Here is a 72,089-nt window from a genome sequence, read left to right on the forward strand (position 1 = left end):
TGAGTTTAATTGTTATTAGGTTAATGATTTAATATAAATATAATTGAATATATATAATTAATATAATATTTTTTATAATATAATATATTTGGGTCGGGCTAGATTCGAACCAAAAATCTCATCCAAAGTCTCCCATTTTTTGGGCGTGTAATCTAGTCAATGATAATTTCTACTCTTGAGTATTAAATGACTAATTGAACATTTATTCATACAAAAGTACTGAGAGCAACTCTATTGTAATTGTTAGATACTTCATTGATTTATAGTGTTGGGAATTGGATATAGGTGAATTTAAGGATTCAGGCAATTATATTGTTAAGATTGTTTAGGTGAGATTAAAAAATAGTAGTTAGTGTAGTATTAAAGTTGTTGGTAGTGAGATTAAAAATATAGTTATGAAATTGTAAAATGATAATAATGTGAAATAATAGTTTTGTTAGTACAAAGTTAATTTGTCAATTGGGGAGAGAGAATTGAATCAAACTCAAGTTATTTGGAGATATCAACAAGAGGCTTTAATCACTGCTCTCTTATGTTATTGACAAGAAACAATAATTAAAAGTTAATAATAATGAAATTTATATTTTATATTAAAAACAATATAATAAAAAACAATAAAATAGATTATAAAAGTAAAACAAAAGGAATTAAAACAGAAATTATGTCACTAAGATATGCTTAAAATAAGTGAGGAGTTTAGAAATGTTAGTGTGGTTTGCAAGCACGAGTCCGTCACTAAGAACCCAAAGTTCGGCAATCACGTAAAATGACACCAGCTCTTGCAGCTCCCCGATTCCCAATCGAGAATCGGTCGGAGTTCAATTTGTACTGGCCAGGGGAAGGCGAATGCCATTGTGTGCTGTTTAAAGCTGATTGAAATGCCAGCTGCTTTAGATTTCAATGGCATCCAAGACCAAAACCGTGAGAAAAATGCACTAAAATCTTTGGATTTTTGAGTTGGAGTCGGCCCAAAATCAAAAAGAATTTCAAACTCCAATTGACAAAGAAAATTCCAAAGTTTTAAACTTTAATACACTCAATTATCAAACACAAGTCAGCTTGACCCACCAAAACTCATGTTGGGATGTAAGTAGAGAGAACCCTAAAAATGATGAAATGCCAATAACATCATTCATGATCTCACCCTTAAAAGTCAAAAGGAAAATACAAAGAAAAAGTGGGAAATTTTTGTTTTCCGTCAATGATTCATAAGAAAGGGCATTCTCAATATTTCTTATCCATTAATATATTCAAACTAGAAAGAAGAAAAAAAAATGGGACCTAAAGCATATCTATCTGGATTTGGGCTTTTTGCCCATCACTCCACACTACACCTGTCCAAAGTATCCACCTACCTGTTTATAGTCAATGACACACTCAAAAGAGTTTTGAGTTTAAAATATTAGTATTAGGAATTAAATTACATTTTATCTCTTTCACTTAAAAATGATTATATAAATCTTCGTACGTTAAATCATAGACCAAACTGATACTTTTTGTAAAAAAATTCATCTATTTCAACTGTTTAAACTGGTGTGGCTAATGAAATATCCAAACAGTTAAACATGGCGTGCCACGTGCATCTCGTGTTAATGAACAAAAATCAGTTTTTAACAGTAAAAATAGATAAAATTTTTAACAGAATTACCAATTTATTTTTTGATCTTACATATGGAGACTAATTTGCCCATTTTTTAAGTAGATATGATAAAATACAATCTGATTCTTAGTACAAAAGCTTCCTTGATACTTTTACTATAGTTTTGATAAAAATATTAGACTCAAACAATTGATATAAACAAAAATTAAGTTCATTTAAAATATAATCGAGCTTGGGCTCTTTATCGGAAACCCAAATTTGAATCAATTTATTTTTCATGTTTATAATATGCAATTTTTTGTTCAATTATAATTTAGATAATTTATAGTTTGTATAGACTTAAACAAGATTGGAATAATCATTTACAAATATATGTAGGTTTGAATAAAATTTAAAATATTTCAAATCAAACGGAACATGAGTAAAAAGGTACAACATTAATATTATATATGAATTTAATTTTATCCATAAATACTTCTATTTAGAGTTGTTCGTGGGCTGAGTCGGACTAAGTAAAAAGTTTAGACTTATTTTCTATGTCTGGGCCTAAAAATGGGCCTAAAATTTTGTCTAAGTATAGCCTGTATTAAATTTTTTATATTATTTTTTATATAAAATAAATTTAAAAATATCAAATATCAAATACAATAAAAAACATTAAAATAAATCTTTCCCAACAAATGGAAAAAAACTTAAATAACACTAAAAAAAGTCCAACTTAGCAAACAAATATCTCTAAATAGTATCAAAATTAATAAAAAAAAGAGTTATACAATATCCAAATAATAACAACAAAATAATAGCAATATAATGACGAAATGATAACAAAACAATGAAAAAATAGCAAAAAGAAAAACATTAAAAAACAATAATAGTGTTTTTTCTGTAAATTTGGGCTGGGTCGAGCCTAGACGCAGACCAAAAAGCCTATTTAATGCCTGACTCGTTTAGAAAAACAAGTCTTATATTTTTTTGTTGAAGCCCATTTTTCGAACCTATATTTTTATCTAAATTCTCCCATTTTTTTTAAGACCCGACCTATGAACAACTCTACTTACAGTCTATATGTTTTTTTCTCTATCTTTTTCTAATCCAATAACTCGCTTTCTCTCTCTATTTATATATATATGTATGATGTTGGTGGAATTGGTAATTAAGAAATAAAGAATGATCGGAGGCAGGCAAGAAGAGGTATGGACCAATAAAGATGAGAATGAGAAGGCGCAAGTGGAGGATTGAATAAGAAAAAGGAAAATGAGGGAAGTGGGAATGTTTGTAAGGTTATAGTAATGAATTAATATATAATTAATGAGACAAATGAATTTTCATTGAATACAAACAATGTGAGGCCAATCCCCAACAAGCAGAGGGGACATGCATGTGGGGGAGAATGGTGCGTTACGTGGCTCCTTTCCCACCACCGCTTGCCATGCCATCACCCTCTTTCACTTTCCTCTTTCACCTACTGTTATTCTAATTTATTAAGTTAGTAACTTAATTCAATTATTTCAAACTTTTTATTTAAGTTTTGGGTCAACATTTCATCAAGTTTAGTTGAATAGAATAAAATTTTTTTGAATTAATGGAATTGATGAATCTTATTTTAATAATTGAATTTAATTTGAAAATTTTTCAAATTGAATCAAATCAAGTCAAGTAAAAAAAATTCGAGTCAAATCGAGTTGAGTTAACGGATCTTATTATTTATATTCATTGTTGTATTTAAATGGATCGACTATTTATCTAGTAGACAAAGTACAAGATTATTTAACTACATAAACAATATAATTATTTTGCCTTTTAACTTAATGGGTAAACATTCACCAAAACGACGTAGTTTTACCTGTTAACTTAACAGTTTTGACTTTTAACTTTAGAAAAGGTAAACATTTATCAAAACGATGTAGTTTTGCCTTTTCTTATTCAAATATTCGGATAACTTGAATTGTGTAATTCATATTCAAGTTAAATCGAAAATTTTAATTTTTTACTCGAGTTGATTCGAATAACTCGAACTATTTAATTCAAATTTTGAAATTTTTATTGAGTTTTTCGAATCAAATTAGATTTTACTCACCCCTATTTAATTTACCGGATTGTTAAGTTGTTCTTTTTAAATTTGACTAATGAACTCCAAGCAACAACTCAAAGATCAGCATGACAGATCAGTACTCATCGATAAGTAAATATAACAGTGATTTTAACATCACAATAACTTAAATGAAAATTTCGAATAATTCAATGATTATTTTATAACTTTTTAAAATTTTGTGACCAAAATTAAGAAAATTTTATGAATTAAGTATTTGATTTCATTTGAAAGTGGAAGTTTTTTTTTTCTGTTTTGGTCCCTTTGAGTTTAAATCCTGGGACTCTCCTTACTATACTTTAAGATAGTATTACTATTTTTTTATTATTTAAATTCGTAATTAATAAATAGTATTTTTTTAACTTAACAAAGATAAGTTATAATATGTGTATATAAATAAACATATATTATAAAATAAAATTTTTACAAGTGAATTTAAAATATTATTTTTTATAAAAATGAAAGAAAAACATGATCGTATCCTAGACTCAATTGTAATTTTTTAAACTTTATTAATAATGTACAAAATAATTATTAATATATATATAAAGAACCCCTGAGGGTGGGAAAGGGATAACATGAATATATTTATATAAAAATTTATATAAAAACATTAAAGAAACAAAAATATACAAATATCAAATTTAAATTACGTATGAATTGAATCTTAGTTTAATTAGTATAAGTATTGTTGTCAATATAAAAGTACGTAGGTTTAGGTGTGCTGAAACTCATTATCTTCTTATTTACGGATTGAGAAAGAAATTATAAATAATTCTACATATTATATTAAAAAATAGATATTATGAGATTTTATAACGAAATTATTAATATATATATATATAAGCATATAGAGAAGGGTGTTATGTCATTAAATAATATTCCTTTTGCAGCACACCCACTCATATTCCTCGCCCATGCCGAGTGCTCACTCTCCCATTTATTTCAATTCTAGCACTGGGCCCTGCCCTGCCCCGGCTGTTTTGTTTTTTTGTTTTAATTATTTTATCCGTTATTAAATAAAAATTCGGGTTTAAATTTTATAAATTTATTTTTTTATTAAAAATTCACTATATTTTGGATTTAAGTTTAATCGGTTTAATATGATAATCAAATATTAAAATTTTTGGTAAAAGAAAAAATTAGATAAATTCTGAAAAATCATAAATATAATAACCTAAAGTAAAAAAAAATTATTGATGATTATTTTTCAATAATTAGGGTGTTTGATAATTGGATCTTTACTATTAGATTTATATTTTGGTGTTCATAAGTTTTTAAGGGAGTTCTCTTTTAGGGTTCTCGAGATGTTACATGTCATCTAGATATTAGTCTTAAACTCTCTATAAATGAATCAATATGTGAGTATCTTGTTATCATTTGTTGTCCCAAGTATATCTTTAATATAGATTGTCATGCATGGGAAATAAATATTTGTCATTCATGCCATATAACTGATCTTATATAACTGATCCTGATGATCCAGGCTCATGAAATCTTGAGCTTATAGGTGTATTAACTCTGAAGGTGGTCTTCTTTGGTCATAAGTATTGACTTATGAGGTATCGTCTTGCAAGGTATTAGTATAACAAAAATAAATTATAATCCAATTAAGATAGGTGAAATAATAGCAGAATAGTAATTAAGATAGGTGAAATGATAGTAAAATAGTAAAAAAAAGAGCAAAAAATGTAAATTTTTTTAAATATTCGGGCCGGGCCAAAAAGCCTTACTCGAGGCTAGACCCATTTTCACAAGCCTTTTTTTTGCCCAAACCTATTTTTCAGGCCTAATTTTTACCCAAACCTTCACATTTTTCGAGCTGGCCTTCGGCCTGGGCCAACGGCCCAGCCCATGATCAGGTCTACTTTTATAAGGGAAAAGCATATTTAACCCAAAAGTATTTTTCTCCCACAATGAAGAACACACCTTAAGTCTAAAATTACAATTAACACCTACAATTAAAGATTAAGTCAGTTTCATAAGTCAACCAAACATCAACTCAATTAGAGAATGGTTAACTCGTGACATAAATTCAATTATATAAAAAAAAATAAGAAGTCATTAGTTTTAAGGTTTTTGTAGCATTTGGTACTTGAGTTTGCTTCTAATCGTTAACTTGATACCTAAGTTTGACTTCAAGGTTCCATTTAAATTAAATGGCATCATGTAGTTCAATGAATGTATGGCATGTGTGTAGTTAATTGGGATAAAGAAAAAAACTCAAATACCAAATTGAATGTTGAAGTCAAACTTAAGCATCAAATTGGGACAAAAAAAAACCTCAAGTATCAAATTGAAACAAAACTCGTTACCAAAGTAAACATTCAACTAAACTCAAGGACTAAATTGAGACAGTAAAACAATTTAAGTATTGAATTAAACATTGAAGCCAACATAAGTACCAAATAGTATACTAATCCTTATTATTATTTTTATAAAGTAAATTAATTATCATAAGAGAAATTTTATTTTTTTTAATATAAAATTAGTAAAAATTATATAATGGAATTTGATTTATGACACTAAAGTTTTTGAATATTTCAATAAAAAATTTATTTAATTTATGATAAATTTTAATAAATATAATTTTCACGTAATATTAATTTAATTTAATCTCAAAATGTTAATTGATGTTTAAAGTCCAACATCTAACATGTTGACGCATGAGAAATGCCTAAATTCATGGACTTGGGCTATGTCAAGTCCTATTTCCACACATTATAAACAAATAATGACAAAAATAAAAGAAATTATTTGTAATGAAATACAACATGGATTCTTGGAACTTCTTATATAAGTGTGTTGGCATGATTATAATTATATTTATATGAAATTATGATATAATTATATTCTATCATTTAAATATGTTTAGCAAATTATAAACTTTTGTAATTACAAGCATCTTAATAGTTATGTAAATTATGTAGTTGTGAGTTCGAATTTCTTATAAATTATGTAATTGTGTAATTACAATTATTATTACAGTTTGTAGTGTCAAACATGGCATATGGAAACCAATCACGGGAATTACATTTCTTTATAATTACAAGACAATGTAATTAGTGTCCTGATAATTATATTTTCATCCAATTAGATTGTGTTGTCTAAATAGATTCTAAGAGATGTTTGGTTTATAGAATGTAAGATTATCATTGATAATATAATTACTCAAAATGTATATTACTTAACACATTATGTATTATTTTTGTGTTTGGTTGATCGAATATAAAATTATTTAAAAATATATTTTACTAACTTACCCTTATGGAATTTACTTATTTTTAGTGTTTAATATACAAAGGTTTAAGCTTGTAGTGTTTTACTTTACTGATAACTTAATATATTTCTATAGTAAATTAATTTCATATATATATAAATATATTATAAATAAATAAATTGAGATTGAGAAGAGTGTTAGTGTGAGTTTGGATGGGCAATGTATTTAGTTTATTTTTTTGTTAAATAATTAAATCAATTAATGACACACTACCACGTATCAAAAAAATTAAAATAAAAAAATTCAAAATTCAAAATTCAAAAAAATCTCCAAAAATATTAAAACGTAGAAGATTATAAAAACTAAAAAAAAATTATAATCAATTTTCAAAATCTAATGTCTAAAAATATTAAAATCCTTAAACCAAAGCAAAGCAACTGGAAAAACATAATAGGATTGCATAAAAGCACAGAATGTACGGAAAATGCAGCCCTTAAAACCGCAAGTAATTTCACTTTCATGTCGCACAGGGTAGAAGGAAAAGGCAACAATTCCATAAATGGACCACTTCTTTTATTTCTTAAATTACATAAATGCTCCCACAATTATAATCTTTTTTGTACTATACCATTACCCTATTCATAAAGCTTTTAATTTGAGCTATTTTTAAATATATTTTTTTTAAAAAAAAGTAAAGGGAAAAAGCTATACATAAAAAACAAAGAAAAAGGAAAAATAGACCCACGTATTAGTATACAACAATACAAGTGCTCTTCAAAACATTCTCAAAAGTACCTTTAATTCTTTCTAAAACATCTCATGCTTCCTTTTTTTCCCCATTTTTAAAGTGCAAATCTTTCTGCATGCCCAAAATATACTTATTAAATTTATATATATATATATTAAATTTATTGATTAATTTCTCGAATTGATTCAATCGAGAATTGAAGATCTATTTGATTTAAAATATTCACGAAACTAAATTAATTAGCCATAAATCAATTTGATATAACTACTCAATGTCTAATGTTCAAGTAGGGGATTTTGGATGGTCTGATTCTCTTTCACAAATGAGGACTTGACAAAATGATGATCTACACTGATAGCTTAGAAATGGGCCAAACTATTCAAAATGGGCAATTGAGAGTCTCAAATTCAACCTTGATAAGAAGGATTCTTTAATTTTTAGAGCTTATTGGACAATGGAGGGGAAGAAAACAAAGTTGTAGACTTTTTAGCCAAAAACATCTTCTGATAGGAAGGAAGGTGCTCAGGATTTTTACAAAGTCCTTGGGGAGCTCATAGCTATTTTAAAGTTTGTTACAGCAAGTGATGCTTTCGTTTTATAGTAATTTGATGTAATTGTTTGTTTATCTTTCACCAAAAAAATATGTATATATATTTTTTAATTTTTATTCATTGATTAAAAGGGTTTGATTAGTGATCAAATCGGTTCACTCAGTAATATAAAATTGGAAAAAATTAAATTAATAAGAAATCAATCGAATTAGGTAAAAATCGATAGAAAATTTATTTGGATAGGATTTAAATTAATTTAAATATTTAATTTTATTGTTATAATTCATACAATGGCTTCATCATTGCCTCACTCGGAATGAAAATTAAATATTATTAATGTTTATTAAGTAGTAAAGTTTTATGTCCGAATTTTGTGAATGAAATAAGTAGTACTAAAAGAGTTTTGTTCTATTTAATGATTCGATTAAGCTAAACTTCAAATTTAATCGAAGTCTAATACGATTATGAAATATCAAAGAATTTTTAAAAAAATTAAGCATTTTATTCTTTATATTTATGTATCTATCACTTTAAATTAAAAAAGAAAATATGGAAGAGATCCTCTTACTCAAGGTAAGGAAGCTTTTTTGATGAGAACAACTGATAAGATACTACATGATCATCAAACTTGCCTTACACCTTTCGACACATATCTCTTGCATCTTTAGTATTCAAAAAATACTTCAAGTCACATCATACTCACTCAGAAATATCACAACACGATAATAAACTCTTTAATCACATTTAAATACACGTGCAACAGGTCCACTATGACTCAACTGCCTGTCCTCCACAAAACACTTGTTCAAAAGACCTATATCAGTCTATATAAACTCTTTCCACTTACAAAATCATACCAAGACATTACTTTATTCCAACACTCAACCAAAATAAACTAAAGAACCTTTCATTTCTCTACTAGTTCATGTAAATATATTTAGACGACTCTCAACACTTCTATACGAATGGTCTCTAATCTTATACCGATAATATTACATAAATTTATATTTTTTTATATATATTTTTGAACAATCTCATTATAGGTTCTAATCATATCTGTTCATTTTGACACAATGCTTAGAACTATCCATAGTCTCTCCCCAACCTATAAATAGAAGGATAATGCACTTCAGCACACTCAAATTCATATCCTTTTGCATTGCCAACAATACCCATACCAATCTACCTAAAACTCGATAGGCTATATTTACATATTTTTTAAGAAATAGTAATTTGTATATTTATTTATTGATGGGATAAAATTAATCCCTAGTCCATGGTGAAAAAGAAAAGGAAAAAAGATACAAGTAATTAATGAATAAAAATGTAAAAAATAGTGAGAAAGTTCATCATATTGTTTTGAATTGATTAATGTAGAGTCTAGCTAGGTTGATTTAAAATACTCTTCCTTAACTTCCGGCTCATTTGAATAGCAATCATGGAAAATAGGAACATGCTAATTAGTGCCTATGAATTATGGGGTTTATTATTATTATTATATCTAAAATTGAATTAGTTGGATTAAAATTTTGATTTATTATTAGAAATAATATTACAAATTAAAATATTTTTGCACTAATGTTTATAATTAAATGTTTAACTTTAATTTAATTTTATTTAAATTAAAATTGAAGTTTTTGAAATAATATTAAAAATTAAAACATTCTTTGGATGAGTGTCGAAAGAAGCAGATTGTGCATATGCACACGACCACAAATCAAGAAAATCACAATATTTACATTTTGGTAGAATTTGAACCTATGCTCTATAACATATAGGGCATTTATGAGCAACTACACTTTCATTCTCCACCTCTTTAATTTTGGAATGAATGATACTTTAAAATTTTCTCTCAAAAGAGTTGAAAATCCCTTAGCAGTATTAAATTATTTTTTATATGTATTTTATGTCTATTTTACGTTACAGGTTTAGGGTTCGAGACTGTCCTTCTTAATAATGTCATTTTTAAAGTTTGTATCCTGTTCTTCTATTAAAAATATAATATAATTTGTTATTACACTCAACACTTTTAATACTAATTAAACGAGGATTCTATTAATTGTGCCCATAGACACTATTTAAGAATTATTTTTATTATATTTATAAAAATTAAAATATAAAACCATTAAGTATATGCTCTGTTCTATAAATATTACATTTAACTAATACTAGTAAGCATTAATAAATATTTTCATTAAAATAATATTGATAAGCATCATTAAATATCAATATGCGGTCGGGTGCGATGGTAAGCCACATTGTATTTTTAAGGAAAGTATGAATGTTCAAATATTAGAGAGAACGTTGTTAGGAGAAAGAATCACGAATCTTAAATATGAATCATAAAATAGACATAGATTGTAACACCCCTAACCCATACCCGTCGCCGGAGGGTTAAAGAGTATTACCATACAAGCACAAAATTTCAGTTAACTTTATTAGAATAACTCCCGTTGGCACACTTACAATATACAAAAGAGTCATCTTAAGATAATGGGTATATTGATTAATTCTTAAGTTCAATTCACATCAAAACATTGAAAACTTTAATCGAATATAAACCACACATTCACATTAATTAAGTGGAACACATATAGTAACTTAACAAGCCATTTTCGCATGGCTATACATTTATACATCATCAAAAAGATACTTATTTAACAACAAAAAGTCAAGCCTATACATGCCATTATCAAAGTTTAACTACTAGAGTACCGAATATGCTTAGATAGTGTGGACGACTTCGACTTTGAGATCCCCGAGACCGTAGCTAACGAACGAGATCTATAAAACAGAGGATTAAGGGCAACAAAGTAAGCATTTTTATGCTTAGTAAGTTTTAAGTAATGAAATCATTTAAAATTAAAGCATAGCATTCATAATGCTTATCATCTTTTCTTTGACCGAATATAACATGACTAAATATACTACTATTGTTCATGCAAGTCATTCTAAATTATTCCTTAAACACCATTTCATATCAACTAGATAACTTCTTTTTTTTTATTCAACCAACTTCATTGTTTGACCGAATACATCTAATTCAATTTCAAGGCTCAATAAATACATATACGCATATTCACATATTCATGTTACTTCACACTTCAACTAATATACTCACATGCTCAGAGCCAATCTTAACATATTTTCACTTGAAACAAAATTCATGTATCCTGAATAAATTATAGATTTCATACAACCATAAGCAATGACTAACAGAGCACTATCCAAATGAATAATCACAATTAAAACCAAATCAAATTTTACAACGTATATACGGTACATACCTAACCATCTTAGGGTTGTGAGCCCATTAATTTGAATTATTACAGCAAGATCACACATTTCCAACATAATTGCCTTCGGAATTTAGCCCGGATATAACACCAGCACGAATGCCTTCGGGATTTAGCCCGGATATAACACCAGCACGAATAACACCAGTACGAATGCCTTCGGGACTTAGCCCGAATATAACACCAGCACGAATGCCTTTGGGACTTAGCCCGGATATAAATCTCACACAAGGCCTGCGGGTCTTAGCCCGTTGAAAATCCTCAATTATCGTGTACACATATATATATATCATAGTACATTAGCATTTCATTTACATTACTAGAACACAGCACAACATGCTTATCAACCATTCCACTTTCGGCTCAATAGCCATATACAAGAACACGACTTCGTTTTGCTATCTAACATGTTTTCTACAACCATTCGGCTACAAGTCATATGCACAAATTATTTATCTCACTACTTAATTCAAGTAGAACCATTAGGTTACAAATTATATATTATGCTTATATATAATGATTTTATCAAATCATAAACTAAGTTCCATTAGTCAAAGACTTACCTTGGATGTTTTGAACAGTTGCAGATAGGCTACTCGATTGCTTTCTCCTTTCCCTTCTCTGATTTAGTTCTTCTTTGCTCTTGAGCTTTAAATTTGAACAAATGAATTTGTTTAATTACTTACTCAACTTTAATTCTTTAATAGTCACATTTGAAAAGTCATATAATTTCAATGCAATTTATGTTTAATAAAATGTGCCATGACTATATATCATGCTTATTATATACACGAATTTATTTATATAATATATTTATGTATAACCGAATGTCTCTATGTCACAAGGTACTTACATAAGGCATATATATATACTTATGTGTGACTAACACAATTTAATCAATTACTCATTTTATGCACAATCACGTAAATACACATATATATAATCATAACATGCCTTAATATCTCATATTCCACATTCGGCCCTAACCACTCAAACTTAGCTTTATTATACAATTTCCATTCCATGATCAAATGTAGCAAATTGCACATAGGTTTTACCCATGCTAAACAATGACTGAATATATATTTCGAAGAAATAACTTACTTAATACATAACTCACATGACCAAAGTACATATAACCCTAATGACCGAATGTATATCACCACAATTCCTATGACTTAACCAATTACCCTTTTAGCCGAATATCCATTAAACATCTAGTCCACATACACAAACACAATCTCTTAAGGCTTATTATATTTTCAAGTACACATCAAATCTATATAGCCGAATATATATATATTTAGCTCATCGAATCGATACTTAATCCTATTTTCCCCTAACACAAATGTATTCGGCAATGACCACAACCATTTAACCAACCTTAAAAACAAACCACAACATTTTAAATTCATCTTATTACCCCCAATGACCGAATGCACATATATATATATATATAAAAACTCAAATAACACAATTTTCTTTCCAAAGTGCATATGTATATATATACATACGGCAACTACAATTCATACCTCCAAACAATGAATTCAACTTATTCATTTAAGTTACTTTAACATATAAATAACATCTTCTAAAAACTCCTCAAATTAACACAAATTTATCAACTTGCCGAATGGTTAGATGTTCAAGGATTCATGCATTTAAACCATGGGTTAACTAAACTATGCACTTATCAATTTAATCTCATAATCAATTAAAATAAAAATCACAATACATACCTTTAATTTGGGATAGCCATGGCCGAATGCCTTGGTTTCTTCTTCAAATTTTTTTTCATTTTTCTTTCTCAATTTCGACAATGAAGAAAGAAAGATGAGCATCCCTTAATTTTATTATCTTTACCTTATTTTACTAATTATTTATTATTTCTACATAATGCTATTTCTTATTATAATACTTAAATAAACATATATTTACCATCAACCATCAACCATCATTATGGCCGGCCACCATAAAAATAGATATTTGACATGCAAGTCCAAACTTTTTATGACATGCATTAATAGACCACTTTTAATTTTACCTATCATCTTTCACAATTATTTCACATAAGTCCTATTTAATAATTTCACATACAAATGACAAAATTAAAGCATGAAACTTTCACACATGCATGTACACATACAATAAGCATAGAATATAACAATTAATTATTTTTTTATGACTCGGTTTTATGGTTCCGAAATCACTTTTCGACTAGGGTCAAATTAGGGCTGTCACATAGATTATTAAATTGGATTATAATAATGCATTGATTACTCCAATATTCTTGGATCAATCTACAAAATTACATAGATAATTAGATTGTGTTCATTAGATTACATGCCTATGTCTGCCAATTAATTATAATTAAATTTAGGATAAACTACATAGATAATCTTTCAATTACAAAAAAAAAATCATTTTAGGCACTCAAGATGAAAAAAGTTGTAATTTAAGCATTCACGTTATATAATTTAGTCGTTTTGGTCACTGTTAAATGCAGTTAAAAATATTGGTATAATAACAAATTTAACCCTTAACTTTTTCATATTATATTAATTTAGTTATAATCTTAAAAATTAACCCTCAAAATTTACAAATTTCTCAATTTGATCCTAATTTTAAAAAAATTTAAGAATACATAAAAATTAAATTAAATAAAAATCTCCAGCCTCTCCCCTTCTCCCATCGGACCCCCCACCACCACCATCGTTCCTCTCCCTCTCTATTGCTACAAATTAAGTATTAGAATTTGCAAATAAATCCAGAAGGGCAGGTTACAAGAGAGATCCAAATACAAGCAAATGAAATTGCAGCTATAGAAGGAGAAAAACCAATACAAGTCATGCATCTATGTTAGTATAGCAGTCATAAAGACTGTATTTTTCATAATTTCTAAGTGGTTACTACTGTGCATAACAGCGTAGATATCATACCTAATGACAAAGACATCGCGAAACTCTTCTTCCATGCTTCCAACCATATATTTGTGGAAAGGAAGTATAGTTAGAGCCTTAGAGGTAAGCTGAAGAGATGATATACATTTAGTTCCACCTGTTGCTGCAAATTAAGGATTAGCAGTAGAGAGGGAGAGGGAAGGGGGTGAAAGGGGTTTTTATTTTATTAAATATTATAATAAAATTTAAATCTCTTATTATGTATTTTTATGTATTTTTTTAGAATGAGGATAAATTGAGAATATTTGTAAATTTTGAAGGTTAATTTTTTTAAATTATGACTAAATTGATATATTATGTAAAAATTGAGAATTAAATTTATTATTATATTAATTTTTTTAACTGTCAAAATAAATGAATTACGGAACAGAGATACTTAGGTTGCGAACATTTTACTTTGGGTGACTGAAAAGAAATTTTTTCATAGTTATTAAGAAAAACATAAATTTAAATGTATAGTGTATATTTTAGCAATGGCATTTTGGTAATTTAAAACTTTCGTCAAACACCTGTTGGGTCGTGTTACGTAAACATAGCAGCTCTATATTCTATCTCTGTCAAACCGAGGAATGTTTTTCTTTTTTCTAAAGATTATGCATTTAAAATTTATAAAAAAGATGAAAAAAAAACAGTAACATAACAATGGTAGAGAGAGGAAAAGAAATTGAATCTCCGTTCTCCACTGTTTTTTCCTTCTTTTTCTTCTTTTATAAAAGAAGTATCAAAATTTTTGCAAGGCAAAACCATCCAAAATTGATCCAAGAACAGTGAGATACTATACTACAAGTCCCCATTACCTCACAGCCTGTAAGCAAAAAAAAAAAAAAACACCTTGAAAATCCGTGAGAAAGCCGACAATTTCAAGATAATTCCAAGCATCCCATGTGGGATTCTTCCTTTTCTTCCTCTCATCAACTCTCTCTTTGTTATTGTGTCACCACTTAGTAGTTCTTCTTCGTTTTCTTTTTTCTGTAATTTTTTCCCCTCATTTTCTCTTCCTTTTTTTAGTGTAAGAGTCACTTTAACCTGAGCCAAAACCCAGTTCGAATATGTGGGAATCAGAGACCAAATCTGTCAGAGGTAGAGAGTATGGCAATGGTGTTCTTAGTTCCAACAAACATGGTGTCAAAACTGATGGGTTTGAACTTAGAGGCCAGTCCTGGTATATTTATGTTCATGGACCTTACTTAACTTTCTGGGTTTTTCTTTTTGTTTCTAGGTTTACATTTATTTTGTTTGCAGGTATGTTGCTACTGATATTCCAAGTGACCTTTTAGTTCAAGTTGGAGATGTCAATTTTCACTTGCACAAGGTAGCTGTTTATCTAGAACTTCAAAAAAAAATTTAAAGCTCTAAAACCATAAATTTCTTCTCACTTATTTTTATTTTCTCGGGAAAGTATCCTATGCTTTCTTGAAGTGGAAAAGTGAATAGGCTTATATATGAATCCAACAACCCAGATTTAAACAAAATTGCTTTGGAAGATCTCCCTGGTGGACCAGAAGCATTTGAGTTAGCAGCTAAATTCTGCTATGGGATTGCAGTGGATTTAACAGCAGGGAACATATCTGGTTTACGATGTGCTGCAGAGTACCTTGAAATGACAGAGGATTTGGACGAAGGTAACCTTATATTCAAAACCGAAGCGTTTTTAAGCTATGTGGTGTTATCTTCATGGAGGGATTCGATACTGGTGTTGAAAAGCTGTGAGAAACTGTCGCCATGGGCGGAGAACCTTCAAATTGTGCGGCGCTGCAGTGAGTCTATAGCTTGGAAGGCTTGTGCTAATCCGAAAGGGATTAAGTGGGCGTATACTCGGAAACCGAGTAAGGCTTCGAGTCCGAAATGGAATGATTTGAAGGATTCTAGCCCCAGTAGGAGTCAACCTGTGCCTCCAGATTGGTGGTTCGAGGACGTTTCGATCCTTAGGACCGATCATTTCGTGAGGGTTATTACGGCGATCAAGGTGAAGGGTATGCGGTTTGAGTTGATTGGGGCGTCGATCATGCATTACGCGGCGAAATGGCTTCCAGGGTTGATAAAAGATGGTCAGGGGCAGGGGCCAGCGGATGATATGAGTATTAGTACCAATAGTAATAGTAGTGGCGGTACTGGTAGTAGTAGTTGGAAAGGCGGACTACATATGATTGTAGCCGGGACGAAGGAAGATACTCCATCGATTCAGGCTAAAGATCAACGGATGATCATTGAGAGCCTGGTTAGCATAATCCCGCCGCAGAAAGACAGCGTTTCCTGCAGTTTCTTACTTCGGCTTTTGCGGATGGCTAACATGTTGAAAGTGGCACCAGCTTTGGTAACCGAATTGGAGAAACGAGTCGGGATGCAGTTTGAACAAGCTACTCTGGCGGATCTTCTCATTCCTTCTTACAATAAAAGTGAAACCATGTACGATGTGGACCTTGTTCAGAGACTATTGGAACATTTCCTTGTTCAAGAACAGACGGAAAGTTCGAGCCCGAGTAGACCGCCTTTTTCGGACAAACACATGTATGAAGGAACACAAAGGAGCAACAATCCGAATGCCAAGATGAGAGTTGCCAGGCTTGTTGATAGTTATCTTACGGAAGTTTCGAGCGATCGAAACCTGTCATTGACAAAGTTTCAGGTACTGGCTGAAGCTTTGCCAGAATCTGCAAGGACCTGCGATGACGGACTTTATCGAGCTATCGATTCCTATCTTAAGGTAATATCTTTATCCACATATTGCAAATGGTGGTATCATTGAGATCAATGGGGTAACAAAATTCAATTGCAGGCACATCCGACACTGTCCGAACATGAAAGGAAGCGACTCTGCCGTGTCATGGACTGCCAAAAGCTCTCGATTGATGCCTGCATGCATGCTGCACAAAATGAACGGCTCCCCCTGCGTATTGTGGTACAAGTTCTCTTCTCGGAGCAAGTGAAAATAAGCAATGCATTGGCCAACAGCACACTCAAAGACCCTGTGGAAACTCAATACCAACCATTGATACCGAATCACAAGACATTACTCGAAGCAACGCCGCTATCGTTCCAAGAAGGATGGGCAGCCGCTAAGAAGGACATCAACACACTCAAGTTCGAGCTCGAGAGCGTCAAGGCCAAGTACCTCGAGCTCCAAAACGACATGGAGAACTTACAACGACAATTTGAAAAGATGTCGAAGCAAAAACAAACATCGGCATGGACAAACGGATGGAAGAAACTGAGCAAACTCACCAAGATGACAGCCGTGGAAAACCACGACATCGGACCTCAAATTTCGACCATGGCAGAACAGACTCGAAAGACACCGAGAAGATGGAGAAATTCGATTTCGTAAAAGAGGTGCCTTAAAACTCTACATTTCCCATCATGTGTTAGCCTTCCCTCTTTTTTTTTTTTTTGTCTTGAAATTTTTGAGGAAATTGCAGTGTTGATGTTTTACAGTGATTACCATGATAAAAAAGAAAAAGAAAAACCCACCACCATGAAAATAACTTCAAATTGTCATTTAAAATTTGTTTGTGTTTCTATGTGATTTTGTTTGATGTGTTCATTCTTCTGTAATTCCAATTTAGTCCCAATGCCTGCCAAATCAAATATGCTAATGGAACAGGGCACATAGATATTGTCAAATCTATCACCACTCTTGATGTTTATTGCATAATATGTTGCTGCTTTTAAGATAAATATTAAATATCAAATATGTTTAAGAACTAAGTTTAATTGAAATTTTTTATTGAATTATTAAATAAACCATGTCATAGAGATTAAATAGGATGTACTAAATTTCTTTAACAAAAATATGATATGAAACTTCATTTCATTTTATAAAAGACAAAGTCCGAGAAAGCCTAACAAAGCCACAAACCTAGATGCATTAAGTAAAGAAAGCAATAGAGGACCCAACACTAGATATCTTGAAAGATTAATAAACCTAAATTTTATGGCGAGAAAAAGAGCGTCCATTGCTTGAATCAAACCTTTTGCCTAAATAGAAACAAAGAAGAGCACCCAACACAATTTCTATGCCTTCTCAACCAACACACGTTTTGCCATCAATTATGATATGGTGTGTCTCTATACAATTCATTGCTTCCATGATAGTGGAAATATCTCCAACTTAAATCATCATATGCAATGGAATCCCTGACAAAATTAAGTTCTTGTAGAAACTCAATAGACGAAAAGTCACTAGGGCTTAGAGAATGCGAACCATCATTGGACTCGAGCACTAAAGCACGACTCGACCCTTAGGCCCCCTGGAATTTCTTATTTCGATGGCTTGTCCTCATCCTACTGGAAAAATTGTCTGGAGTTTGACATTGAGACACAGTCAGGGACAGTGTAGGGGATGGTGGCTGACTATTCAACGGCCAAAAAGTCGACCACCATGACTGCAACTAAAACCTTAAACAGTCACTCGGGATCTCCAACCAGAGATCCGCGCTGTCTGGCAAAAAAGGGGAGGCAAAGAGTCATTTGTGTGCTTAAAACGAGAGAGATCAAACAACTACTGATGGAAGATAGCGCGACAGATTTAAAGAAAAAACCTCCATTCAGAACAAATGGATTGTAGATTTTGCATCCCTAATCAAACATAAAAAATCATAAAAGAAGTCAATCATACAAACAACCATAAAGCAAAACATATAATTATTTGGATGCAGAGATAAGGATATGAACTACCAATAATTTAATTATATGGTGCAGGGATAAGGTTATGGTACAAATTAATATCATTCATGTGAGTAGTTAAAACCCAACAAAAACAAATAAGTCCCACCAACAAAATGAAATTGAAAAGAACTTGCTTGAATTTATATGAAATTCTGTCTCTCTTTTTTCAAAATTCAATAACAAAATTCATTTCAATTTTTTGAAAATTCTTATTAACTTTTCTAATTTCTTCTCAAAGTTTTAATTAAACCCTCCATATTTTAAAAAAAATTCATTAAATCTCTATTTTCTTTTTAGAATTTATTATTTAAACCCTAATTTTTTAATAAAATTTCACTAACTCCTAATTTTAAAAAATATATTAAATTCTTTACTTTTTTTTTAAGATTTTAATTAAGCCCCAAATTTTAAACGTTGATTTCATCACCGTTGAATTACTAATTAATGATATGTTTTGTACGTGGCATTTTAGCTAAGGGATATGAATTGTGTAGCTTATATAGTAGCACTTGAAGCGGTAAAAGTACAATGAAGATATTTATATTAGGAGTCAGATTATATTTTCTTTTTTTACTCAAAAAATAAATAAATTAGTCCTTATACATTAGGTTAAAAAGTAAATTAGACTTTTCTATTAAAAATCTCATCAATTTGTACTGTTAAAAAATGGTGTGACTGACGAAATAACCATATATTGACATGTGGCATATCACGTGTACCTCATGCGGACGTACAAAGACCGATTTTTAACAATAGAAATTGATAGAATTACTATCAGACGGACCAATTTGCTCTTTTATCTAATGTATAGAAACTAATTTACCCATTTTTAAATAAAACGAACAAAATACGATCTAACTTTTAATACCAGAGCTTCCATATTTCTTCTATCCACTTAAACCTGCTTAACAAATCATTCCATGTATAGAATCCTGAGAACTAATATTTTATGCCATAGTTGAATCAAAGGCCACAAAATTCAAAACGTATCCTCAAATCCCTCAAATTAAACAATAATCTCATCAATAGTTTCACACTAATCACCAAAAACAGGAAAAGACAGCTCTCCAACAATGGAATCACAAAATATAAATCTTTCTTTCACATACATACATCATATATGCAAGCATGAAATAGATATGGCAACAATAAGCAAGAGTGCGTGTGTGATTTGAGAGATAACAAAGAAAGCTACAATTTTGTCCACATATTCTGACATTATAGTATCATCCTTATTTTGTAGTTTTGGATGCTACTCAACAAGGTGTAATTTTTGGGATTAGGACAATTATTTTATGTTTTTTTTTTGTAAGTGTAAGAAATTTTAATGCTATAACTTAAACTTAAAAAACATTTTTGAAAAAAATTGAAACTCATCGTTACTTTTTTTTTAAAAGCAACCTAAATACAAACTAATTACAAAGTGAGCTTTTGAGCAAGGCTAACACACTAGCCTTATTAATAGAGGAGACTGCTAATTCCTCTTTTTGGATTTCTTCAAAAACTGTTAGGTTTTGACTTGTGTAAAAAGTTAATTTAGCTGTGCTGTAATTTTATTTAACTTATTGGGAATGTGTTCCATGACCCGATGCCTAACTTTTGCTAAAATTTAATGAATTCTTCTAATAAGGGTAGAGTTTGAATCAGTCGATGAAAATTCCTAAATAACCTCAATCATTTTCAGACTATCTACTTGAATCAAGACACCCTCAAAATGTTTATTTTGAATAAGAGACAATCCATTTAGAATGCCCCACAATTCAGCATCAAAGACAGAACATTCACCCAAAAATCTATTATATCCCAAAATCCAATCCCCATTACCATACCTCAGTGCTCCTTCAGTAGCAGCTGTACTGGACACAGCTTGAACCGCACCATCAATGCATAAATTGATCCAATTCTCCGGCATATGAAAGATTGGCTTCGGCGTCTGCTGTCTAGATAAATCCTACTTATGAAAAGAGGCATATTGTTTTGCCCATGTATAAAAATTCTTCACAATGTCACCTGCATTCCAAGAGACCCATTGGAAGATAAAAAGGTTCCGATTTTTCTATATTCTCCAAGCTAACAAACCAAATAGGCTTGGCCGAACAACATCGCCCGTAGCTAGATTAGGACTAAGTAAATTAAACCTAACCCAATCATGAAGATTACCTGCAAAGAAACGGCCACATAACACATTTGGCACAACGTGCATCTAAGTTTCCTCAGTTGTAGAGCAATTTTCGATGGCATGTAAAGTATATTCAAAAGAACTCATCGTTACTAATTAATTGTGTTATTCTTCTAATTCTCAGCCCTTTAATAAGAATTGGAATAAACACTTAATTTAATGGAATTTATTAATTAAAATGATTCATGTGTTATTAAAATAAGATCTATTAATTCAATTAATAAATGGTTTTTAGATACACTCTTAATTAAAATAAACTTTTAACTGATTTAAATTAAAAATAAAATTTTAAAATAATAATAATAAAATATGAAGATTATATAAATTTTCTTCTAAACAACCATCACCTTACCTTTTGTTTTTTCTTTTAATTAACAAGCCTACCATTAACTGCAATTATGATAATATAATGTGACCATAAACATATTTTAATAAGCATTTAAAACATTACATTCTTAAAAAGAGAATAAGATTTGAATTTTATGGATAAAATTGTTGAAAGTAATAATTACGAATCTCAAACATGAACCATAAAACAAAAATGAAAAATGAAAAATGAAAAATACAAATATATATATATTTGTGTTGAATGAGATGTGTGATGATCTTGAAATGGGCACCAATGCATACATGGTTCATATGGATGGCTTCCAAAGTGGACAGATATATGTATATTCTGGAGAGGTGGGAGACAAAAAATATCTAACCCTACAGTTTTAGGCAATGAGAAAAAAGGGGATGCATGAACCCATAAAATGCCTCAAAAGTCCACTCTGAATATCTCTCAATTTACCTCTTTTGTCTTTTCATTCTTTTTTTTTATTGGACGATTAAGTTTTCATCCAACACTATGAATCACAAGTTAATATTTTTATCACATTATAACTAGTAATATGGGTTTAAATGGAATGAGATGTAAATTTGTTGAGCCAGAAATACCGTACCTTCAAATCATATATGTGCTTCTTCTTTTTTACCGTTTTCTTGGTGATCAAATTTAACTTTACAGAAAAGCACCAAATTGACAAAGATGTGTGAATGTTAAGGCTAATTGTGATATTTACCTTCTCTTTTCTACTTTAATATATGCATTATATTCACATTTAAAATTTTAACACATTTATACCTCATTTTGCTACTAGTGTAATAATATGAAAAAAAAATTATTTATTATATATCTAATAATTAGACATAAAATAAAGAATAATTAACACAAATTTAAACTTCAAATTAAAAATATGAATATAATAACTCTTGTAGCCATCATTGAAATATAAAGTTGATTATTGGAAAAACTAAAGGAAATCACAACCAATATTATTACATTAAAACTGAAAACGAGAGTACAACAAACAAACAAGCCATAGTTTGGAGCTTTAAACTCAACAGAGTCATGCTCCAATTATGAATACAAACAAAGACCCTGCATGAGCCATAAAGAAGGAAACACACATATAACTTGTACATGAACCAGAAAAAGAAAAAGACCGAACTTTTTTTACTACAGGATTTGATGGAAGGTGGAACATTGAAAAGAAGAAAAGAAAAGAAGAAACTAAATAATCTCTCTTCAGTTCACTGCATGCATGTACATGTACATCCCCACCCTAGAAACTTTTGTCTTCATGCTTGTAACAAAGATTAAAATATCAAACATGACGTGTTTTCAAAGGTAATAATAAAAGAGGAACAGGGTGGGAAATGGGACCCAGTTTCACCTAACGCGCATGCACTGAATCCTTGGGGGCTCAGGAGGGGCCTTGTTTTTACAGCACATACCACTACTACCAGCCTCCCCATGCGTTCAAAGCATTGGTGACTTAACACATCCCATGGCAAAAAAGCTATCCATGATCATCATTTCAGGTCAACCAACAAAACCCTCATCTTTTTTTAAGCAAAAAGAGCTAATAGCATACCTTGCATTGCTGCCTTTGTTGGCCCCCCATTATATAAGGCTCCCTTGAGAAAGTAAAAGATGACAAACAAACCGTCCCCACAGAGCAAAAGCCGGTGTAGTGATTTCAAATTCATCAATCATTCTTGGTTAAGACTATGGTTCTTTTATTCTTTTTTCTTTTTTTTTTTAATTTCATCCTTCTTTTCCCACCACTTAGCCAACAAGTTACTAGAAAGGAAGGAGTGTAACCTAGAAGTGGTTCACTCCTAAAGTCTCGGCTTCGAGCTTTAAAGACTTCAAGTAATCTACAGATTCATCAAGGACCAGTAATGGGTCCTTTCCTTTTGTACCAGGTATTATGCTCTCAAGGATTTTTAGTGTCAAGCGAATCTTATCCTTCATTGACTGTTCAGTATGTAAAATCTCCCCTCGGTAGCTTGATTCTGCATCGCTATCATACTCGTGAGAGCCTTCCAATTTCACTGAACAAGCGGCATCCACCATTATCGATTGCTTATGCCCACCATTCAGTAGTTTTTGCCTTTTGTTTGGACCATCAGAACTAGCAACTTGCTCAATTACATCATTATCATGGTCTTGATTCTGAAAGCTTCGCTTAATTCCAATTGGAGAGTGAGCTGTGCTCATTACTTCATCATCGTCACAATCATCATCACCAACACCAAAATCATCCTCCTCTTCATCAGAGTAAAGCAAAGCATTAAGTTCTTCAGTGTCTTCACGCATCTCACTCCCTTCAACCCCCAAACGGTTCTCATCATATTCCTCCTGTAAAGCTGGTGGTGTCGGAATAAGAGTATTTGTCTTAACTGCTTGCAACCCTTCATGGATATCAAGAGATGAAGCTAGCTCTGTAATGGCAGTTGCCGCATGCTGATGCGGTGATCGGAAAGAGCCACAAATTAACCTTGTCTGACTCCCTGAATGATCAAAAATTATCAGCCCTTTCTGAAAGGAGCCAGAGACAAAATTAGCTGCAGCCCTGCCAGTGTGCCCATTAGCAATCATGAATTGCTGCTCATTGAGAAATGAACCTCGAGAGGGCAACGAAGTAGGGAAACTGGGGTATAACTGCTGAAGCAACCCATGAGGTTGATACTTTTGTTCGGCTTTTAAGACAGAAATATCTGCAGACCCTGGCATTGCAATATTTGCAGGAAGCACATGAGTGCCGTAATTCATACCAGGAACCAAAGACCCCAATTTTGACACACTCACGGAAAGTATGTGACTGCTAGGATTTATACATGCAGGCAAGCATTCTGGCTGCCTGGGCTCTAACGATGCACTCATGCAACTTAACTCGGGCAGTCGCCAAGAAGAATGCTGTGGGAAAACCCAAGAATTATTGGTCTTAACCATCCAACTAGAACAAACTCCTGCAGAATACAAATAATAATTTTGTCACGGGAACCGAACCAATAAATTAGTACCAATGCAAAACAAAATGAGGCAAGTGGTAACAACATACCAGGAGATGGACAATGCTCAATACTGTAGTTTCAATTTTTAAACACTTCTTTAAGGAACAAATGTTGAAAAGAAAAACTTTATAAATTCCAGCTTGATAATATACCAAAGATACGGATTCAATCTACGTGACAGGTTTAAGCAAATGACGAAAGTACTCAGCCTGGAAGACATAAAATTGACATAATATCAGTTTAAACATCCATTTATAATATCTATCGATACAAAGAATTAATTGAAGCAACTGTTGAGGAAAAAAGGAATTGAATGAAACTAAAATTTCAACTAACCTGGCAATCCTCCATTGGTTGAAAGCATGCAATTACTCTAACTACAATTGTTGGTTTTCCGGCAATCCCGTTTTCATGTTTCAATGCTCTAAATCTTGTTTGACTAGCTGCTTGGCACACCATAACTACGTATTTCTCCTTGGATTAATTACTCCTATCGATAATGGATGAGAACAAAGCTAAACAATTTGACCAAGATATAAGACAAATAAAATATCTACCTAGTGCTAAAGAAATGGTTTGATTGGAAGAAGTGGCAGAAGGAGCTCGAATTACGACTAGTGTTTAACTTACAATCTTTTCTAACTAATCCTATATTGATCACGAAAAAAGGAAAAAAAGTGGGTAGATCCCATTGATGGTCAAACAAGGTAGCTAATAGAAAATTAAGGTAAACTGAAAAGGCATAAATTTTACAAAATAACTCGGCAGTACAAATTCAATCGCACAACGATGCGGAACACATCAACCAAGACACTCCACCAAGGCATGCCGTTTCCCTTCTATGTTTTACCAAATTGTCCCCAGCTTTTATGTTCTTTGTTGGTACACAAACCAGATATTTCTGCAAAAAGGAAAGGTCTAATTAGAAGAGAGGCACTACTACGAAAAATCGAAAACATAAGGTACGAATATGGAAGTCAAAACAGCATAAACCACTTATTATTATGAATACGAACATAACATTAAACAATTCTTATGAATATGGATGATGCATTTTTCCTTCATAGAGCCTATGTTAACTCTTCATCTTCTCTAAAGTACCTATGTTCGACACCATATTCAAACATTATATGGGGATACACTCATCCAAGCACTTACATTGAGCCCCATGAGATATCTTAGAATATAAAAGTTCATCACATACAAATTCCAATTTCATTTCAGTCTCATCATTTCTCATAATAACACTAAATAAATAAACTGATATATAAACCAAGCAAAATTTAATTCTAGAATTAAATGTAACTACTGATGCAAACAAATTTCATTATATAAAAAGGAACACGTGACTAAAAAATCGTGGAAACTGAAATATTTTAAGAAACCCAAAAAAGAAAGAACAAGTATAATAAACCCTAGAGAGATGACTACCGAAGAAAGTGATAAAAGTCACAAAACACCAAATTCAACTCAATATATATATTTTCTCTTAATTCTTAAAAAATGGAATATATATATAAGATAAAATAAAATCTATGATGAAATCAAACCCCCCCCCAAAAAAAAAAGAAATTGATTATATAAAACCCAAAGAAGCCTTCTTTTTTTTCCTCCAAAATTTTAACAATTTATCAGAAATCAACATCCAAGAACCAGATCCTCAAAAACCCAGAAATAATATGGGAAATCAAAGCCTCCCCCCCCCCTTTTTAGTCAACAAACAGAAACAAAACAAGCCCATCAAGCAAACAACATACAAGAACCTGTAAAAAGGATGAAACTTTGAATATAAAAACTTACAGAAAAAAAAAAGCTTGATATTATGGGATCCCAAAGGTACCAAAGAGATAAGCTGAAGACAGAATCTTAAGAAAACTAGAAAAAAAAAAAGAAGAGAACAGTTAAAACTCAAAAGAGGAAACAAATGTGTGTAAAAGAGGTGAGTGTGCCAAGGGACAGTGAGAATATATAGAGAATTTGGTAATTTGGCTTCCCAATTTACCCACCATTTCTTCCGCCAATTATTGCTATGCTATACCTTTTTTTTCACTGTTTCATGTACAGTAATTTACCCATTTCAGTGGTTAAATTAAATCTTTAATTACCGCTGGTTTATTTTTCCTTTACATTTTTATTGACTGAATTTCAATAAACGGGCCTCTATTTGATCCAGGCCCATTAAACTAAACCATGTCTCTCTTTTTCAAGAAAAAATCATTTTTTTGGGAAACATTTTATAATCTATTAATATATTAACGTAAATCTAATAAAAAATTTAATAGATTTTATATAATAATTTTAAAAATATAATTTTTAGTAAATTCAATTCTTCGGGTAACCATAATTTTTTTAAACATTAATCTTAATAGGTTCTTACCATATTTACTCGTTTTGCTATAATGTTTAGAACTAGCGATAGTCCCTTCCCAAACAATTAAATAAAAGAATAATGCGCTTCACTATACTTAAACCCACATCCTCCTATACTGGTAAAAATATTAATATTAATTAAAATAAGACTCAATCAACACCATATTTTTAAACTTATATTCCATACAAGCTATTAAAATATTTCAATTCGAGTCGATTTTCAATTTTTTTAACTCTACCCTTAACTACATTTAGTTTTTTTTTTGTTTTAAAATCGCATATAGGTAAGAGGTCTTTGGTTCAGGGTGTAGCCAAAGCGCAGAGGCCTGGTTGAATGGTAGAATGGTTTAATTGGTATTTTAGTACTTTCCAATATAAATAGTTCAATTTCATTCTCTTTAGATTGTTTTAAATATAAAATATGTAAATTTTGGCTGATTTCGTTAAATTAAAATCATTTTAATAAAAAAAATTTAAACTTAGTGTCCTCCCAAATTTTTTAGTTTTATCTCAACCCCCTTCCCATAACATAATTTTTAACTTCACCTTTAACTTGATTTACACTTGAAGAGCACACTTTAAAATAATGAATATTAATGGACATCCGAAGAAAACAAACACAATACAATCCCAAAAAGATACCCTATTTATTAGGGGCGAAATTACATTTTGACTTTCAAAAACGATAAATTTTTAATTTAATCATTTGAAAATTATAAAGATATAAGTTAATAAAAGAATGAAATTACATTTTAACTCTCGTAAAAATACATAACTCAGTTCCAGCCCCAATCCTACCTATTACGGATCGAAAAGTGGTGAAATTATCAAATCTTTGAGGTGCTGAAAAAGCATGCAACATGTAGTGAATGTTAAGAAGATGAAGCAGAGAGACAAAAACATGTGGAATACACTCATTAACAATCTAATCCACTCATTAGCAATCTAAGCAGGTGATTACCCAATTCAAATGCAACCAAAAAAGAAAATTTCCCCTTTCATTTTTAATAAGTTCTAACAAGTAATGAGTGAATGAGCCATGATCCCACAACAATAATGGTAAAGTGTGAGTTAGGTGGGACATTTTAGAATTATCCAGCCACCACTCAATCCAGTATTTCAATTACATCCCTCCACCTCCATCAATCATTTTTCTATTTTAATTATAATCCTCGTGTATTAAACCTCATGCCCCCCAATTTATTTAAATCATAAATTTTGGGTATTTTAAGAAAATTTTAAGGTAGATTAAACCATTTTTGAATAATTTTTTTAATAAAAGCAAATAATTTTTTTATTGATTTGTTAAATTGACAATGATATTTTATTTTTATTATTAAATTTTGAATATAAAAAAATATTTTATTGAAACTAAAATTGTATTTTATTTTGCAATGTCAAATTACTAGACTTATCTGCCCGGCCCAAATTTGAATTTTTTGTTGTTGTTGTTTTTAGTGTTTTGCTACTTTTTTTGTTGTTGTTGTTTTTTCACTATTTTGTTACCATTTCAATATTATGTTTTACTACTTTGTTGTTATTGATTGGATATCGTATAACTCTTATTTTATTTTTAATTTTATTATTATTTTAGTGACATTTGCTTGTTAAGTTACACATATCTTAATGTTATTTAAATATATAATATTTTTTTATATTTTTTGATTTATTATATATTTTTTTTAAAATTATATGAAAATAATATTAAAAATATTTTATTGAAACTAAAATTGCATTTTATTGTGCAATGTCAAATTACATATTTATGTATTCCTTACCTCAACTTTAATATTGACCAAAGCTTGATTGATCATTTTTATTTATATTTCAATAATATAAAATTGAGATTATAAAGTAGATGCATTGATATTGTACATTTAAGTTTTTTTTTCATTCAATTATTAACTCAAAATTAAAAATGTTAATGGTTGGTTGATCTGAAAAATGGGAGGATTTAGATAAAAATATAAGTTTTAAAAATGAGTTTGGGCAAAAAAATAAAATCTGTTTAAGAAATAGGTGGACCTTAGGTAGGGTTTTTTTGTCTAGGCCCAGACTAGCCCGAATTTACAATAAAAAAAAACCTCTGTTGTTTTCTCATTTTTTGCTACAGTTTTGTTGCTATTTCACTATTATGTTGTTACTATTTTGTTGTTAATGTATGGATATTGTATAACACTTGTTTTATTGTTAATTTTGCTTCTATTTTAGAGACATTTGCTTGTTAAGTTGTAGTTATCTTAGTATTATTTAAATTTAAAAAAAAATTAAATTTATTTTGAATTTATTGGGAAACATTTATTTTAATATTTTTAGTATATTTGGTGTATTATATTTTTAATTTTTTATATAAAAAGTAATTTTTTTAAAAAAATTAATACAACCGAGCCGAGTTGAGCCCAAATTTTGGCATTTTTATCTGGGTCAAATTTGGACAAAAATTTAGACTCATTTTTTGGGTCGGGTCAGGCTGAGCCTAAAACTTTGTTAGGGCCCGGCCCGACCAATGGACAACTCTATTCAAAACTCATAAAAAATTTAATTAATTAATTAAAAATTAATATTTTTTTATAAACTTCATATCCATTTTAAGGTTCATGTTTTGGATTCGTAGCTGCCTCTCTTAACAATGTCGTCTTCCTCCCTTCAAGAATGCAATGTATCTTAAATTAATATTTAAAATGATATACAATTCATTTTATGTTAAATTTAATAGTTGATAATTTTACTCATTGTTTAGCAAATGCAAATTGTTAGTTAACTTTACTCATCAATTTCAATGCATTTAATAAAAATAATTATGACATATAATAACTTTGAAAATGGTACCTTATGTGTAATTAGTGGAAAGATTTAACCCCATAATAATAATAATTTGTATTTTAATTGAAAGATATAAAAGTGTTGAAACTTTGAATCAATCACTAGGCAATGCTTTTATAAAAGCAGCCATGCTCAGAAAGCTTCTTTTTTTAAGTAATTAATTAAATGTGCTGAATAAAGCAAAATAAATAATAATAATAATAATAATAGGTATATTAGGTTGGGATTTTGGCATCGCAATACTTATGCCATAACATGCACAATATATACTTTTAATTTTAATTAAAATGGAAGTCTACATATTAAACTTTTGGAGGCTGCTATATGCCACCGCTAATTGAGGCGTTGATGCAGATTTTGTAAATTCATAGTATACTTCCCAAATTTGATAGCTACTACCTTTATTCTTTTTATTAAAATAATAATAACGGGTCGATTGAGTTTTATCGTGATTGATATCTGTATTATTGTCAGTATAGAAGGATATTGGCTCGAGTGCGCTGAAACACATTATCCTCTTTTTTTAGGGAGGAGATATGAATAGTTTTAAGCATTGTTTCAAAAAGAACAGATATGATAAGAACTTATAATGAGATTATTGTTCAAAATAATAGTAATAATAATGGAGCAATAAACTTTGGTATTATTGGTAAAAGTTGAGCTTTTAGGTCTTTAATTATTGGTATAATGATTTATCTGGCCCTCCTTCAACTTTACAAAAAAAGTTATTTAGCTTACCATTTAATTTTTTTATTATCATTTTTAGTCCTTCAACGTGCGCTATTTATCAAACCATTCTCCAAATGGATTGTATGCCATATCAACAACATTATACTAGGGGCATACTTAGGGGGCTGGTAGGGGCCCAACCCTATAAAATGAAAAAAAATTCATTTAGGACTTTTAAAATTTTAAATTAATAAAAATAAAATTACACTTTAGCCCCCTAAAAATAATAAAAATTTGATTTAATTCTTGAAAACTTATAAAGATTTAGGGTATAAAAATGGGAAATCACATATTTATTATTATAAAAATTACAATTTAATTTAGCCCGCACTAAAATAATTTATGGCTTCACCCTTACGTTATACGTTAACTTTTTTATCCATTTTAAAGTGATTTGATAAATGACTCAAGTTCAAAGACTAACAAAAGGTGAAAAAAATAAAGGGAGAGCTAAAATGATTTTTTAAAATTGGAGGGCTAAATAAGTTATTATGCCTTAATTATTTAAATTCGAGTCTCATTATACATAATAATTACCGTGTGAGCCTTCAATCTCACCATGCACAATCAATTACCAAGATTTTATCGAGTTAAATTCCAATTCTCCATCCGTATGTATCCGTATGTATTTGTATTCATTATTGTATGGCCTCTTTATCTATAAACTCTAAAAAAAAATGGATCAATAACCAATGAGGCATTAGCATTGTTAGCAAAGATTGAGGCCCTGATCTTTAGATGCTCAATATGAGAACAATTGCTAAGTACAAGCCGAACTTAGGCCAAAATAAAATTACCTAAGTATACGAATAGTTGCTAAATTCAATTCTCAAATAATAATTTAATTAATTTTCTTATAGAAACTTTACTTCATATTATATTATTACTTTATTAGAAGATAAAGGTAAGGATTGAATATAGACATGTTTGTTTAAAAAATATGATTATTTTTAAAAATAAAAATTGAACAAAATTAGACAATATAACATGAAATTGTAAAATCACCTCTGTTAGAATTAAGTGACCCAAATTCTTATTTAAATAAAATACGATGGAAAATAAAATAAAAGTAAAATCCATATAAAACTAGACTTCTTTTATTTTATTTTAGAATAAGGTTTTTTAAACCTTATTAAACTCAATCTATTTTATATTGATTAGGATAAGGTGTTTCAATCCTACTAGAATATGGCTTTACAAGCCTATAAATAGACATAGTCTATTCCTCTTGTATTGATTCAAATTTTCGACATAGTGAATTTTCTTCTCCTCTGCCTGTGGTTTTTTCCCCGAAAGAGTTTCCACGTAAAATTTGTGTGTTATTTTATTTTATTTTATTTTTTTCACAAATTGGTATCAGAGCTTCCGGATTGTTCATCTCAATCACAGTAATGACATCTTTGAAGTATGAAATTCCGCTGTTGGATCGCAACACCAGATTTGCATTGTGGCAGATTAAGATGCAAGCAGTTCTTGCACAGATGGATCTGGAGGATGCCCTACTAGGGATAGATAAGATGCCTTCGATATTAACAGATGAAGAGAAGAAGCGTAAGGATCGAAAGGCGTTAACACAATTACATAAAGAAGCGTAAGGATCGAAAGGCGTTAACACAATTACATCTGCATTTTTCCAACGAAATTTTGCAAGATGTAATGAAAGAGAAGACTGCTGCTGCATTATGGAAGAGGCTAGAACAAATATGTATGTCGAAAACTCTAACAAGCAAGTTGCATATGAAGCAACGTCTTTATGCTTATCGTTTGGAGGAAGGTGCATCTGTACACAAACACTTAACAGTGTTTAAAGAAATTCTCTCAAACTTGGAGGCCATGGAGGTTCAGTATGATAAGGAAGATTTAGGGTTGATTCTACTTTGTTCGTTGCCCCCGTCTTATTCAACCTTTAGAGACACGATTTTATATAGCCGCGAGTCTCTCACAGTTGATGAAGTTTATGATTCTTTAACCTCGTATGATAAGATGAAACATCTTGTGGTTAAACCCGACTCTCAGGGAGAGGGTCTCATTGTTCGTGGGAGACAAGATCAGAATGCTGATAATGATCGTGGTAGGACACAGGAACGGAATCCTCGTGGTAAATCTAAGGGTAGATCAAAGTCTTCAAATAGAAGTAAAACTTATAACTTCTGCAAGAAGAAAGGGCACATTAAATCTGAGTGTTATAAGCTACAAAATAAGATTAAAAGAGAGGATGCGAATCAAAAGGGAAAACAACCAGAAAATTCCGGTGAAGCTGATGTTGTAGAAGACTACAGCGATGGTGAATTTTTAGTCGCTTCTGTCAATGATTCTAAAGTAAGTGAGGAGTGAATACTTGATTCAGGTTGCACCTTCCACATGAGTCCCAATCGGGATTGGTTTACAACTTACGAAACAGTGTCTGAAGGTGTTGTTTTGATGAGAAATAATGCTTCGTGTAAAATCGCAGATATTGGAACAATTAAAGTTAAGATGTTTGATGGAGTTGTCAGAACACTTAGCGACGTACGTCATGTTCCAGAATTGAAAAGAAATTTAATTTCGTTAAGTACTCTTGATTCAAAAGGGTACAGATACACAGCTGAAAGTGGGGTTTTAAAGATTTTCAAAGGGTCCCTTGTTGTGATGAAAGGGCAGAGAAAATTGCCAAGTTATATGTTTTGCAGGGTTCTACTGTTACTGGTGATACAGCTGTCGCTTCCTCTTCCTTGTCAAATGATGATATTACTAAACTTTGGCATATGCACCTAGGGCATATGAGTGAGAATGGTATGGCTGAATTGAACAAAAGAGGACTTCTTGATGGGCAATGAATTTGCAAACTGAATTTCTGTGAGCACTGTGTTTTTGGGAAGCAAAAGAGAGTTCGATTCACTAGAGGAATCCATAACACGAAGGAAATGTTGGAGTATATTCATTCTGATCTGTGGGGGCCATCCAAAGTGCCTTCGAGAGGTGGAGCTAATTATATGCTAACCTTTATTGATGATTTTTCCAGAAAAGTTTGGGCGTTCTTCCTGAAGCAGAAAAGCGATGTGTTTTCCGCATTTAAGTCTTGGAAAATTATAATTGAAAAACAGACGGAAAAATAGATAAAATACCTCCGTACAGACAATGGCTTAGAGTTCTGTTCTGATGAGTTTAATAGATTGTGCAAGTCAGAAGGGATCATGAGACACTTGACAGTTCGTCATACTCCACAGCAAAACGGCGTTGCAGAACGAATGAACAGAACGATCATGGAGAAGGTTCGATATATGTTGTCAAATGCCAACTTACCGAAGTCATTTTGGACAGAAGCAGCCTGTACTGCATGTTTTTTGATCAACCGATCTCCATCCGTTGCCATTGAGAAAAAGACTCCACAAGAGGTATGGTCTGGTAATCCTGCTAATTATTATGATTTAAAGATTTTTGGGTGTCCTGCGTATGCTCATGTTGATAATGGAAAATTGGAACCGAGATCCATTAAATGCGTTTTTATTGGTTATAAAGCTAGTGTAAAAGGCTATAAGTTATGGTGTCCTGAAAATAGAAAAGTTGTGATTAGCAGAGATGTTGTTTTTGATGAAACTGCTATGCTACCTAACTTATCTCTTAAAGACTCTTCCAATAAAGAAAACCAAAAGCAGGTGGAGCATCAGATTAATACAGAATCAACTCCTCAAGCCAGTACAAAAATTGAGAATAGAGTGGCTTCTTCACCGCAATACTCAATCGCCAAAAACAGAACAAGAAGAGAAATTAAACCTCCAAAGAAGTATGCCGAGGCTGATCTAGTTGCTTATGCTTTAAATGTGGCTGAAGATATAGATGCGAATCAAGAGCCATTTAATTATTCTGAGGTGATTAGCTGTGAAGACTCAGAAAAGTGGATGTTTGCTATGCAAGAGGAGATGGAATCACTCCACAAAAACAGAACATGGGATCTTGTAAAACTTCCTAAAGGTAAAAAGGCTGTTCGTTGTAAATGAGTGTTTAAAAAGAAAGAAGGGACTCCAGGAGTTGAAGAACCCAGATATAAAGCAAGGCTTGTTGCAAAGGGTTACAGTCAAATTCCAGGAGTGGACTTCACAGATGTGTTCTCCCCAGTTGTTAAGCATAGTTCGATTCGAGCTTTACTTGGTATTGTGGCCATGCATGATTTGGAGCTTGAGCAGTTAGATGTAAAAACTGCATTTCTGCATGGAGAACTTGAAGAGGATATTTACATGCAACAACTAGAAGGTTTTACAATCTCGGAAAAAGAGGACTATGTTTGCTTGCTGAAAAAGTCCCTTTACGGTTTGAAACAGTCACCAAGACAGTGGTACAAGAGGTTTGATTCCTTTATGACTTCTCATGATTTCAAAAGAAGTAGTTTTGATAGTTGTGTCTACTTTAAGAAAAACAGTGATGGTTCTTTTGTGTATCTACTTCTTTATGTTGATGACATGTTGATAGCAACAAAAGATAAAGTAGAGATAAGAAAGGTCAAAGCCCAACTAAGTGAAGAATTTGAGATGAAAGATTTAGGACCAGCAAAGAAGATACTTGGTATGGAGATTCTTAGAAATAGAAAAGCAAGTAAATTTGTAACACCCCTAATGTGACCCTAGTCGGGAAGTGGTTTCGGGACCACAAAACCGAGTCATAAAAATAATTAGCTGTCATATTTGATGCTTATTATATGTATATATGCATGTGTGAAAATTTCATATTTGAATTTCGTTTAATTGTAGTGAATTTTAGTAAATAGGACTTATGTGAGAAAATTTAGAAGTGTGCTAGGCAATTGTAAAGTGGCCTATTTATGCATGTTGCAAAATAATTGTACTTGCATGTCAAATTAACCAAAGAACAAGATGGTGGCCGGCCATGCTAAAAGTTAAAGCCTATTATAAACATTTGGTGTTAGTGTTTTATGGGAGAAAGAATAAAATAAAATGTTAGAAATAAAGTAAAGAAAAGAAGGAAAGGGGTGAAAGAAACAAGTCTTTATTCTTGTTTCTTCTTGGCCGATTCTAAGAGGGAGAGAGGGAGCAACCATTCGGTGATTCTAAGTCATGAATAAGGTGAGAAATTCATGTTAGCTTATGGATTTTTTAGCATATTTTGAGTTAGATATTAAGTTCATTACATAGCCCATGACAAAATTTTTAGTTTTATGGTGTCTTGAGCATTCGGCCATGGAGGAAAATGGTAGGGGATAGATTGATGTTTTAAGGTTTAATAGAGTTTAAGCTAGTAAATACTTAATTTTTGGTATTTATATGTGAAAGAGATGAACTTGAAATTTTTGAATTTACATGAATAAATCTTTTGGTTTGTCTTAGTATTAAATTGAAGGGAATGCCGTAAGTGCTTGAATGTACTAATTAGATATTGTTTTATATACATCTCTCAATAGGTTCGGCTTTGTGCATGAATTTAGGGGATTAAACCTTGAATGATGTTATGTATAGGTTTCGGCTATGAATCTTTGTGTTTAATTTCTTTATGTGTTGATGTTCAAATTGAAAAAGGGATGTTAGTTATGTTATAACATTTGCTTAATAATGAAAGGACATGAGCTTAAAGCTTGAGTAGCATTCGGTATTAGAGTAAGTTAAAATTTGTTAGAAAATAACTCCCAAGTTAGTGAATCACGAGTTAAGAAAGGGATTTAGGCTGTATATATATATGTATGCGTGTTTATATTGAATTAAGAGGTTGTGTTAGTCAATTGAGGGTTTCAGCTATAATGTTAAAATAAACTAGTGTGAATATTTGAGTGTGATATACAAAATTTAGTTGAGTTGAGAAATGATTTCTCGAATGTCTAAAATAATATTCAGCCTAGGCTTGTAAACATGTCTAGTCGGTGTTAAATGTTTTAATTAGGAAAGATTATAAATTGAGTTTAGTGTTCAAGGAATATTTGGTTGGACACCTAGTGCCAAACGTATTCAAACCCAACTTACCAAGTACATAAATATGATAATGCTATAATGGTAGACTTAATTGGATTTCGGCATTTTGAGTGATGCGTTTGACTCTTGTGTCGATTTGGGACAATATGTGTATTATGTGAAACTAAATGATGTCTATGAAATCCTAATATGCAAGGTATTAAGCTAGTATTATGTTCGATGGGGCATGAGTAGAGCATATGTATAATGCTTGAATAACTAGTTAATAAAATCATTCGCACTTAATTGTATAATATACATGTATTTAATCGAATAGCTAATTTGATAAGTTATTAAATAAGATCTATTTGTTTGAATCAAGCTCAAGGGCTAAGAGGGTCAAAATCAGATAAAGGAAAAGAAAAAGCAATCGAGTAGTCTATCCGCAACTATTCAAAATATCCGAGGTAAGTTTTAAGTGATTAAACGTTGAGTAAATTCAATCATATTAGGACATAATAAGTTGATTTAATAAGATATGATGTGGCCATGATATGTCTTAAACTCAAATGGTAAGTTCATAAGTGTTTGGACTTGGAAATTTAAGAGCAAATTGTAATAATTTGCTTAGGACAGCAGCAGTAACGTGATTTTAGAAAATCACTATAAATGGTTGGTGTGGAATTATAGGCTGAATAAAATGTGAAATCAAAGCTTAATTAGCCTAGTTTCTTATAAAAGAGACCGTGTAAGCAAATAAATTTCCTATAAATAGATATTTAAAGTTGTGTGAGACAGTGTCAGAATGACTCCGAAATCCCCTGTTCTGTTTTTAGAAAATCATTATAATTTGTACAAAAATGGTTATAAGATAAAATTTATATGCTTAGACTCCTTAATGAGTCTAGTTTCACATGAAATCAAATAGAACATATTTTGAATTCTGTACAATGATAAATTTGATTCGTAGTGAAGACTGGTCAGATTAGTCAAACAGTGAAACAGGGGAAACTTTAACAAAAATCTGGTACTGTTTGGCCAAACCTAAAATTCTAGAAATTTTATGGATGGAAGATATATGAGTCTATATTCAGGGAAAATTAACGGCAAGTGATTTGGATTTTTTTAGCTCTAGTTATAAATAATTTAGTGACCATTGCTCAGGAAAACAGCTCGTAGTGAATATGTGATTCTGTTGTAAACATGGATAAAAACTTGTTTTAGTTGCTCATAAGCTATTGATTAAACCCATACGTGAATTCTAAATCGTGATATTGTAAAATGATATATGAGTGTTAGATGGATCTTTGATATAAAAATTTGTAAAATTGTAAGTTTATGAGTATTCGAATATGAAATGATAGTATGGCGTGAAATTGAATTATTCATTGGAAAATGATTGATGTAGATTCGGCCAAGACAAAGTGTATACATGATAGTATATGTGGTATGTGAAGTATATTTGGATAATTGTGATGTGAATACATGAAAATTTATATTTTAATTTAGGATTTTATGTGTATATATGAGATAAGGCCGAATGGCCAATGTGATGAATGTGAACATGCATATATGTGTTAAGGCCGAATGGCCAATGTGATGAATGTGAACATGCATATGTGTGATAAGGCCGAATGGCTAATGTGAAACATGTATGAGATATGTATATGTGGTAAAGTCGAATGGCTAGTGTGAAATATGTATGAGATATGTATATGTGGTAAAGCCGAATGGCTAGTGTGAAATATGTAGGCGATGTGCGTATATCGTGGCCGAACGACCAAATGTGAAAGGTGTGTATTATTAGATATTTGATGAGACAAATGAATTACAAATATGACAGTCGATGTGAATGTTGTAACATGTGATTAAATGTACATGAAACTTGGAAATATATTCCGGGTAAGACCCGATGACTACGTGTGGAGATTATGTCCGGGTAAGACCCGATGACTACGTGTGGAGATTTTGTCCGGGTAAGACCCGATAACTTCGTGTGGAGATTTCGTCTGAGCTAAAGGTCTCGCCGATAATCCGAGTAGAGGTTAAAGCAATAAGACTTCGTAATAAGAATTGCTTATAAATATATTCAATGCGAAGGGTTAAACAGGTATGTACTCCAAGTTTATATGTGAGCTTGATTTGAACTAAATCACAAGGTAGTTATGTGATGCATACGAGAGCAATCTATGAGACTATTCCTACGATTATGTGACATCAGATCAGTGTGAGAGGTTATGTGAAATCATACAATATATCTATGTCACATAAGCTCACTTTTATGTGAAAGTTTATCTGCCTATTGTATATGATGAGATGTGCATATTCGGTAAAGGGATGGTATGCCCGAAGGAAGAGTGAAATAAAAATACGAACAACTATGTTATAATTTGATTGTTATCTGTTGACACTGCTTAAAACTTACTAAGCATCGTAATGCTTACTCCGTTTGCTTTGTTTTCTCTGTTTTATAGATCTCATTGCGAAGCTACAGGCTCGGGGATCGTCAGCAACTAGTCACACTATCACTATCCACTGCTTGTTACTGTTATGTTTAGAATTATTTTATGGCATGTATAGAATAGACTAGTGGCGGAAGAATATTTTTGGTTAATGTATCTAAGCCATGCGAAAATGGCATCTTTTGAATGTTTACTTAGTGAAGTTTAAATTTTACCTCTGGCCGTGCTTAGTACTTATTTAAATGAACGATCTTTATTTCAAGAAAAAGTTCAAAATTTTACTGTTCTGACATGAGTTACAAGTCCCGTAATGCCCCTTACCTATTCTGGCGACGGTTACGGGATAGGGGTGTTACAAAATTGTACCTAAGTCAGAAGGGGTACATTGAGAAAGTTCTTTGCAGGTTCAATATACAGAGTGCTAAGCCTGTTAGTACTCCTTTAGCAGCTCATTTCAGACTTTCATCAGCTTTGTCTCCACAATCAGATGATGAGATTGAGTACATGTCACATGTTCCATACTCTAGTGCAGTAGGATCTCTCATGTATGCTATGGTTTGTTCACGTCCAGATTTATCATATGCAGTCAGTGCAGTTAGCAGATACATGGTGAATCCTGGTAAAGAACACTGGAAAGCAGTTCAGTGGATTTTAAGATACTTACGAGGTACTACTGATGTTTGCTTATAGTTTGGAAGAACTAGAGATGGAGTCATTGGGTATGTTAATGCTGATTTTGCTGGAGACCTTGATAGAAGAAGATTTTTCACAGGTTATGTCTTTAGAATCGGAGGTTGTGCAATCAGTTGGAAAGCCACTTTGCAAACTACAGTCGCTTTGTCTACCACTGAAGCTGAGTACATGGCGATTAATGAGGCTTGTAAAAAAGTTGTTTGGTTGAAGGGACTCTTTAGTGAATTAATGAAGACCTTCAAATCAGCACAGTATTTTGTGACAGTCAGAGTGCCATCTTTCTTACAAAAGATCAAATGTTTCATGAGAGAACAAAACACATTGATGTTCGGTATCATTTTGTTCGTGATATTATTGCTCGTGGTGATATTGGTGTGAGCAAAATTAGTACTCATGAAAATCCTGCAGATATGATGACTAAGTCACTTCCTATAACCAAGTTTGAGCATTGCTTAGACTTGGTTGGTGTTCATTGTTGAAGTTAAACCCTTAAGGGGTTTTATGGAAGAGGTGGAGAACTTGTTTATTGAAGTTCGCGATGAAGAACTTGTTCATTGAGAATTTGTGTCAATGTGGAGATTGTTAGAATTAAGTGACCCAAATTCTTATTTAAATAAAATACGATGGAAAATAAAATAAAAGTAAAATCCATATAAAACTAGACTTCTTTTATTTTATTTTAGAATAAGGTTTTTTAAACCTTATTAAACTCCATCTATTTTATATTGATTAGGATAAGGTGTTTCAATCCTACTAGAATATAGCTTTACAAGCCTATAAATAGACATAGTCTATTCCTCTTGTATTGATTCAAATTTTCGACATAGTGAATTTTCTTCTCCTCTGCCCGTGGTTTTTTCCCCGAAAGGGTTTCCACGTAAAATTTGTGTGTTATTTTATTTTATTTTATTTTTTTCACAACGTCAATAGGCAAGAAACCAACACTTTAAACAAAATTATTAATGACTCAAGTTGCAATAGAAATAAGATTTTGCAATACTAATAAAAAATATAAATATAAATAAAAAAGAAAACAAAAGCTCAAACAAATTCATAATCTATAAAAAAGAATCAAGTATTAAATATTCAAATTAAACATATTTAATAGATTAAGCATGATATTAATACATTTTATATTGTCTAAGTTTGGTCCAACTTGAAATATGAGTTTAAATTTTTGCTCAAAATTCAAACTCATTTTAAGTTCGTTAATTTTTTTTGATAAATATTTATACATTTTAATTTAATATTTGATAATTATATATAATTTTGTTTATTAAAATTTTATATATAGACTATTTAATAATTTTTAATATTTACATTGTAGTATTATATATATTATTATATAACTTTTATATATTATAAATTATATAATACATATAACAGAATATATTAGATAATAAATTTATTTAAATGTTTGAACTCGAGTCTAACTTTCTATTTATTTTGTCCAAGTTCATATTTTAAATCTATTAAAAAAGTTGTACTAAATTTGGAGTGAATTTTCGAGTATGTTATTTAATGCATGTAAAGAAATTTTCACTTTCATCTTTTGGTTAATACATTTCTTTCAATTTTTAATAATTTAAATTTAAATTTGGTTAAATTTCAAATTGGTTAAACCAATTTCGTTGTTCATCGTTAATTCAACGATCAAAAGTCTTTGAACAGCTTCCTCACTTGCTCCAATGTCACAAACAGCACCACCGTGAACGGTCCTTGCCTTGAAATTGTGGGGATGAAGCCTTTGTACAATGCCATAGGCCCCTCCGCTCTTACCGTCTTCAGTGCACAATCCAAAGCACCCGAGTACGTCGGTTCCGCCCCAGGCGCCACCTTCATGTTCATCACCCTCGTCTTGATCACGTCAATGGGGTTGGACGCCACTGCCGCCACGAACCCCGCCGCGAAGCTGGCCGTTATGTGGGTTCCGATCCCATCACCCATCACTCCTTTTTCCAGTATCGTCTCCTTGACTTGATCGTACGTCGCAAGCTGCGATGCGGTGACGATCATTGCGCGATTCACCGTGAGAGCTGAGCCGCGCCACAAGCTGCCCACACCTTCTTGTTTTGTCATTTGACTCAATGCATCGATTACACTCTTGTAATTGCGTCGCTGATCAATAGGGAGTCGCCCATCAGCTTGCATTCGAACCATTGCTACGTCAGCGGGGTTGCCAACGGCGGCGCCGACACCCCCGGCAATAAGTCCAGCCAATATCTTGCTCGTAAGTGGCAAATTCCCAGTTTCCTTGTCAGTCCATTTGTTCTTTATAATTTCATAAAGTCCCATACGGGTAGTAGAGTACAACGTTTGTCGAAGCATCGTGGCGGAGACACCGGAGAAAAGAGCCGCAACACCTTCCGATTGGATGATACGGACACCGATAGAAATGGGACCAACACGAGGTTGCGAGATCGAAACATTCCCAACGGCAGCAGAGTTGACCGCAAGTGCCGGACGATAAAGTTGAAGGGAAGGATTAGGGAGATGGGATTCTCCTTGAAGTTGCATACGGACCTTGATAAGGTCGAGAGGATGAGTTGAAGCGCCGGCGACGATAGATGCAATGCCTCCCTCAACGAAACCTTTCAAACCCATGGTTGCAATTGGAGAAAAGTAAGAAAGTAAAAAGAGAGAAAATGGAAGAAGTGTGTGTTGTGTTGGAAAGAAATGCAGCGAGAGTAGATTTATATACACAGCAAAGGGATTGAAGTTGGAAGAAGGAATGTGATGGAAACCTTCTTGGTTGTTCAATTATTAAATGTTCAACGCGGTGGTTGACTTTGACGGTACTTTTTGCTTTTTCAATTGTGGGTTTTGGCCACTGGGTGTTTTAATGGCTACGCATGGTTGGTTTGGCCCTTACTTTGAATTTGCTCTATACCAATGGGGCTGGAAGAGATCAAGTCTGCCTGCCCAATTTGCATGTTTAGGTCACTCTTTGTTAGAGAGCAGTCTATTTCAGAAATTAAAACACACAACTTTCCCATCTTCTCTTTGTCTCTTAATGCTGATTATAAACCCATTTAATTTATAATGTTTTAAAAAATACATTTTACTACCTACAATAGGGATTTGGCTTATGGTATTTTAATAATAAATTTAGGATAAACTATCAAAATAATCACTTTTGTTTACTTTAAATTATATTTTAGTTATTTATGCTTAAAATATTACGTTTTAGTCACTTACGTTATTGCGTTATAACATTTTAATCATTGAGCCATTAATTGTCTTTAACGGTGTAATGTTAAGCTGATGTATCATATTAAATCACCATTTCAAACAAAAATTTTAGGTTAATTTATACAATTGGTCCCTATATTTTTTATTTTGAGCAATTTATTTTTTTATTTTATATTTTTTAACTTTTTTTTTCTTTATTTTCCATTCTCTTCTGCTTCCCTCTCTATTTCTCCATTTCTTTTAACGTTGTTTTCTTATATTTTCTATTTATTAAATCTAGTCCATGTACTTTTATTTTTTAAACAATTTAGTTTTTTCGAGTCAGGCAAGCTTTAACTTGTTTTAATAAATAAAAAACATAAAAAAATTACATTAAAAGGAATGAAAAGGGAGGAAAACAGAAAGAGAAGCAAAAGAAAATGGAAAAACAAGTTTAAAGAACATAAAAGAAAAAAAATTAAATTGCTCAAAAAAATATAGGGGCCAATTGAAGAATTTAACCTAAATTTTTTGTTTGAATTAATGATTTAACATGCCAGATTAGCTTACCGTTACATTGTTGACAATAATTAACGGTTCAGTGACTAAAATGTTACAACACAATAACGTAAGTGACTAAAATTTAACGACTAAAATATAATTTGAGATATATATAAAAGTGACTGTTTTGAGAGCTTACCTATAAATTTATACAAATAATTTCATATCTATTTTTCATTTGGGATCAACAATAAATAGTTAAAGCTTCTCTTCAACTAAAGTAATAGGAAAACTAAAAAAAGAAAATAGATTTAAACCAAAATTATAAAATTAATAATACATTCATTATAAGCCTAACATTTTAGGTGTATTTAAATAGACAAAATATTTTTTTTTTCTCAACTAATGCTAATCGAAAAATATATCAAAGAGCTCAATAATTTAAATTAGTAGCTTTTACTATTTTGTTTCGATTTAAACAAATTAAATCAAAGATATTAAAAATAAAATAAAATTGTCAAAAAAAAAAGTATTGAATTTACTCTCATATCTTCAAATCTTTGCATTATTAAAAATGTAAAATTACTCAAAGTAAATTTTGAAATCCCAAACTAACCCACAAACATTAAATGAAATAGCAGATTGATTTTTATGTGAACATTTTCATCGGTTTACAATTATAAGTATCAAAAATTGATAATTTTTAACAAAATGATCAATTTGCTTTTTTGATCTAAGATACAAAAATTAATATATCTATTTTTTGAGTAAAAGGGATAAAATACAATACAATACACAACCTTCATTTCAGAGAAAATGTTAATAACAAAATGTAAATTTGCAGTAATGGATGAAACAAACCTTATTATAAAACTCAGATCTTAATTAGCTCAAAGAAGCACAAAAATGCATGTGGGCCGGGCTTGAGAAGAACAAATAAAGTCAATAGCTTACCTGGAGAAACTGCTGCGGAGTATCTTATATTATTAGAAGAAAAAGTCACCACTGAAGAGCTGTCATACATGAATAAGATGACTCATATTGATACTCATTTAATATTCATACATGCTACCCCATAATATCTATATATGTTCATCGCAGGTGAGTTATTCGGGCTACATATTATTTCTCGACAGTCACCAACTGCCTGCTACTCACTTCAAGCTTAGGACTTCAATCTCGAATTCGAGAACCGAGTTTGGCTGTATTCCCCATGCAGGAAACCCACCAGCACCATAAGCATAGTCTGGGGAGCACTGCAGACATGTATAAAAAAGTCAATCAGAAGCTTCATCAAAGCATGCAGGGACCCTCGGCGGACCGAGGGACAAGATATTGCATTTCCAACAAATCCAACACATACAGAAACTTGAGCTGTCATAACGTAGGTTATGACACAACATATAGAAACAGGCACCCTGATTCTTTTCTTGAAAACAAAAAGGAAAGGAAGAGATAAAACAACAAGAGTTTGGAATTTTGTGGTATTGATTTATCAACCTTGCATTGGGAGGTCCAAGATATACTTTTATGATATGAATTATCATTCATGGCATTGATCTAAACATTTCAACTTCAAATATGTAATTGCAGTACAACTAAGTACACTTGAAATGAATTCAGAGTTTGATGAAACAGTACCCGAAGACGAGCAACTTCTGCCACTTGCATTCCCATCACACCTTCATCCCATCCTACAAAAGGTTGAACATAACTTTTAGTTCCCCCCAAGATGAGGTACTAGGTATTCCACAATGAGAAATAAGACGTGCAAAAAAATAAGAAATAGAAAGAGTAAAGGCAGTCACCGCAAATAAGCAATGCTTGTTTCCTAAGTTTCAAAAAAGCATCAAGCATTCTTTCTTCTTTTTTCCTTCTCAATAGATATTGAGTTCAACCAACATGCACATTATAGTTTGTCCTAAATAACAAATTCTTTTACACACATTACATTATAAAATCACCTCTTCACCAATCTATAAAGTGGAGTGTTATATAGATCATCAAGTTATGGTCTCGATTGACATAATTATGACAAATTTATAAGCATTCAGTCAGTCATCTATCAATTACACAACTTGATGGGGAAAAAAACATGAAATTTCATCACTTCCAATGGTCAATGAGGTTGATGTCACCAACAAAAAATGCATTCGGATATAACAAAAGACAAGGTGCTATAGAAGACAATGGTAAAAACAAGTTCTACTAGAAAATAAACCACCATTCAAATCGAATATTTCGATATATCAAACTTTATGACACAACTCGAACCGATGCATTCACATTCATTAATCAAAATACCCAGAAAATAAAGTTTCCTGCTTTAGTAAAAAAAACCATCAAATTTTGTGGAATATTATGGAACTCAGCAAGGTAGGAACCTAGCAACAAGCAATTAAAATTTACCTTTTATAACAGAGCCCTTGCCAATTTGGAAAGAGAAAGGTTGCTGCCCTGGATCCTTTGTGCTAAAAAATGGATACAAACAGAGAAATAATCAATAATTCAATATTAACAAAGCTGTGTTAGAAAGAAGAGAAAAAAAAAACCCCAATTCATCATTCTGGTAGAAAACCATTACTCACCTCCAGAATTTCTCAGACAAATCTCCATTTTTCCCTGCACCCAACAAAATATTATCATCAAACATAGAAACAAAAAAATCGTGTAAACAGCACAGAAAAGCAAGCAGTCTTTCATCAAATTAGGGCGTTTAGGGAAAACCCTTTTGATTAAATAAAATATTGATGACTCAAAAATGAAAAAAACGAAACAGATTTTTTTCCAGTCAGAGAGAAAAGCAGAGAAAGAGAAATAGCAACCGTATCCAGTACAGTGAACGGTGACGGTCTGACCGGGAGTGGGTTTGGGACCGGTTCCAGGCCTGATGACTTGCTTCTCTACTCCCATTTTTCAGGTTTGAATGACGATCTAACAGGATTTTCTTAGGGTTTTTGCTTTCTGTTGTCGGCGGTAATTATCAGGTAGTCAATAAATATAGTCGAGATTCGAGAGTATTGCAGGCAAACCCGCGCCGGGAGGGGGGTGGATCGTGGAAAACCGGAACGGGCCAGGCCCATTATAGGATGCTTTGGTTAAAATTAGATTGAGGGTTTTGTTATGGGTAGAGGGCCACGGGTGATTTCAGGTTGGTTCACTTCTATACGTAATATTAATATGAAATGTATTTAGGAATTCTCTCTATTATATTATATGTATAGAAATTGATAAAATTAATTTCTTTTGTTATTAAATGGGTCAGTTTAAAGTTTTTTTTAGGAGATTTTTAGTCTCCGGTGAGGCGAGTTTACTCTTAGTTTTGGTATAAACGCACCACAATCATCCGTTTGGATGAGCTGTGACGTGTTTCAGTCCAATTTTTGTACTACATTGAAGCTCTCAGTTTTGACTAAAGCATTGCCCTACAGTGAAAAAGAAGGAGCCATTTGTTGACAATAATGCCTATACGGAGCCATTTGTTGACAATAATGCCTATACTTTTATTTATAATTATTGTACAGCCTAATTTTGGCCCGGACTGAACAGTCCCAAACCAAACAATTGTTAACAGTCCATTTTACAAATCCAAGCCCAATAAACCCAAACCCATTTTACAGAAAATTTGACCCAATTCCTATTGGCCCCAATAGGCCCAAAAGACTAAACTAGGAAACCCTAGGGTTTCTATGCCAGCAACTTAGGCACCGCCCTGTCCCATCGCCCGTACCACCAGCTCCGACTGTACCTGCAAAATGGAAAAGAAACACGCAAAGCAGAAAAGAAGCAGCAGACAACACAGAGCAGTAGCAAGAAACTTAAAAATATTGTATTGAAATGGCTATAAAAGCCAGATCCGAGTGTAATATAATGGGGGGATTTTCAAAAATCAAAAAGCAAAAAATAAAAAAGGAGTTAAGGTTCTTATTTTTTTCTTTTATTTTTCCTTATTTTCGAATCGGTTTCCTTCATCTTTCAATTCATATATATAATAAAAATAAGAAAGGAGAAGAGGGCTTACCCTTTTTGAGACCGCCGAGGAAAAAGGGGAAGATTTCGGCGGCCGACGCGGCGGCGGACGGCGACTACCGGAGCCGGAGTTCTTGCCGGAGCTCACAGACAAAAGGAGAGAAGAGAGAATTTGAGAGAATTTGTTTTTATTTTTTTGAGGAAGTGAGAAAAATGATTTTTTTTAAAAAAAAAATTTGGTTTATATAATGTTGCAAAACGGCGCCGTTCTGAGCCTTAGCTTAAGGCGCCAAAACGACGCCGTTTAAGGTCCTGACCAGGACGCGCGACCCGACCCTCCTGAAGGATCCGCGCTTTTTTTAAAAAAGGGTTATTTAACCTTTAAGGCTTTCCGCATTTTTGTTATGTTTTAATCCAATCCTTTTTACTTTTAATTTTTGCCTTTAATTTCGACTTTGTTTCGATTTAGTCCCCTAAGGGACTGTGCGCTTTGGGACAGGGGATATTTCCCTAATGAGTCTCTCCTCCCTTACGCATGTCTCATTTTAGTCCAAATTCTAGCTTTCCTTTTTAATTTATCCCTTAAAGTTCATTTCTTTTTATCTTGGTCCCTTTTTGTTCTTTTTGTTATTTTATTAACTAATTTAATATTATTGTTACTATAATTATATTTTATTTTTATGCTTTTTATTTGCTATTATTATTATTATTATTACTTTCATTCTTTTATTACTATTGTTGTTGCTATTTCTCTTGTTGTTTTTATTATTATTTATATTATTGTTAGTATTATTATTATTCCTTAGTTTATTATTATTATTATTTTATCATTATTTTCTATTATTGTTATTATCAATACACTATTATTATTCTTATTAATGTATTACTATTATTTTCTACTTTATTATTATTATATTATAACTATTGCTATCATCATATTATTAAACTAATTAATTTTATATTGGTTCTGTCACATTATATATTTTTTTCCTTTTGCATTTATCTACATTATTATTACTATTATTATTATCATTATTTTTGAACATATCATGTATTTTAAATTATTATCAATTTTAAATTTTTTACATATATTATTTCTTTTAAATTGTCATACGTAGTATTTATTTTGAATTTTTTTATATGTATCTTTGTATTTTAAATTATTATATATATACATATTATTTTTTAAAAATATTTCTATATATTATTTAGTTGTATCGTTTTATATGATAAATTGTGTTAAATTCTCTTTATTATTTATTATAAACCTTTCTACTATTATCAATTTTAAAATTTCACATGTTATTTATATTAAACTTTTGTACATATCTTCCATATGTTAATTATTTTAAATTATTATTTTTTACGATATTATTTATTCTAAACCTTTATACGCAATTTTAAATTATTTTTTTGAATTATTATTTTAAGTTATTCTATTTATATTATTATGTTATCTTGTAAATTAATGATTTTAAATTGTTTAATATCATTTACTTTAAATTATTTTCTATAGTGTCTATTTCAAGCTTGTTTTTCCTATATGTTATTCGTCTAGAATCGTCTTATTGCTTATTTTTAATTGTTCGTATTGTTCATTTCATTTCTCTTTAATTATTAATATTTAAATAATGTATGTTGAGTGATTATTGTCATTGTGTGTACTATAATTCGTTCACTTATTTTCATACTATTGTCACTTCTTTGTATAGTATTTTATCCATGTATATTGTTTCATGTTTGTAATTTCGCCTTTCATTCGTAATTGTCGCATTGTAATTTTCAACTTATTGATCCTAAATTCATGATTCCATTTCACTTCAAGTCAAATTAATGTATTTTGGGTCGACTTTGTAAAACAAAGGTGAAGTTTGATGTTTAGAAATTCGAGGGATCATGCCCTAATGTGTTGGGTTTCGATCTTTTGTTTGTTTAAATAATCAAATTTCCCTTTAAAATTTCGTCCGCGTTTTCTAAACCTTAAAACAAAGGCGATGTTTGATATCTAGAAATTCGAGGAATCATGCCCTAATATCTGGGTTTCGATCTTTCGTTTGTCTAAATAATCAGATTTCCCTTTTAAACTTCGTCCGCATTTATTAAACTTTAAGACAAAAGCGATGATTGATGTTTGGAAATTCGGGAAATCGTGCCCTAATGTGCTGAGTTTCGATTTCTTGTTTATCCAAATAATCAAACATCCCTTTAAAATTCCGTCCACATTTTTCTTCAAAAAAATAAGGCAATATTTCGTGTTTGGACATTCAAGGGAATCGTGCCCTAATGTGTTGGGTTTCAATTTATCGTTTGACCGAATAGCCGAATATCCTTTTAAAATTTTAATGCATGAGTCCCAGAAATCATGAGATGATCTTGGTACCGAGGGTTTGAAATGTCGTATCCTAATGTGTTGGACATGACATTTTATTTCTTCGAAACAAGAGAATCTTAATATCCACTTCCACTTATCCAAACATTCATAATAAAGGATCGTATTTTAAAATTTATTTTAAAATCTTTTCAACTTCCAACATTAAGACATTAATTAATCAATTAGGTATCAATTTTGGGCGTTGCAAGGGTGCTAATCCTTCCTTGTACGTAACCGATTCCCGAACCCATTTTCTTGATTTTCGTAGGCTAAAATCGATATTTTAATAAATCAAAATGTTTTATTAGGTGATCCGATCACACCTAAACAAAAAGGATTGGTGGCGGCTCCATTTTCATTTTTTTAAAGTCGATCCCCGTTTTCAGAAAAATGGTTTCGGCAATTATCATTTTATCTAATAAATATTAAAAAATTTATAATAAAATATCATGTAACAGCCTAATTTTCAGTGGTGTCGGAACAGTGATTCGAGATCACTAAATCCGACAAATGAGTAGGAAATATTATTAATTTAGTGAGTATAAGTTAAATGTGAAGTTAGGAAAAAATTTGAAATAGTGAAATGTACAAAAAATATATATATTAAAATAATTAGAATTGAAAACGAGGTATCGAGACCTTGAGAATTTTAAATCGAGCCATAAATATTTTTATAAATATTTATGGAGTGTTAATAAGTTAGTATTAAAGTTTCGTCAAGAAATCTTAAAGCACTGATAGCTAATTGAACAAAAAGAACTAAATTGTATCAAATGCAAAATTGTGGGAAATGATTAAATAGCTTAAATGATAAAAGAAAGAGGGTTTAAGAGGAAAATAGACCCAAGGTCTATTTCGGCTGGACGGCAAGAGCATGAAATCACCAAGAAAATAAGGGCAAAATTGGAAAATTGCAAAATTTACTTAATAAAGCTAGGACTAAAGTGGAATTATCTAGATTTCTCTTTATTTTTCTGCATTCTCATCAGCAAAAACACCATGGAAGAGTTCCCTTAAGCTGGTTTTTCATATTTTTACTGCAAGTAAGTTCAATTCTTGATTATTTCTTGAAATTTTTGTGTTTTTGTGACTTTTACAACTAGGTCCATTTGTTGAATTCATTAGTTCTTGATTCTATGAAAGAAATTGAAAGTTTCTATGAATATGTGCTGGAAGTATATGATGATTTGATATAGAATTAGAGCTTTAAATCGTTTATATGCTGATTTTATTGAAAGAATTGAATAGAAAGTGAATGTTTGGGACCTAAATTGTAAAAGAGTTTGAAGTTAGAGTTTTATGTGGAAATTCTGAATTTCAATAGTTATGAAATAACTTATAATGTCTAGGAAAAGTATTAATTGAGAAAATTACTTTAATTGAGGGGTTAATTAAGTAAGGACTGAATTATATGAACTGTGAAATTTGGGGTAAAATGAAAATCAACATTTTGCACTAAAACAATTTTGGACAGCAGCAATAGTCTAACTTTGAAAAATCTCCAAAAATTGTAGAAATCTAATTAGAGGATGAATAAAATATGGAATTAAAGTTTATTGAGTCTAGTTTCTTATAGAAGAAACGGTGTAAGCAATGAAATTGTAAATCATGAGATATAATAAGTTTTGTGAGACAATGTCAGAATGATTTCGGGTTCCCCTGTTTTGACTTTGGAAAATCATCAAAAATTGGATAAAAATAATTAAGGGATTAAATTTATATTTTTAAAATCCTTGAGTCTATTTTCAATAGAAATAAACGGGAACATCATCCGAATCTCGTACGATGAGATAATTAATTCTTAGTGAAGAAGGGTCGGAACTGTCAGACAGTAGAACAGGGGCAACTTTAAAGAATAAATTGTACTTATTGGCTAAACCAAAAATTCTGAAAATTTTATGGTAATAAGATAAGTAAGTCTAGTTTCAGGGAAAATTAGCAGATCTTAATTTCGAGTTTTGTAGCTGAAGATATAAATAATTTAGTGACTATGACGCAAATGGACAGTTTTGAATATACATAAGTAAATAGTGAAATTATTGATAATGTTACTTGTTGCATGTTATATAAATTAAGGATGTGGAATGGAGAGGAGGAGGAGGAAAATATGTATGAATATTCAGCTAGCATGGCTAATTTGTATGTTTTAGGCTCATGGACTAAATTGAATAAAAGTAAAATTTTATGGGCAATTTTGTAAAAAAATATGTTAGAAATGACCAATTTGCATGAAATGGATTATTTTATTATTTAAATTACAAAATTGAATGAAATTATTAATTTAGCTCAAGATCAGGGAAAAACATGTTTTAAGGATTAAATTGAAAAGTGTTGAAATTATGGAAAATTCTGACATTTTATAGAATTCATAGGTTGTTATCAATTTGTGTGAGAATAACTGCTGGAAATAAGGATTAAATTGCAATAATTTTATTTTATTTTAACCTAAGGATGAAATCGTCATTAATTAAAAGTTTAGGGATAAAATGATAATTTTGTTTAGAGCATTAGTTGAATGTATTATAACATGAAATAAATGAAAACGACGATCAAATTTCTTTATAAAAATCCGGATGACTTGAATACGAGACTTGAGCGTGGAAAAGAAAAGATATCGGATTAATGAAATATCTGATAAATGAATCGGTAACTCCGGTAATGCTCCGTAACTCTATTCCGGTGACGGATTCGGGTTAGGGGCGTTACATATTAGAAGATACATTTTAAGATTTTATTGAATGAATTTATAAATTCACATATTTTTAATAATTTCGTAAAAGTAAAATAATTTAGAAAATTTTCTATTATATACCATTTCTAATTTAATGTCCTTAATAGTCATTTTTTATTCTCACCTCATCGCTACAGCTACGTTTGAATCTAAACACACACCCCACCGTTGTTTCTAATCTCACTGTTACAGTATCCAATCTCATGGCTACAATAACTAATTTCACTGCCACCGTTGTTTTTAACCTTACCAGAGGTAAACACACCGTCCATCCAAACTAGACCTTACTCTCTGTACTATTAAAAAGAATCAACTAAGGCTAAATTGGGATAGAGTTAACATTTACGGTATAAAAAATGTAATTTACTGTTTAACAAAGTTAATATATTTAAATTTTTTATGGTTTTGCAAATGAAATCTTTTGTTTGGAATGAAATTGCAATTGATTTTTAAAAAAATATATATTTTATACAATAAATGTTAACTTTGTTACAATTTGGACTTATTTGATTCTTCTCAATAGTATAGAGACTAAATCAATCCATTTACTAATAGAGGGACTAATTTGATACAATTCCTATAATATAGTGACTTTTTAGGTACTTTAACCTATTAATATCATATATAATTATTCAAGTTTATTTGATTTAAAATATTAGACTCAAATTTTATTTAAGTTGATATTTATAAATGACTAATTTAAATTTATTTAAACTCGTTTATATTATTTTTAATTTTAAAAATATATTTATCTTTATTTAAAAATATATCTTAGACTATCATTATACTTTTAAAATTATATTTTTAATATTTGTGTTATAGTAAAATATATTTAATTTTTATATAATATAATTTATATAAATATATAAAATGAAATGAAAAATTACAACTTGAAAATTAGGGGTAGCTACGGGCGGGCAAGGTGCTCTAGCCCCCCCCCCAAAATTCTATTTAAGCTTTTTAAAATTTTTAGTAAAGGCCAAATATATTTTGGTATTCTAAAAATTATAAAAATTTAATTTCATTTTTTAAAAATTATAAAGATATAGATTATTAAAATGATAAAATTATATTTTATTATCGTAAAATTACAATTTAATTTTGATCTCTAATTTTTCTTTTTAATTGTGCCTCTGCTAAAAAAGAAATAATTATATTTAAGTTTGAATATTAAAATTCGAATAAATTCATATTTTAAACGGATTTAATACATTATTTCGTCGTTAGAAGAAAAACATGATAATTGAAGTGAAACAGTTGCATGCAGCTATTGAGTTTGAAAAAGAAAAAGGGCATATTCAGCAAATCATAATTGAAGATGATGCCTTGCAGGTGACTAAAGGCGCTGGGTAGGCATGATGTGGATTTTTGTTTTCTTTTTCCGATATCGACACAAGCCAAGGGAAAGTTATAGGGGTACATTTCGATGTTTGTCATGTTAGGCGCCAGGCCAAGTAGCCAACCGAGTGGTTTAGTGACGGATGTGAGATTAAATTTAAGGGATTTAGTAGTCGATTGAGTTTTTTAGTTCGGTTAATATGAATATTTTTGTTAATATAAGAGGATGTGAATTTGAGTGTACAAAAATGTATTATTTTTTATTTACAGGTTATGGGAGGGGCTATAAGTAGTTCTAGGCATTATATAAAAAATGATTAGAACCTATAATGAGATTATTCAAAAAAAAATTCAAGAGGTTTAGTAAAATTTCTTTTAATTAGAATTTTTTTAAAATTAGGGATTTAATTGAAAACTTTTATGAAATTAATAAAAAATTTAAAAAAATTGAGAGATTTAATTAAAATTTCAAAAAATTTTAAAAAAATATCAAAATTTTTCAAATTGGGGGGCCAAAAAGATTCACCTCATGTAGCTCATATCAATAATCACATGCTACTTATACTGAGTTTGTCTTTACATGAGGATTGATTTTGAGGCCTAATTTTCTATTATTATTATGGTTGAAAAGTTATTTTTAAAAAATTGAACAGTCAAGTCTATTCAATTATTTGGTTATTCGTTCCATCTAACTTTTTATATTTTGGGTACTACAAATAATGTAATATGATAATATATAAATTATAAATTAATATAACTTTTTAAATACTTAATATAAATATGAATATTCTGATAATTTTATCTCCAAACACAAAAGTTAAAAGCCAAAAGCCAAAAGACCTAAATCTCACATTTTTCATTTGAATGGAAAAACACTTTTATGACAACACTTAGACTTTAAAAAGCTAAGTATTTTTCATTGTTTTTTCGTAGTTGAAAAGTGCTTTTAGAACCCCAAACACAATGAAGAACAAGGCCATCTTATGTGTTTTGGATTGATATGGCTCGAATGGAGAGTTTTTTTTTAAAACAATAGAAGCTTTCACTTTCGAAAATGTTAGATTCAATTTGTTGAGTGAAGACTAAACAAAAGAAGTTATTTTTTATACAATACCTAATATAAAATATGTTTAAATGTGTTCAAACTCACGTCCTTTAAATTAATGCAATAACAATGATTTCAACCGAATTAAAACTTAGTCGACATGATTAATCTTATTGATAATAAGGTTTAATTGAATAAGAAATCCTCAAACTATATCCTTTTCGTTTTTTTGTCGAATCAATTACCTAAACTATATTTCAATAACCTTTATGAGCCTATACTATTATTTCTGTTATAAAAACCACTTCAACCAATAGAAACCTACCATGTGCCATTTTTTAACGATATAATCGTTTAAATGAATTTAAATATATATATTAATGATCCAAATAAAAGAAAAAAAAAGTATAGTTTAGAGAATATAATATGTATTAAAGGAAACTCACTCTATGTAAAACAATTTGAGAAGGCTAAAAATAGTGTGAAGTAGAAAGACTGTATGAGATAATAACTTAACGTTATTCACTATTAGAAAGAAATAATATTTTATTGGATCAATAATTTATTCGGTATTGATTATCCACGTTATGTTCCTTTCTTTGTTAGAGTAAGCTGCTGATAGTACTTGTATTTATTTTAGAAAAAACCCCAATCATTTACATTGTTTAGAAAATGAAATTAGACGGCACCGACAAGGCAAAACTTGAGTTATCGAAGGGTGGTGGTACTACCCATTTCAGCTTCAGCATGGTGTTTTACCTCTCATTTTACTTCTGTTGTTTCTTTAAAAGACAATTTTTTATAGTAATATTTGTATCACATGCAATTGGAAAAATACATTAATTATTGCCGCACTGCATCTTTATTATTAAGAAAAGGAACATCAGAACAACAATCAACATCAACCACCTTGCTTTAAGAGATAAGATGGTTTTATTTGGGGGAAAATCACATCTAAACTCCCCCACATAAACCCTCCTAAAACATCAAACATTAACACACACAACCATCACTATAACCAAACAAGCAGTAGATGCAGTTTCATAGTACGAAAAGACAGCATCTGTCTTCTAATCGTGACTTAATTGGTAATTTTCATTCCCACCATTGATGCACTGCAACTCCTTCATCCCTCAACCTACCATACAAAGCTACACATTCCCAATAAGCCCTTTTATTCTTCTTCCTTTTCTTTTTCCTCATCTTCTTCTTCTTCTTCTTCTTCACTTCATCTTGCCATTGATTGTTACACTCAAAGAACAATTCATCCACCAATCCAATTGTTTTCCTTTCTATCATCTTCTCCACCACTTCAGCTTCTGCTTTCATTACAACGTAATCTTCTTCTCTTACATTCATCATCAACCAATCCGAAACATCGATGCTTGCAGTTGCTTCGATGCTGTAAACCTCGAATTCTTGGTTCCTTTTGGGGTAGTTTTCCTCAAACCATTTCATCACAATGTTCTTATCATCATCCTCGTTGGAAGATCCCACATCGATGAACACTCTACGAGGATAATTTTCAAGAGAATCCCCTAACAAATCTGGCAAAAAATTGATTTTCTTCAAGTAAGAATGTGATTTAGCCCATGCTTTTCTTGGTGGTTCAAACAAAACATCTTCCAAACCACTCAATGCTGCCTTTTTAGCTTCCGTTGTTAACTGAAAAAGCTTTCTTTTAGCTGAGAAATCCAACAAATGGTTCTTTGAACCAAGCTTCTTCATTGCAACAATGGTGGAATGATATTTCTTAAGATACACAATTGTATAATCAGATTGTTTTTGATAACCTGTTGAGATTTCATCACCTAATTGCATAGCAACAATGCCGCCAATTTTCACTAAACGATCCACAAACTTGGAATCGATAGAACCCGACACGAAAACAAAATCAAACCCTTCATTTGGTAAAGAACTTTGTCGATGAAAATCAGGTTCAATCACCATATCAATGTCACCATTGTTTATCAACATGGAGCCTTCATCATCATCGTCATCAACATCATCCATGCTTTCAATGAAAGAGTTCAAGATGAGAGCTTTTTGCCCTTTTCTTATAAGACCCTCATTAACAAAATCTCCCCAAAGCAAATTCCAGTAATCCAAGCTGATACAACCAGAGCTTTGATGAAACTCCATGGCATTAAAAACCGGGCTTGAAGGTCCTTCTAAGAAGGACCTAATGCAAGGCAAAGTGATAATCACCGTCGCTAAAAACAGCGAACGCGACAGAACAAGTAAGAACCTTGGATCAGGTAGCTTAATAACCAAAAGGGTGTCTGGATTTAACGAAATCCTTGAACTCCGCAACTGATTGTAGCTATGGGGTTTTGGTCGAGACCGACCACCTCCCATCTCCATTTCAAATGGTCGGATCTGTAGCTAAAAGAGCTTAGTTTTAGCCTGGTTTGGCTAAAGGGTATCTTTTGATTGCTGGGAAAAAGAACCCTTACCCTTCGCACAAATTTGTGAAAAACAAATGATAAAAACAGAGACAAAATCTAAACACAGCTAAGAAAAAAAAGATGCTTTAGCGAGTACAAAACCTAGCAGCAGTGTGGTTACCACCCAAAAGAGCAACACACGGTCGAGTTCTGCAACAAAGGAAAAGCAATGACCTAAACCTTTCTACCTCCATGGCTGTTCTACTTCTCAAAATCCCCCTTCTGTGTGTGTGTGTGTGTGTGTGTTTAGATCAGATGAGTGAATTTCCGGGAAAACCCAGATTCAAGTTTCCTGGACATGGATTTATGAACAAAGAAAAAGAGAAATGGAACCATTAGAGGATGAAGGGGGAGAGTGATGAAAGAGTGGGTTCTTTTTTGGTCAGCTTTAAAATAGGGGAGGGCTAAAATTATAAGCAAAGGAACAGGGTATGAAAATGGGGTTTGATGAGCTGTGGGCTGTGTACCGATGTGTGATTGTCCTTTGGTCTTTTTGAATCACCTTAATTTTGTCTAGTTGTTTGAAGTTGGTTTTTTTTTTCCATGCCAAGCCACTGCCTTCAATGAAAGAAATTTGTTTTGGAGTTTAGGAATTTCGGCTAAAAACACCAAAATTTATAGAAACAACTTTCCTTAAAATATGCTATTAGTTCCAGTAGTTTTTATATTTTAATTTTAAAATTTTAAAAATTTTAGTTTGATTATTATTATCATTGGTAGTTTCTTTTGAAAATTGTCAATTTATTATGTTTAATTTTCATTAATCATACACTACATCATTTGATGGTAGCTTAATCAATATATCAATTTGATAAATTATAATGAAAAATATTTATAATTTTAATTATCAAACTGAAGTTTTAAATAAAAAAATTGGAAGACTTAATTTTTAATTTTAAATATAATATCTAAATACCAAGTTTTATTAAAATATAAGGACCATAACATATTTTAATCTAATTTCAAAGTTTAAAAATGGCTAGAATTGTTAAGAACTTGTAGAGATATCCATAAAATATTAATTCTTAGACAAATAATAATAATAAAATTATCTAATTGTGGCTTAATATTAATTCAAGTTGGAAGGGACGTGGACCACCAAAATAGTCCATTGTCTCCTACATAAAGCATGTATTTCCCTTACCAAAGCAAAATAGGAGAAATCTTCCCATCCTGTAAGTACTCCTTTTAACGCCAAACCGTTATCGAAATAAGGTTATGAAACATTACTAGATCTATCGGATAATTTACAATTAATATACAAATAATTATCAAACATAATATAAAATAATCTTAAAGTCTCTTAGATGGACTCTCGAGGCCCAAAATACGAATTAAGAGTGATTTGGGACTAATTCAGGTGCTTGGGGAAATTTTTCGTAATTTTAAATTTTTTTGTGCAAATTCAATATAACCTTCCATGCAAATTTAAATCGATACCAATCCAAACAAAAAATCACAATCAATCCAATCACCTTTAAATACAACTAAATTATACCTAAAACATTAACTTAATATTTTAATTAAATAAACATTCATAATATCATTCAAAATTTTGCTAACTAGCTTTATTCATTTTTCTTTCCAAGTTTAATACTAAACTTACGAAATTTGTCAAACCATTTCATTTAACTTAATACCAAAACAACAAATATCATTTATTACAACTAAAATCATAAAACATTTTAAAGTGACTATTACAACACCTATGTACATGCCACTTTTACCAAAAGAAGATACATCACCAAAGTTTGATGCTGGAGTCGGGATCGTTCTGGACGCTGGACCGAGACTCTTGACTCCTATCGACCTGTGCACGGAAATAACCATACGCTGAGTATTTCATACTCAGTGGTATTACCATAATTCAAATTATAATAACAATAATAGAATATAATTATCAAGCATGTAACGATTAAATTTCTCAAATATCAATTCATTCTTAAACTTTCATTTAGTAACAATAACAATACAATTTTTTTTTAGCTATTCTTCATTTTCATTCACATATCATATGCCTTAATTTCAATCACTACATGAACATTTATTTCATACCTTTCATATCCAATTTCAATTTCAATCCACAATTCAACTTTCTCATTTTTTTTCAATATTTTCAATAGGATAATCAATCAATTTATTTTAAATTTCTCATTTCAGTTGTTTACCCTATTAACAAACCTGGACTTTGGCGGATACACAAATTCCAACCCAAATACACCAGTACGACACATTGTGCCTAAAACGGTACTCAGTACCTGATCAATATATCAAAAGCAGTATACGACACATAAAGTGCCTAATACGACACATATAATGCCTGATCGGCAAAGCCGATGAATTCTTGTACTCTTCCAATCCTATGGCTTGCCAACTATATTCAACTCGGCCCGACTAGTTAATAGGGTATTCAAATCATTTCTCAATTTCAATTTCAATTTCACTTTCAATGTACAATTCAATTCGATACAGTTTTCCATTTTCCAACAATATACTATCAAATATTCATGCATAATCATACTTCATCTCAATTTCATTCAATTCAATATTGATACTTACCTTATAATTTTACTACCATACACATGAATTTAAATATAACATTTAATAAATAGTAGTTTGAATTATTGTAATACAAACCGTGAACTTCTCGTTTTAGTCCTCGATAGCTTTCTCCTTTCCTTTGTGTGCCAATGCCTCAAATTCCTTGTTAGTTACGAAAATAATAATTTACACTATTAATTACAACACTAATTAATAATAATTGAATTTCTATCCAATTTATACCCTAATTCCAATTTAATCCTAATTAACTCATTTACTTTTCTAACTCAATTCATACTTTATTTCTATTCAATTTCCTTCCATATTCTACTTAACTATCTAATTTTTATAATAAAACCCTAATTTAAAACTTCTTTCAATTTAGTCCCTACAACACAAAACTTATAGCCTAGTTTACAATTTAATCCTTTAATCAATTCTAACTTAAAATTCATTCAATTAAACCCCTATTCATTATTTTGTTCAACATGAACTATGTTCAAAAACCTAAAAACTTCCAAAACCTCAACTTAATTTCAACAAAATTTTATTCTAAAGCTTCTAAAACATCAAATTTAAGTAAAAAAAATTTAATTGACTTACCAATTAAAACTTTAAACCTTCAAACCTTAGTTTTTCCTTTTATTTTTCTTTTCTTCTTTCCTTTCTTCCTATTTCGAAAGCTTCTGTTTCTTTTTCTCCTTTTGTTTCTTTTGTTATTTTACTTTATTATATATATATATATTTATATATTAGTTAATAATATTAATAACAATACATTATAATAAATATAATATAATAATATTTAATTCATAAATATCTTTTACTTAAATTATAAGAAAATATTTTATTTTATTACAAGTGTATTTATATATATTTTACACATGTACCATTAATCATTATACAATTGTCTTTATTTTAATGATAATAATAATAATAAGAATAATAATAATAATTGAATAATTTAATATAAAACTATAATAAATATCTATTTAATAACAAATATATATACCACAATTGTACATATAAATTTTTTTTTATATTTGTATATTATCATGACCATCCATTTGTCTTTCTTTCTTTTATTTATTTATCATAAAAAAATCTTATAATATAATTATTTAATTAATAAATATATTTTAACTTAAATTTTAAGTAAATAAATAATTAAATACAAGTGTATATATATACATTATTACACTTGTACCATCTTATCACCATACACTTGTATTAATTTATTTTATTTTATAATATAATAATATTAATAATATTATTAATAATATTTAAATAGAAAACCATAATAATAATTAACAATAATTATAATAATAGATTAATAAATTTTTATACTCATTAACCGCCTCATTCTAAGCAATTAGTCTAATTACTTATTTAGCCCCTTAAGTTTTTCTTTAATCTATAATTTAAATTTTACCCTTTATTCAATTTAATTCTTTTTCGCAATTACTCTTAATTAAGCTAAATTCACTTCATTAAAACTTAATTAAGCTCACTACTAGACTCATAAATATTTCTAATAATTATTTACGAACTCAGTTTACTAAGACGGAAGCTTGATATTGCACTTTTTTGATGCCCGTGAATTTTGAGTCATTACACACCCATTGTTAATCAGCTTGAAAACTTCTACGCCATCACTTTCCACTGTAATCTAAAAAACGCCACAGTCACAAGCAAGTGTTAAGCTGTAAAAAATAACCCATAACTCCAATTTGAGAATAGTAGCCACATCAATATTACGAGAAAAATCCAATATCTACTTGTCATTTTCATCATGGAAGTGTAACACTCCTCACCTGATCTAATCGTCAGATTAAGATATCTGAATGTCACATTCATTACTGGAGTGACTATAATAATATCATATCAATAAAACATTCATAATGCATAAAGAATATGATTTTCTAGCTTAATTGAGCTTAAAACAAACTTTCGAAAGCGTTCTAAGTAGCCAAAACTTGATTCAAGACAAAAGGGTAAAGGCTCAAGCTATTAGGAGCTCGTTGCGATGTGACATAGGTTGTCACGACCTCGAGAAATTTCTCTTCGTGACGTGACTATTTGACTTGAGCTCGTCCCGACTTCAACATCTCGTTGTTGCGACGTCAAACCTGCAACTTCAAAACCTGCACCTTTCGCTCCCTAACCACATTAAACCACTTTCATAGGCTATATCCCTTTTAAACAACCAATAACACATTGTTTATTTACATTTATCAACCCTAGACATTACTCAAATCATCATGAAACAACTTCAAAAATATCTAAAGTATAAAGTTTAAAATGAAGATCATTATCCAACAACTTCATCCTTATATATATAATATTCTCAATGAAATTCTATGTACATGCCAAATCTATATCCAAAAATTGAAATCAAACTTCTTCTAAAGCTTGAGATCTGATGAGATGAGTTGGAGACAATTTTCACCTTAGCTTCAAAATGATCTACACCTACGTGTTTGAAAGAAATATGTTAAGCTCACAAGAGCTTAGTAAGCATATTAAGAATCATACCATGCAATTAAAATTCATTTCTTGCACAATAACATATATAAACATGTATATATATAAATATATACTATTTTCATTTCATTCAATCACCATATTCAAATTTTGTTTCCATAATAACTTTATTGAAGCACCAATTCCACAAGTTTTAATTTACTTATCTATGCCACATTACATTCACTTACCCTATATTGCTATTGCCCAATTAAAGACTTAGTAGAACACAATAGGATATACGAAAATATCAATAAGATGCATCGAAGTGCCACTATTCTTCACACGAACGTGTGGATATCACTTTGCATCGAAGTGCCATTCACTTGCACCATAATGCCACTTTCACTTGCATCGTAGTGCCACTATCACTTGCACATTTAGTGTAATGACCCAAAATTCGCGGGCACCGAAAAAGTGAGTTATAGGGCCCCGTCTTAGTAAACCGAGTTATAAATAATTATTGGAAGTAATTATGAGTTTAGTTGAGTGGTTAATTAGGATTTAATTAGGTAAATTTAGTCTAATTAAGAATAATTAAGAAAAAAGACTAAATAGAATAAGGTGTAAAAGTTTAATTATAAAGTAAAAGAAAATAAGAGGGACTAAATAGGAAAATAAGCCAATGGCTTAAGATGAAGCGGCAATACATGGAAAAATCTTAGATTTTTCTTGATTTATATTATAAAAATATTATTTAATTAAAACATTATAAATTATATTAATTAAAGTTAAGATATTATATTATAGGAAATAAACAAAATAAAGATAATTGTATGGTAATAAAATATACATGTGTAATAATCATATTTGTACAATTGTAAATTAAATACTTAATTATTTTTTATTTAAGTAAAAAGATATTTATTATTTATTATAATTATTAAATTAAAATATATTTATTAATTAAATTAATATATTATAAGATTTTTGTATGATAAATAAATTAAAAATTTACCAAATGGATGGTGATGATATTGTACAAATGTATAAAAATATATGTGTACTGTCGAAACCAATTTTTCAAGGACTGTTTGAAAAACGAGGATCGACTTTTAAAAAACGAAAACGGGAGTCGCCACCAATTTTTTAAAGTGTGATTGGATCACTTTATAAAATGTTTTGGTCTACGAAATTACGAGAAAACAGGTTCTGGAGTCGGTTACGCTCGAGGAAGGATTAGCACCCTCGTAACGCCCAAAATTGGTACCAAATTGAATAATTTTGTCTTAATGTCAGAAATTTGAAAGAATTTAGAAATGAGATTTCCTTAAAACCGTAATATTTTAAATTAAAAGTATCAAGATTCATTTGCTTCAAAAGAGTACAAACATCACATCCAGTATGATTGGATACGATATCTTTAAACTTTCGTAACTAAAATCATCTTGTGATTTGTAAAAAAAAAATCGTTTAGAAGGATATTTTAGATATTTAGACAAACGAGAAATCGCAATCCAGCATGTTAGGGCACTACTTCTTGAATTCCTAAATATCGAAACATTGCCTTACTTTTTTTTAAAAAAATCCTTTTGAAATGAGATATTTTTTTGTTTTGAAAATGATGATGTATTTTACAAAAAAAAAAATATCATTAAATAAACCTAACTATATAATGCATGCTTTATCATTTTATGCAAATATAGTATAAAAAATAAAAAATAATAACATAAATTACACAGTATACGTTATCACCTTATGCATGACCATATATGACATATATATACATGCATTATCGTTACATGCAACATACGCAAAAATGGCAAAATAAATTAATACAAATTAAACATACATTATAATATTTCATGCAAATATACTCTTAAAATAACAATATAAAATATTCAATTAAAGATAAAACAAATGATATGTAAAATTTAACCGATTAAGCAACTAAAGAAAACCAAAAACTAAGCAAATTAAAATGTATAAAATATAAGTTGAATAAAAATAAGCTATTTTAGAAATATACTAAATAATATAAGGATAATAAAAGAGAATCCTTTTTTTTAAAAATGATATATACATATATAGATTATACTATAAAATATAATAACTTAATATGTAAGAAAAATAATGTACTAAATATTGCTATTATACTTATAAAAAATAATTTAAGAACGTACATAATTAATAAATAATAGAATAGTGTATATTTTATAATAAAATAAAGATAATGTAAAGAAATATGATAAAATATATAGTGTATAATATAATTTACAAACAATATAAATCATATGATAAATAAAATAAAAATATATATGATAAAATGTATATAATATAATATATAAAAATATCATATGGAGTAAAATATAATATGTAATAAAATAATATGAAAACAAATAATATATAAATATAGTGAAATATATAAAATGTATATAAGATTTATAATAAACATATATAATAATATAATATACATAAATAAAAAAATTATTATTTTTATACATAATTAACATTTTAAAAAATATATTTTAATTAATACAATATAAATAATACATATGCCATATAAAACAATATAATAATATATGATATAATGGATTTTCCATATTTAATAATAATATAACATACAATTTTAATATAAAAAATAATATATATTAAATAAATAATAAAATTCAAAATAAATAAATTTATAAGTTTAAGGGGACCAAAATTAAAAGCAATTAAAAATTTTGGGCAAAATTAAAAAATAAAAGAAAAATTTAGGCCTATTTAAGAACGCATTAAAACTGAGGGACTCATTGGGCAATTTGCCCTAATCCCAAAACGATACCGTTTCCACAAATTTAGTTTTAAAGCCACTGTGAGGACCAAATTGAATCACAATTAAAATACTAGGGCTAAATTAAAAAATAAATAAAATGAAATTATAAAGATTAAAATTGCGAGAGGATCAATTGGGCAATTAACCCACTTTACGAAAACATGCGGATCCTCCCCGGGTAATCGGGTCAACACGCGGATCCTCTGCATAATACGGTACCGTTTTAGTGCTTATTGAATTAAGCAAAACGATACCGTTTTGGCAGGGTTATATAAACCCCGATTTCAGCTTTTAAAATCATTTTAGCCAGGTTTTGAAAAAAAAGGAAAGAAATCCTCTGAAAGAGGATCTGGGGTCCGGCCTAGGGGTTTTGTCGAGCCTCCGTCCCCAGTCTTCTCACGCGCTCACGCGCCACCACACACGGTGGTCGAAGGGTTAAAACACCCTCATTCTTTCAAGAAAATCGCAGGTGACCTCTTTCTTTTCATAATATTATCAGTTTTTGCAAAAGATCGATTTGTATACTCGTTGAATAAATAACAGAATAAAAAAAAACTCGAATCACCTTTTTAAAAGAAACTGCTTGAACTTCTCTTTTATGAATATGTGTAAGTATCTTTTTATTCTGTAAAAATCCGGTCCTTTGTACAGATTTGTAAAGAGGCTTTTATAGCCTTCTATGAACTGTTTACATTTAGAAAGAAATCTTTGATTTCTTTTCCCTATCCGTTTTCCTTTTCTGTTGTATTTTCTTTCTTTTTGCAGGCAATTGAGGAAAGGAGACCACCAACGTTGATTCGGCCGTCGATCACGCTGTGATACGAGGCCGGAGTCACGGCGTTGATTCGGGTCACTGTGAGACGAACGGACACGAGTCGAAGGGGCGTGACTCTTGGGCTGATTGCGGCGCGAAGCTTCTGGAAACCCTAGGGTTTCCAGATTTAATTTAGGCACTGCGCCTCACTGGTTTGGGTCTGGCTTGGGTATTTGGGCTCGGGTGTAACCGGGTTTTGGGTAGTAACGGGTCTGCTGGGTTTAAGCTAAATGGGTCATTAAATTGTAATGGGCTGTAAATGAAATTTGGGCTTTGTACACGGACTATAATAAATAAACATTTATTTATTTATTTTTTATCCTTGGTTTTAAAACCCGGGCAGAAATGGGCTACTACATGTACAATTGTAGTATTTATACTTGTTATTAAATAGATATTTATTATAGTGTATTATTATTATTATTATTTTTAAATTATAATTTATGTTAATTATATTATGAGATTTTTATAGGATGAATAAATAAAAATATGACATATGTATGATGATGGAATAGTACATGTGTAAAATATGTATTTAAACACTTGTATTATAATGATATATTTTCTTAAATTTTAAGTAAAAATATTTATATATTATATATTAAATTATTATATTAATAAAAATCTATATTAGTTAAATGTTAAAATAGTATGAAGTAAATAATAAAAAGAAACAAAGAAAAAAAATAAAGAAGGAAAGCAGAGAACATTTCGAAAGTAGCAGGAAGAAAGAAATAAAGAAAAATAAAAAGAAAAAACTAGGATTTTAAAGCTTGAAGTTTAAATAGGTAAGTCAATTAAGTTCTTTTCTCTTAATTTTGATGTTTTAGAAGTTTTAGAACAAAGTTTTGTTGAAATTAAGTTGAGGTTTTGAAAGTTTTTAGGTTTTCGAACATAAGTTCATGTTGAACAAAATAATGAATTAGGGATTTAATTGAATGAATTTTAAGTTAGAATTGATTAAAGGATTAAATTGTAAACTAGGCTATAAGTTTTGTGTTGTAAGGATTAAATTGAAAGAAGTTTTAATTTAGGGTTTTATTATGAACATTAGATAGTTAAGTAGAATATTGAAGGAAATTGAATAGAAATAAAGTATGAATTGAGTTAGAAAAGTAAACGAGTTAATTAAGATTAAATTGGAATTAGGGTATAAATTGGATAGAAATTTAGTTATTATTATTAATTAGTGCTGTAATTTATAGTGTAAATTATTATTATTTTCGTAGCTAGCAAAGAACCCGAGGCATTGGCACAAAAAGGAAAGGAGAAAGTTATCGAGGAGTAATCGCGAAATCTAGGTTTGTATTACTATAATTCAAGTTATTCCTTATTTAATGTTTATTTTGATATTTATATTTAATAAGTGAATATGAGGTAAGTGTTAATATTGAGATGAATGAAAGTTGATATTGAATTAATAGTATTTTTAAATTGAATTTGAATGATTTGTGATCAAAATTGAAAGTGAAAGTGAAATTGAAATTGAAAGTGATAAGAATTGTGAATTGAAAATCCCTATTAACTAGTCGGGCTAAGTCGGATATAGTTGGCATGCCATAGGATTGGAAGAGCTCAGGGATTCTTTGACCTTGAGTCGATGAGACACTGAGTGTCACTATTTTACTTCGGATAGATTCGATAAGGTACTGGGTACCACTTTACTTCAGCTAGGCCGATGAGACACTGGGTGTCAAATATTGCTTCGAACTATCCGATGAGGCACTGGGTTCCAATTTTGTGTGTTTGGTTGGATCCTTGTATCCGCCAAAGTCCGAGTTTGTTAATAAGGGTAATTAAATGAAAAGTTCAATCGAATGAAATGAATCAGTTGAGCCATTGAAAAGAAACGTGAATGTGGAATATGATTTGAAAATGTGAATTGAATATGAAAATGTGAATAGAAAGCATGAACTAAATGTTCATGAGATAAATAATGGCTCAATGTGATAATATATGATGTTAACAAATGAAAAACCAAATTAAATTGTAAATATTGAGAAGTTATGTATAAATTAGTCTGGTAAATTTTAAGGTTAAATGATTTAATTTACTTGGTTATTATATTATAATTTGAATTATAGTAATACCACTAAGTATAAAATACTCAGCGTACGGTTGTTTTCGTGCACAGGTTAATAGGTATTTAGAGTCTCGGTTCAGTATCCAGGCGGCCCCGACTCCAGCACAAAACTTGGTGATGTATTCTTCTTTTGGTAAAAGTGGCATGTACATAGGTGCTAATTTGGTCATTTTAAAATGCTATATGATTTTTGTTGTAAAGAATGATATTTTGTATTTTAAATGGTATGAAAATTTATATGATATACATGGTATAATTGATACTAAAATGATATTTTGATACTTGGTTTAATAAAATGGAACTAGAATTATCATAACATATTTGGTATAGTTGGTAACAAGTTGAAATAGAATGAATGAAGTTTATTAAATTAAACAATATATGCGAATGTTTACTTAGTAAATTACTAAGTTGATGTTAAGCTATGTTTAGGTGTATTTAAATATGAAATTGTATGGATTGTGATATTGGTTTCGAATTGGTTGCGATTTGAAATTGCAGGGAAGGTTAAAATTTATAAAGGGGTTATATTGAGTTTTTCTTAAAAAAAAAGAGTCAATTAGCAAAAGTTTTTTTATACAATTTATGATTATATTATAATATGTTCGATAATTATTTGAATATTAATAGTAAATTGTCCAATTCTCCGGTAATGTCTCGTAACCCTGTTCTAGCGACGGTTTAGGGTTAGGGGGTGTTACATTTAGTCATTTTCCTAGTGGCATGCCATTTATATCCTACTAGTTCTCATTTTTTCTACATGGACATTTAAGCTATACAATTTATTTACATTTTCTCAACAAATGAAACAATTCAAACTTTACTATTTTTACAAATTAGTCCTTATTCATACAAAATCAATCAATCATCAAATTTCACTTAACATTTATTTTATCAACATTTAACATGTCACTTTAATACATCATATCAATAACTATTTCACTTATCTTACTTTTAAACTCTTATAATTTAGTCCTTATTCATTAAATTCACTACACATACACTTTCCAATTCACAACAAAGTACAATTTCATATTCAAATAATTCCATAAAATCAAATCATCAATTTTATATATAAATAAGTCTTGAATCAACAAAAATTGCTTGAAAATGACCTCTTTCTTCCTTCCTTCACTCTTTTGCTATCTCATTGCCCTTGTCACCCACTTGGTATTCACTCTTCTTCTCTCCTTCATTCACATAATACACATACACAAAATTTACACATCAATACACTATTCACATATCACTTCCATGCATTTCAAATGAGATGTTTATGAAATTTCTTAAGAAAAATATCATCTTTCTTACCTTAACCTTTCCTAACCCCTAACTTCACTTTCCTTTTCAAGATGTATTTTTGCTAATTCCACCAAAAACTAATCATGCTATGAAGTTTCTATTGTTATTTTACTAAAACCTATGGTGGAAATTTGAGTTTAAAGCTTGGAAATGGAGGAAGAATAAAATGAAGAAAAAATAAAACTTGATGAAGATGGGGAGGGAGACACGTGAGAGAGAGAAGCTAAAAAAAGAAGAAGATAATACCCTTTTTTTCTCCTTTCTTCTACAACTTTCTTCCAAAACATCTTTCCATTTTTTGTTAGAATAATTTAAAATAAAATCTAATCATCATCGTTACAATCAAATGGTGCCCATTCATTTTTAATCTCATCCACATTTCCATGTACTTTCATGGTTAAATTACACTCCAAGTCTTTGCTATTTTTTATCATTCATTTAATCTAGTCATTTCTTATTTTTAAAATCTTTAAAATATGGCCCAACACTTCTCACACATTTACAATTTAGTCCTTTCCTTAATTTAATTTTCCTAAAGTCAAAAGTCTTTCTAATTCTTTATAATACCCAATTACCTTCTCTACTAATATTAATAATTCTATTTTGTCTACTTCGAAAATTTCGAATGTGTCAACTCGAATTGGCACTGTTCACTTCTTAGGGAATGTCAGGGATGTTACAGAAAGACCCCTCCTCTTGAAGCCATCACTCTTGTCTTACTTAGCGCATTGTCAATATTGAGTTTTACCACACCACAAGGAGGTTTCAATCGAGTTTCAGCTTGATAGGGAAAACAGTAAGAACAAGCAACACTTTTATCAGGTCATTATAACACTTTGCCATACATAAGCTTCGTTGCACAACTCTTTTCGGGTCCAAGCACTTATCCTAAAAAATAAACCAATTACATTACTTCCAAATATAATAACAAGTTGTCACAAAACAACTCTCCCAATTACCTTCCTTCCTCATAATATTCTAGCGATTATGATGACCCTTACTAGCCAAGAATCAAAATCAACATCAAAGAAACTATTTCTAACCATATTGGGCACTAGTTGACCCCAAACATCTTTGACATTGACACAATCTCGCATGGCATAAAGAGTAGTTTCAGCACAACAAAAGCAAATTGAGTAGATATCAACAATTATTATAGCTCTCCTTAAGTGTAACGACTCGATTTTAGTCGGTTTTAAAAAAATGCGATTTAGAAGCCAAATTTTGTCAATTGAATTAGTGAAATTATTAATCGAAAAGTTAGCACATCTAGTATGAGATTATATTAATAGATTGTCAAGTAATTAAATTGAGAAAGTTGTTAGTTATAATATAAAGACTAAATTGTAAAAGTATTATTACTATTGAATTTTAATTTAGAAAAATGCAAGAGGGCTTATGTAGCAATTCAAATAAGGTCTTAGATACAAATTTCCCATATTAGAGGTATAAGTCAGTGGCTAAGTTCAATCATTACCATTAAATTCCACTAAGTTTTGTGACATGAAATCTTTGCCATTTATTTCTTATTAATTAAAGCTCATCAAACTTAATTTCATCACTAATCATATATATATACACAAGTGAGTGGGAGAGAGAAGAGAGATTCAACTTTTCTTTTTCTTTGTCTGTCCATAGTTTGGAAGAAATTGGAGATTAAGCTAATCCATGTATTAGATTTCTTAATTGTCAATTGTTTATTAAGTTACGGTTAATGATTTTTAGTAGATTTAAGCTTGATAATGATAAAATTATGGATGATATGTTTAAATTATGTAAGGACCATGGTAGAATGTAGTAGGTAGTGTTGGGTTAAGGTAGAGATTTAGTTAAGCTGTATAGATAATTTTATGACATTAGGGATCAAAGTTATTTGAAAATTATGATATAGATTGAAAGCTTGAGGTTCCTATTGAATAAATACAAAGTCAGATTTAGATTTGATCAGTAAAATCGAAAGAAACGAAATTTTCAAATATTAGGGCTGAGAGGGACTAAAATGAATAAATTGAATCCATGAGTTATTGATTATTTCTATGAGTTTTATGTCAAATTGATATCATTTTAATAATTGGATTTATCGTACGTAGCTAAAGATAATGCTAAGACATCGCGGGATAAGCGAAAGACGAAGGCTATTGATGACTACCTCATTTTGGTTTGTGATTTCATGATTTGGTTTCAATACATAACTCATTAATGTTAATTTAAGTAAGGTAATGTTTAAGATCTTTGTCTCATGAGAGGTGAATATACTTGTGTTATGATGAAATGGTGAATATGATGAAAATGTGATTCAATATATGATTGGTATGTCAAAGTATGATAACGATATGAACATGATATGAAAATGCTATGTAATTAGTAAATGACATGTGAACTTGTATACATTGATATGATGAATTCTTTATTAAACAGTTTTAGATAGAGTTCGAGTATAGTTGGAATACTATAAGATTAGTTATATAGGGATTTCTTTGGTTTATACCCATGAGGCACGGAGCAAATATTGCTTTAGGCGTACTTATGAGATGTTAGGCACATAATATTTCAATCTATATCGATGCGACCACAGAGCGTATATTACTTCGGACATATAGATGTGCACTAGATGCAAATCATACTAGTGTGATGGTAGGTTGATCTATGTATCTATTTTGAGTACATGTTCGATTAATAGGGGCCACAAAATAATCTATGAATGATTGATTATCCATATTCATGTGTGAGTAGTTGTATTTGAATAGATTAAATGACTACAAAAACAAATAAAATGAATGATAACATGTGAAAGATCATGCGATTTGGATATTATAATATTTGAAGGTCGATGATGTTATGATACAAGTCAAGCAATATGTCAACTGCTATAGTATCAAGGGCTTGTATCGG

General features: G+C 30.4%; 5 protein-coding genes across 5 annotated transcripts; 1 reads left to right on the forward strand and 4 right to left on the reverse strand.

Moving 5' to 3' along the window:
- Nucleotides 1–15,033: 15,033 nt before the first annotated feature.
- On the forward strand, nucleotides 15,034–17,946 carry LOC121221509 (root phototropism protein 3). Its single transcript, XM_041101866.1, has 4 exons — nucleotides 15,034–15,626; nucleotides 15,707–15,776; nucleotides 15,864–17,168; nucleotides 17,241–17,946. Exons 3-4 carry the CDS (start codon nucleotides 16,065–16,067, stop codon nucleotides 17,787–17,789), a joined length of 1,653 nt encoding a protein of 550 aa, XP_040957800.1. The 5' UTR covers nucleotides 15,034–15,626; nucleotides 15,707–15,776; nucleotides 15,864–16,064; the 3' UTR covers nucleotides 17,790–17,946.
- Nucleotides 17,947–22,604: 4,658 nt separating this feature from the next.
- Nucleotides 22,605–26,642, reverse strand: LOC107908936 (transcription factor bHLH143). Its single transcript, XM_041101867.1, has 5 exons — nucleotides 26,454–26,642; nucleotides 25,425–25,554; nucleotides 24,990–25,143; nucleotides 24,701–24,862; nucleotides 22,605–24,608 (listed from the first exon to the last, which is right to left on the reverse strand). The coding sequence occupies exon 5, from the start codon at nucleotides 24,589–24,591 to the stop codon at nucleotides 23,458–23,460; it is 1,134 nt and encodes a 377-aa protein (XP_040957801.1). The 5' UTR covers nucleotides 24,592–24,608; nucleotides 24,701–24,862; nucleotides 24,990–25,143; nucleotides 25,425–25,554; nucleotides 26,454–26,642; the 3' UTR covers nucleotides 22,605–23,457.
- Nucleotides 26,643–41,094: 14,452 nt separating this feature from the next.
- On the reverse strand, nucleotides 41,095–42,336 carry LOC107940276 (mitochondrial uncoupling protein 5). The gene has a single exon (XM_016873712.2). It carries the CDS (start codon nucleotides 42,205–42,207, stop codon nucleotides 41,257–41,259), a length of 951 nt encoding a protein of 316 aa, XP_016729201.2. The 5' UTR covers nucleotides 42,208–42,336; the 3' UTR covers nucleotides 41,095–41,256.
- A 1,889-nt stretch (nucleotides 42,337–44,225) lies between these two features.
- Nucleotides 44,226–46,419, reverse strand: LOC107940278 (peptidyl-prolyl cis-trans isomerase FKBP12). The gene is made up of 5 exons (XM_016873715.2): nucleotides 46,101–46,419; nucleotides 45,864–45,897; nucleotides 45,685–45,746; nucleotides 44,917–44,969; nucleotides 44,226–44,531 (listed from the first exon to the last, which is right to left on the reverse strand). Exons 1-5 carry the CDS (start codon nucleotides 46,186–46,188, stop codon nucleotides 44,430–44,432), a joined length of 339 nt encoding a protein of 112 aa, XP_016729204.1. The 5' UTR covers nucleotides 46,189–46,419; the 3' UTR covers nucleotides 44,226–44,429.
- A 9,405-nt stretch (nucleotides 46,420–55,824) lies between these two features.
- LOC107940293 (uncharacterized) lies at nucleotides 55,825–57,093 on the reverse strand. The gene is made up of 2 exons (XM_041095616.1): nucleotides 55,967–57,093; nucleotides 55,825–55,867 (listed from the first exon to the last, which is right to left on the reverse strand). The coding sequence occupies exons 1-2, from the start codon at nucleotides 57,091–57,093 to the stop codon at nucleotides 55,825–55,827; spliced, it is 1,170 nt and encodes a 389-aa protein (XP_040951550.1).
- Nucleotides 57,094–72,089: the final 14,996 nt, after the last annotated feature.

The sequence above is a fragment of the Gossypium hirsutum genome, chromosome A03, assembly GCF_007990345.1.
Source record: "Gossypium hirsutum isolate 1008001.06 chromosome A03, Gossypium_hirsutum_v2.1, whole genome shotgun sequence".
Classification (NCBI taxonomy): domain Eukaryota; kingdom Viridiplantae; phylum Streptophyta; class Magnoliopsida; order Malvales; family Malvaceae; genus Gossypium; species Gossypium hirsutum.

What these genes read in the sequence shown, in the direction of transcription:
- LOC121221509 (XM_041101866.1), top strand. Translation starts at nt 16,065, where the DNA reads ATGACAGAGGATTTGGACGAAGGTAACCTTATATTCAAAACCGAAGCG. An exon ending in CTATCGATTCCTATCTTAAG is followed by an intron (nt 17,169 to 17,240) that starts GTAATATCTTTA and finishes ATTCAATTGCAG; the next exon opens with GCACATCCGACACTGTCCGA.
- LOC107908936 (XM_041101867.1), bottom strand. Translation starts at nt 24,591, where the DNA reads ATGGTTAAGACCAATAATTCTTGGGTTTTCCCACAGCATTCTTCTTGG.
- LOC107940276 (XM_016873712.2), bottom strand. Translation starts at nt 42,207, where the DNA reads ATGGGTTTGAAAGGTTTCGTTGAGGGAGGCATTGCATCTATCGTCGCC.
- LOC107940278 (XM_016873715.2), bottom strand. Translation starts at nt 46,188, where the DNA reads ATGGGAGTAGAGAAGCAAGTCATCAGGCCTGGAACCGGTCCCAAACCC. An exon ending in TTGTCTGAGAAATTCTGGAG is followed by an intron (nt 45,747 to 45,863) that starts GTGAGTAATGGT and finishes TCCATTTTTTAG; the next exon opens with CACAAAGGATCCAGGGCAGC. An exon ending in CAGAAGTTGCTCGTCTTCGG is followed by an intron (nt 44,532 to 44,916) that starts GTACTGTTTCAT and finishes ACATGTCTGCAG; the next exon opens with TGCTCCCCAGACTATGCTTA.
- LOC107940293 (XM_041095616.1), bottom strand. Translation starts at nt 57,093, where the DNA reads ATGGAGATGGGAGGTGGTCGGTCTCGACCAAAACCCCATAGCTACAAT. An exon ending in TTTGAGTGTAACAATCAATG is followed by an intron (nt 55,868 to 55,966) that starts GCAAGATGAAGT and finishes TTTGTATGGTAG; the next exon opens with GTTGAGGGATGAAGGAGTTG.